This window comes from Lepidochelys kempii, chromosome 18 (assembly GCF_965140265.1).
Source record: "Lepidochelys kempii isolate rLepKem1 chromosome 18, rLepKem1.hap2, whole genome shotgun sequence".
Lineage (NCBI taxonomy): Eukaryota > Metazoa > Chordata > Testudines > Cheloniidae > Lepidochelys > Lepidochelys kempii.
The window spans coordinates 5880758-5950722 of NC_133273.1; the positions used below are offsets into that span (position 1 = coordinate 5880758).

The 69965-nt window shown below is 55.6% G+C and overlaps 2 protein-coding genes across 2 annotated transcripts; both read left to right on the forward strand.

Moving 5' to 3' along the window:
- The first annotated feature begins 38888 nt into the window (after positions 1–38888).
- On the forward strand, positions 38889–57219 carry LOC140900209 (uncharacterized). Its single transcript, XM_073317065.1, has 8 exons — positions 38889–39036; positions 40317–40368; positions 40746–40993; positions 41978–42542; positions 44759–44903; positions 45522–45796; positions 53587–53756; positions 55635–57219. Exons 3-8 carry the CDS (start codon positions 40780–40782, stop codon positions 56204–56206), a joined length of 1941 nt encoding a protein of 646 aa, XP_073173166.1. The 5' UTR covers positions 38889–39036; positions 40317–40368; positions 40746–40779; the 3' UTR covers positions 56207–57219.
- On the forward strand, positions 45609–48543 carry C1QC (complement C1q C chain). Its single transcript, XM_073316625.1, has 3 exons — positions 45609–45796; positions 46742–46929; positions 47384–48543. Exons 2-3 carry the CDS (start codon positions 46746–46748, stop codon positions 47938–47940), a joined length of 741 nt encoding a protein of 246 aa, XP_073172726.1. The 5' UTR covers positions 45609–45796; positions 46742–46745; the 3' UTR covers positions 47941–48543.
- Positions 57220–69965: the final 12746 nt, after the last annotated feature.

Consider the following 69965-nt stretch of genomic DNA (forward strand, 5'->3'; position numbering starts at 1 on the left):
CCCTGTTTGAAACCCTGTGTTCCCTGCAAACGGGGCAGTGAAAGTGCAGAGCTAGCCAGCGGGGCAGGTTCTCAGGCCTGCTAGAGTCTGGAGGGAAATGTGAAATTTTCCTAGACCTCAGTCAGCCAAACCCTTTGAAGTAACATCTCATGAAAAGCCAGAGTGAGCAGCCCACTCCAGACCATCCAATAGCACTGGGGTAGGGCCCTCCTCCAGCACATAGGAAACCCAGGAGCAAGTTCTTATTCTGAACCAGGCAGAGCAGGGGCTTTGAGCCCATGGCTGCCACATCCCAGGGGAGGGCCCAGACTGCTGAGCTATTAGATATTTGGGGGTGGCTCTCTGGTTTGAACCAGTAATTCCATCCTGGAGCAAAGCCCCTTGTAGACGGACACTCTGGTCAAACTGATCCTTTCCTCCAGGAACTTTTGGTTTCGATGAATTGGCATTTGCTGACAAAAAAACACTTTAGTGAAAAATTCCTGAGCACCCCTCCTCCCAGCCCACTCGGGGTGCGGGGGGACACCCAGAGCAGGCAGCTACCTGCCAAGCACCCTCAGGTTCGCTACTCACAGCCAGGACCTTCTCTTTGCAGGAAGGAGCAGCTGTAGCCTGATGCGGCAGTAATGCAGCGCAGGGTGCATCTCCACCCTGTGCCACCCACTCTCTGGGCAGTGCTGACCCACTTTGTGCCATCCTCAGTCCCCCACTAGCAGATTGTCCATCTCAGGGGCCTGGACCAGGGTCTAGCCCAGCCAGTGTGGTGTTTACGAGGACAGGAGAATCTGGCCCTGTACATCCTCAGTCAAGGTCCAAACACCCACCCACATGAGCTTTTACTGCTGGGACATGCTGAAGCCAACTTTCCCCTCCTCCACAAGCCCCACTGGCTTCCTAGATCCCTCCTGGCTACCCAGCAGAGTCTGTTATGTTTTCCCACTAACATTGTAGGACCCCCACACCCACACACAATGCAGCGGCATCCCTTTAATAGGATGCACCTTGCTGGCTGCTCCTGACTGGGGTTAAGGTCTCATCAGAATGCAGAGCAGCGTTGGTTTCTTTTCCCTCCAATCAGTTTATAGCGAGCAGTTGTCAAACACTTCCATAATCCCAGGTATAATGAACCTCCCCATCTCCCGGAGTCCTGTCCCTGTCACGGGAGCTGGCTGTGGGCGAGGAAAGCACTTTGCATGCAGATTATTTATCGGCTCTCGAACTGATCAAAATAATCACCTCCCTTCTTAGGTTGGGGTTAGGACATTCGGAAGCAGGTTTGTGTGTGTGTGTGTGTGTGTGTGTGTGTGTGTGTGTGTGTGACACGACACGCCTGGTTTTGTCCTTTGGAACTCATGGACAGCAAGGGGACACATGCACTTTGACTTGGATGCTGAGCTGGTCAAGGAATCTAAGGGCCAAGGAATCCACAAGGCCACTTAGTGCACGACAAGCCAGGAGGTGACTCTAGGTTCGTGCCCTGGCCTGCTACACACTAACTGGCCGGGCGGACCCGCTGCTGGGCACTACAAGTTCCCTGCTGCCCTTTCACGTGCTGCTGTTTCAAACGGGAGCACGTCACTGTGCGCTCTGGAACTTGTCAAGTGCAGTAGCTGGGTCCACATGTCCAGTTAGTGTGCTGTAGATTAACCCCCTGGCTTGCCATGTGTGAAACTTCCCAGATGGCAGCCCTGACCTTGGCTTTGGACCTAGCATACCTGTGTAAGCAGAGTCAGGATGAGCTCCGCCCTGCCATCTGGTGGCGAGGTGTGGCAAGTTGTGGAAAAGAACTTCAGGGGCCGATCTCATTTGCATAGGCACACCCACCCCGCCTAGAATGAGGCCATAGCTGCCCAAATGGTCACTTTGGCTGCTGTGGGATCCCCAGTGTCTCTGTTATTGGGGCAGGAAGAATAAATTGTTATTACCCTGATTATGGGAACGGTGCTTGGAACTGTACTTGTCTTTTGTTATGATGGAGGGACTCACCATCAACTAAGTAGCACTCGCTAGGCAAGGGTCATGGGTTCCAAAACTCTGTGAATTGAGAGAGGCTGGGGACAAGTATTAATACTTGGTGGCCTGGGCCCCTTGGTGAGGGCCTTACATGCTAATTGCACTTCTTCCTCTCTCTACTGTGGAATATCAGAGCTAATTTTGATTTCATTAGAAGTCTAGTTATAGGCTGCTGAGCTCACCTTAGGCTAACAGTGCACCAGCACTGGGGCTCCCCTACTATAAGCTGAATTCACCTAAGAGCTGAAATTGCTGAGTGTTGTGTTAAGTAGTGGGGGAGCCTGAAGATATATTGTGGAGCAGTTTGTGGGACGGCTGGAGTGCCTTGTGGACAGGCTGGTGGAGCAGTTCATAGGATGGTAGGAGCTGCTGGTGGGATGCAGAACAGTTCGTGGGACAGCGGGAGCTGTGTGTGGGCTGCGGACCTGAGCAAAGCAGTTCGTGGGGCAGCTGGTGGAGCGGAGCGCCGCTATGGAGCTATGGGGCGGTCAGCTTCAGATCATGTAAGGTGCCTCTTACCTCCGGCCCCATCTCCACCCAGGTTGGGAGGTAAAGCTCTGCAGATAAACTTTGAACTCTGGGGCTGCCCTGACCAGGGACAGAGACTTTTGGGTCATTGGGCTTTTGGGACTTTGGGTGATTTGGGGTTGCTGGACTCAAGAACCAAAGGGAAAGGACATGCCCCAATTTGCTTGGGGTGGGCTTTTTGCTCATGGGTTGTGTTATGAATCCTCTTGGTGGTGTTTCCCCAACATAATGCCACATTGTTTCTCTCTGTTATTAAAAGGCTTTTTGCTACACTCAGACTAGGTGCTTGCGAGAGGGGAAGTATTGCCGCTTGGAGGCGCCCAGCGGGGGTGGTATATATTTGTCCCAGGTCACTGGGTGGGGGCTCGAGCCGGTTTGCATTGTGTTATTGGAATGGATCCCCTAGATATTGAACCCGGCCCTTGTTGCTGCCAACTCTGACGGGCAGAAGGGTTACACCTGCAAGTGGCCCATCTGCTCTGATATTCTGCTGGGCAGTGGCCTGTGCCTGAAACTTCAGAAGAAGGCAAGAAAACATAGAGCACCTTGAGCAAAAATTCCTGCCTGACCCCCTCTGCTGACCTGCGTATGCCCTGAAGCCTGGGATAGGATCTTCCTTCCAGCACCATGTGTGTAGCTCCAGATGATGTTTTCTCCTGTGCAGTGATCATTCTGTGACAAACAGGGGCATCTGGGGAAAAGAAACCCAAGGATTTAGCAGCGCTGGAAGTGCATGTCCTGCATGTGAGTCATACTGACTTTCCGGCCCCTGGAGCAGGGCAGCTCAGGGATGAATTATCCCACCAGGGCCCGTGCCAGCCCCTTCACATCAAATCAAGGTCTGGTGCAATTTCAAAATGACAACAGCTCAGTGCTACTGTGGCAGCATCGAGGCAGGAGGGTGTCTGGGCAGGAGGTGTCACTTCCCCCAGTAAAACATTAATACTCACAATACGGCCCCAGGGGCTGGGAGACAACTCTGACAGCAAGCAGTCTTGATTAAAATGAGAAGAGCAGCAAAAGGGAAGTGTGATATTTAATAATGAGCTATGAGGGAACAGCAGGACCCCAGGCCTTCAGCTCAGGGATGGACTGATAGCAGCAGCAGAAACCAAGGTTACTTTATTAATAACACAAAGCAAGTGTGATTCCCCCCATTTTATAGCTGGGGAAACTGAGGCACAGAGCGGGGACGGGGCTTGTCCATGGTCTGCCAGGTCAGTGGCTGAGCTGGGAATGGAACCCAGAGGGCAGATAGTGTAGAATAAGAGACAAAACATGTGTCTTTAATATCAGACTCGTTGCAAGAGCTGGAAGTAGAAGCCAGGTCTCTCCACCTTCAAAGTGGTGCCTGGTCTATTGGACCCCCCGGCCTCAAACCCAGAGGGACTGGATGATGTGCTGTCACTGTGACCAGAGGTGGAGGGTGCCTAGCCCCTGGCCATGCAGTGGAAATGCTGCCAGCCTGTTGGAGCTGGCATTAGCAGGCAATCACAAGCCCTTTAGGCAGGGCAGGGGGGACAGGGCACTTCCCTCAGAAACAGATCTGGGTCAGTGGCGCGTTCTCTGGGTGCTGGATCTCAGGGTTGGGCAGCTCTTGGACTTAGCACCAAACCCAGACTGTTGGGTGGCTGCCTTTTCTTAGCACTCTGCTCCAAAGATAGAGTCCTCTCCAAGGGCAGAACTCAGGACCTTCGGATTGTGAGACTGACAAGCGAGCAACCAACTGAGCTAAGCCACCTGAAAACAATGACACCTAAGGTGGCACCATCTGCCACCTAACGTGGGGCTTGAACCCACAACCCTGAAATCAAGAGTTTCATGCTCAGCTGAGCTAGCCGGGTGAGCCAGCAGTGCAGGGCTAGGTACATAGGTCACTAGGGAAGGCTCTGTGCTCTGGGCTATACAGGAGTTGGACTGGGTGATCCAAATGGTCCTTTCTGGACTTAAAATCTCCGTGTCCATTCCCATGGAGGGGAGTCTGTGGAAGCGGCTCTTCCTGCCTGAGGAGAGGGACTGATTGAAACAACAGATCAAAGGAAAGAAGGTGAAGTCCAACAAGCCAAGCAGAAGCCCTGGCGCGCACCTGGCCTGCTGAGAGCACAAGAGGACCTGCGTCTGAACTCAGTTACACTGGCTAAATCCAGAGTCACTTCAGTGGGGTTACTGCACTTAGCCCTGTGTCGCTGAAACCAGGATCCAGCCCAGGAGGTGAGTCCACTACAGCTGAATTAACCTTCATAACTGCCTTCCTGAGAGCCATGGGGAGGGAGTTCATAGAGAGGTAGGGCCAGGGGGACCTCCAGAAGTCATCAAGTTCCACCCCCTGTGCTAAGGTACGTCTTATCCCCAGTGACAGCTGGAGAAACTGGGCCCAGGGCCCTTACAGAGACTTGGCCAGGAGCTGTCTGCAGTGCAGCAGCAGCGTTAGGAACAGACCCTGCAGTCCCCCCCACCCCCACCCCCACCCCCACCCCAGCTCTCCCCAGGAGGATGCAATTGTTTAAAAACATGTGATTCATCAAGGTGAACAGCGAACGCAGCAACTCCTGGGCCTTCCGCCAGCACCAGCCCTGGTGAAAGGGAATATCTCACAGAGCTGCCGTTGTGGCACGGGGGAAGACTGGCTGGCCGGTGGGCGGTGCCCAGTGTGGGGTTGGGAGGATCCTGTTGTCTGGTACCCCAAGGCAGATGTAATGGCTGACTCCACTGGGCATAACTCCTTAGCCTCTTGTAGGCCCAGAGCTGGGGGACCACTGTACAAACGCTCCATGATTGGACTGATGGGATTCACCTGGGCAATGCAGCACTGCCAAACCCAACACTTAAAAATCATACACCAGGACCTCAGAAATAAAGATCAGTTTAAATGTCAGGAGATTTTGATAAAATAATCAATTTGGGATTCTTACTCGTAGCCTGCTGGTCTATACGCCTATATAACGCACTCAGAGCCTGTTTCCAGTTTATCCCCACTACCCAGAGGGCTAGGAAATTACTTGACTTAAAATGGAAAATGAGTCTCACCTGATCACAAAGCTCCAGGAGCTGGTTCTTTAAGAAACACACCAGCTCTTGTGAGACTCATGATAAAATTATGAAGATTAGTGATGCTGCTGAGCCATGGCCCCTTTCCCGTGAGCGATGCCACTGGGCCTGGGCCCCTTTCCTGTGAGCGACGCCACTAGGCCCAGGACAGGTGCCTCTCATAAACAAGCTGAGTGTTCCCACCCTGGCACAAGCTACCCACACTTCCTGCACGTGGGTATGCAGGGCGGTGCAGCTGTCTCTCGGTGGTTCTGTTTTCTGACTCAGGAGCAGGGCTGTTTGTGGGGAGCCTGGGAAGGAAGCCTCGGAGGCGCCTGTCCAGATGAATTCAGTGCTTCCCTGTGCCGTAGGGCACCTGCATTGTGCACCCAGTGGAAGAACTTTCCACAGCGCTGGAGCACCGGAAATACTCCCTGGGAACCTGTCTACTCTGCCGGTCCCAGAATGCCCAACTTACCCTGCACATTCACCAGGCTTCACTGGGGCTTGGGCTGGGTTTGAAAGACGTTCACAGAGCATTTCCTTGCCTGGTTTATACACTTACTTCCAGTGACTGCCTACAAAACATCTGCTCTTCTCAATGTCACAGTCTGGTCATTTATACATCGCGTCTCCACCATTGCCCACAAAACCATGGATTCACACAGCCTAAAGGGACCGACAGATCATCTCGTCAGATCTCATGAACAGGCCCATTCAGTGTCACCCAGTTACGCCTGTGTTGAGTCCAGTATTTTGTGTTCGGCTCAGGCATCCTTCAGAAAGTGGCTAGTCTGGATTTGAAGTTATCCCGAGACGGTGAACCTCTGATGGTGCCTTGGGAGTTGGTTCCAATGGTTAATCCCAGTAGCACAGCATGCCATTCCCATGCCACTCTCCTGTCACCGTCACTGGGTGTGTCCAGTCAGGCCCAAGGTGCCTACCAGAGCTGGCTGGAAATTTTCCAGTGGAAGTTTTTCTTTTAGAAATTGCTGATTTAATAAACTGTCACTTCACTAAGCTGCTGGTGTTTGACAAAGCTGTGAGCAATGGCACAGAGAGCTACTGGGTTATTCCTGGAGAAGGATCCCCCTCAAAAACCAAAAACAAAGGAAGCTCCAATGCCTCCCTCTGCTGTAGCTCATAGCTTTGTCAAAAACCAGCAGCTGAGTGAAGCTAACAAGAGTCTGGTTAGTTTCATGCCTGCTATTCAGTGGTGGGCAACTGTGACACTGACAAGACTGATGTCAATTTCAGGCATCTCCCAGTGGCCTGGGCTCCCAAGCAACTCACCAGGTGGGCTGCCGCAGAGCTAGGCCTCTGTGGGAACCTGGAGAGCTTATTTAATTTTGGAAACACCAAAATGTTCCAGGTTTGGGAACATTCTGGTTTTTCTGAAGGGAAATATTGCGGATTTCCAGGTCTGCAAAATATTTCAAGTGTTTGGTTTTTCATCCTGAATTGGGACAAAATAAATTCCCCAAACTGGCAATCCGTTTCCCCAGCCAGTTGTAATGAGTATGGAGGGGCTGCGGGCTCAGTCGCACTGCCAGACACAGGAGAGTGTAGGCCAGAGTCCACAGGCCACGCTGCATGGATACCCTGGGCATCACAAAACTGCGGGTGCATTATGGTGTGATATTCCCCAGCGATACCCATGGTTGTGAGGCACTCACCGCTACCTGCCCATAGTGTGAGGCACTCTTTTCTCTGCCTGCTGTGAATCAGCTCCCTGAAACCCCCAGCTTCTGGCAGCACCACCACTGCCTTTCAGGCCCCCCCACCGGCCTCTGTACAAGCAGTGATAGGCACGCACCAACTCCCCAATACTTGGAATGTTCCCTGCAGTGTCCAGCCCCTTATCCACTGACCACTCACAGAATTACCAGGCCCGCTGTTCCCAAAAGGACAGTACATGCCAGCTGATAAAAGTCAACTCAGGACCAGCACTTTGCTTAACACCACAGCCCTGAGATATAGTTATAGTGAAAACATTTATTATCACACAGCAGAGATCCAGCTGACAGCAAGCAACAATGTTAGAAACAAATGGTCACATATAAAACAGAATCAGAGCACACTTTCCACTCCGCCATCCTGTGTGGCGAAGACCATCTGAACAGGTTTCCTCAGGGGCGGGAAGCCCGTTTTTCTCAAGTGGTGCTGGAGGGTTGAGGAGAATTGCGGCTGGGAAGAAGGAGCTAGTGGGGGGCATTTCTGGGGCTGCACAGCAGGCACCATTATTGATTCGGAGTGAGGTGGGCAAACTGCCCTGGACACAATGAATGGGACCCCAGCCCTTCACAAAACTCAGGGAAATGGGTGAGAGATTCAACCATTTCCTTATAGCTCCTTACCCCCATCACCCACCCCCACACATCGCATCATTTTTGCTGCTGTCTCTGCACCTCCATACTCTGGCTGGGTGGCTGGGTGACACTGTAGCACTTTCCACGTGGCCGGTGCCACCATGCCCCATGCAGCAGAGAACATGATGCGTTCCGCCTAGCGCATTATGGGTCCCACAGGTAGAGCAAGAACACCCCTCCCTGGCGTGCCCCATTGAAGGTGAGGCATAGGTGGGTGGCGCTGTTAATGGTTACCAGCAAAAACCACGAGCCACACTCCACGGCTGCAGAGTTCTACCGACTGGGACAGTCGGACAGGTTCATATCTTTCCCATAAGCCATGCAGTCTGTCCGCACGCAGGGGGTGAGCATGCCCTTTAAATCAGGCTGCAACAGATCCACTTTCACTCTCAAGCCTGGGGGCTAAAGAGGCTCATTTACTGAGCATCTGGGGCGGGGTGGCTGGGTGCTGAGGCCTGATGTTAACACTCAGGCAGTGCCCAGCTGCCTATAGCCCTTTAGGGGTCAGCCCCACCGTGAGGCCATGGAGTTCTCATGGAAAAACGAGACTCTGAGTAGCTAACCAGCTCTCCATAGTGAACAATTAGCCGTAAGATAAATCAGTGCCAGAGTCTATTTCCCCTTTCAGACTGCAAATCTCCAGCACTTGCTGGGGCTGGGGTCACTTGCCTCACTCATGACAATGGGGCCAGCCCCACTGGCCTGCCAGGGGAACCAAAATACCAGGAAACTCCCCATGACCCAGGGTCTGGCTTTGCTGAAAAGTTACCGTGGGTTTTTACTGAAGACGGAGCCCCTCCTCACTCAAAGCCCTCTGGCTGGAGTGCACTGGACGGTACACCGGAGTCTGGCCAGGATAGCCCTGGGGATATCTGCTAATGCTGCCTTTGAAGCACTGCCTGGGTCCAGCCTGCCAGGAGGAGGCAATCCGATCTGAGTCCCCGAAGTGACATAAGACGCCTTCCAAATCGAGCAGATGTGGGAAGTGAAATTCAGCTTCAAATCGATCCAAGGTCAGTTAGAGGAAAGCCGAGTTCCAAGCGAAGCTGCCGGGAAGTAAATGGTAACAGTCCCCAGCCAGCACAGAGCTCCAGCCTCTGCTGACCCAGTTACTGCTAACACTCAATTGCAGAAAACTGCTACTTAATTGCCAAGCCACAATGCCAAAGAAACCTGCACGGGGCGGCAAAGCCCTTGGCGGCCGCACACTCGCCTCTGGGGGCTGGGTGATCGTGAAGGCTTGGTGCTCCCTGCCAAGGCAACCACCCACGACAACCCCAGCAATGCTGGCAACATGCTGCCTTTGCCAGGCTTATGCAGCCCCCAGACTATATGCAGGGACAGAGAGCTGGGATGCCAGGCTAATTCCAAAGGGCTTCGAGGGGTGCTTTAGAAACACCCTAGGCAGAAACCAGGATCTGGATCAGGACTTGTGACCTGTGTAGCCAATTGAGGGCTCATGGGGAGATCAGCAGCCTCATGGAAAGCCAGCTACCCCTGCTGTCTATCCTAGCCTCTCGCCAGCCCACTCCCATGCCCTGCACCCCACTGACATGGCTCTTACCATGCTCTCTGAGGACCTCTTCCTGGCCTGTACTCCAGCCTCATCAGCAGCTGCCTTTGACACTTCTCCTCTCCGTCCTGTCCTCCGGGCGGTTTTGTGACTGTTCTTTCCTGGGTCTCCCCCTGCACCTCAGATCACTCCTTCTGGGTCTCGTTGACATGGTTATCCTTCTTCCCTCTTCTCTTTCAGTGGGGGACCCACAGGACTCTGCCCGTGGCCCCCTCCTCCTCTCCCTCACACCTGCTCTCTGGGTGATCTCAGCCACCAACAGGGCTTTGAATTCTATCTTTACGCTGACACGCCTGTTGTTCTGTTACATGCCTGTGCATATGCTCCTGTCACAGCTTTGACTTCAGGGCACACTCTGGAGGGGTACTGTCGCACACTCTGGAGGGCTACTGTCGCACACTCCAGAAGGGCATGGAGTCCACTGATACAGACAGTCATTGTTCGCTCTCCCCCTGGGTTGCCAACTCTCATCATTTTATTGTAAGTCTCACAAAAGTTGGTGTTTGCCTTAAAGCCCCAGCTCCAGGAGTCCTGTGATTACATGAGACCCTCAGCTTGCACTTTTTAAAAAACTACATTTCTAGCCCTCCTGATTGCAGAGAAACACTTGAAAATGTTACCTGAGCACAGCCTACAAGTACAGACGCCAGAAGGCAAAGCAACAGATCCAATAGTTACTACCTATTAAAAACCTCCTGGTTTGGGGGGCCTGATTCATGAGTTTTAAATGCTTGGGGTTTGCCGCCTGTGCTCTCACTCTGACACCTGCTCTCACTCTGACACCTGCCCACCCTGGCATGATGGGGTCACACTCAGCTCCCCCACCCAGCAACACACAGGCTCTTGCCAAAGTGCAGCCTTTCCAAAAGCTTCATGTACAGGCTGAATCCAGCTTGCCAGGCCCCTGCTCCCATTTTGCGGGGCTGCTTGAAGGGGGAGCCTCCTGCAGGGTGGAGCTGTCACTGGCTGTCCACTGAGTTATAAGCCACAAGGGAGCTGAAATGCACAGTAGCGTGAGTTCGGCATGTCTGGCTGCCCAAACCAGAGGGTGCCAGGCTGGGTGCCAGTTTGTAGGGGCCTACTGCAGCTTCTGCTCATGTCCCTGCCAGTCCCAGCCAGCTACCCCACCCTCACCCCACCACCCCCACACACACACTGCAGCTCGGGCGATGCTGGACCCGCCTCATCTCTCGTTCATACTGGTCCAAGGATTTTATCCTCCCATCTCCAGGAGGGAGGCCCCCTGCAAGCAGCATGTTGTGTGTCTCTGAGTCCACGCAAGGCTGCCTGGGCCTGGCAAAAAGGCTTATGGGACTTCGGTCATTTTCAGAATAGTCGTAATTGACAATGGGCCTTGGAAACAGGGAAAATCAGTGGAAATTGAGCAATAGTACAAATAGCGTGGAAGCACTGAGAGAGGTTTTCCTCATGGGATTGACAAGGGCTCCATTCCGATGACCCCTGACTCAATGGCAGCCCCTTGCTCACTCCAGCAGCCTTGCTCCATGCTCATGGTGAGCTGAGGTCTCATGCCGACCATCAGGCACGACTGTACTGTGCGCTCATGTCACTGACTCATGCAACGCTACTCCTGACTTGGGCTAGCAGGCTGGAGCTGGCCGCAATGTGAGCAGAAGCTGCAGCAGGCCCCTACAAACTGGCTGTGTGGGGAGGGATGGATGGATGGAAGGTGGGGTGGGGGGGCATGGATAGAAGGAAGGAAGGAGGCATGGAGGGGGTGGATGAATGGACCCGTGGATGGGGCTGGAAGAGATTCTGACACTAAAGCAAGACTCCTCTCCTGGTGTTCCAGGTGATCTAGGTGTCCCGCAGGCAGGAACAGAGGGAGAGGGGAGACAATCCTCACTCAGTGCACTGGATCTCTCAGGGCAACCTAGGCAATTGGCCACAGGTTTCATGGTGCCTAAGGAGCATCTAGCTACAGGCTTGGTGGGGTCCTGCTGCTTTATACAGCATGAGTAAAGCCAGGGCCATTTGAGACCCAGGCTGTCAGCCAGAGCTGGAGTTGGCCAACCCACAGTACCGACAAGGTGCCATTCTTTCCCGTATGTTTTTTAAGTCATAAAATAACTGAACGCCCAATGGCACAGCTCCAGGTTTGGCACACAGGCTCCCTGCAGTGAAAACACTGCCAGCCATGGGGCAAATCCACCCCTCCCAAGCCAGTCCCCGTCCAGCTCTTCACTGTTGTCTGCAGGTCCCAGCAGGCAACACTCACCCAGACTGCTCCATGCCTTGGGCCCGGACATCTCCATAGGCCACACCTCAGCATGGGCTCCATTCAGCCCCAGGTTCCTGGCACATCATCAACATGGAACACATGACTTATGAGGAGAGGCTGAGGGAGCTGGGATTGTTTAGCCTGCAGAAGAGAAGAATGAGGGGGGATTTGATAGCTGCTTTCAACTACCTGAAAGGGGGTTCCAAAGAGGATGGCTCTAGACTGTTCTCAATGGTAGCAGATGACAGAACGAGGAGTAATGGTCTCAAGTTGCAGTGGGGGAGGTTTAGATTGGATATTAGGAAAAACTTTTTCACTAGGAGGGTGGTGAAACACTGGAATGCGTTACCTAGGGAGGTGGTAGAATCTCCTTCCTTAGAGGTTTTTAAGGTCAGGCTTGACAAAGCCCTGGCTGGGATGATTTAACTGGGAATTGGTCCTGCTTCAAGCAGGGGGTTGGACTAGATGACCTTCTGGGGTCCCTTCCAACCCTGATATTCTATGATTCTATGATTCTATGGCTCTGGGCTGTGGGACGCCTTCTCTGATCCCATCTGATTTATCAAACCCACTTTCTCCCAGCTCTCGGTCACTGTTGCCTGAAACGCTGTCATTTAGATTCCAGCTGGGTTTGATTTCAAATCCTCCCCATCTAACATTTCAGTGACGAACATTAGCGGGGGCTAATTTACATGGCAAAGCGATCTATCCCAAGCTGCTCATTACACAAGTGAACAAATAAATAACAAATACATTAAGCAGTGGGAAACAATCAAACAAATTAGCCAAGAGATGTGAAATAATTGCAGGCCCTGACAATCCATAACAAAAAACAAGGGGGAGGAGGGCTGGGCACACATTCCCAAGGTCACCTAATAGCTGCTCTAGGAGGCTCATCTGTCTTGCACATTTCAGGCACCAAGACGGGACCAGCCCCAGCCCAAAAGAGACTAAATAAGAAGCTGAAGCATGAAACCCTGTGGCTTGTTTTCTAACCTCCCTGCTCCCCGTGCATCTCAGCACAGCACCTCGGGCTACAAACTCAATACGTTTCACACACCAAGCAGAAAGTGACCATAGGGGTGGCTGTTTCCTATGGGGTGTGTGGTGGGGCTGATACACCCCATCACGCTTTGGATGTGGGATGAAGGGGTGTTATGGCTCCACAGCTGAGTTTGAATGACCTCCCCTAGTCTCAGGGCAGTGGCCCTCCTATGCTGGGCTGTGCAGCCCAATGGCCAGAGTCCATATAGCAGCCTCTCCCTCAGGGATGGGTGGTCTAGCGGCCAGAGTCAATAGGGCTGCCCTGTTTGTTAGGGCTGCATGGCCTAGTGGCTGGATTGGTTGGAGGGATGGGTGGCCATGTGCTCTAATGCCAGGCGCTGGCAGTCACTCGTGGTTTGAAACGTGCAACTTTGAGCTTCTGTATAGTCTTATGTGACTCTAAAACTGGTTACCACAAAAATATCCCGGTTTCTGCTTGGGAACCAAGGAGAGCTAGAGCTAGGCCTAGCCAGCCATGGCTAGAAGACAGGTCTTGTGGGAAGTGCTGGAGATGGCACTCCTGAGAAAGCTGCCAGAGAAGACAGAAACCTGCTGGTCAACAGTCTGGCCCCGTGGCACTCTTGGCCAACTAGGATACTTGGCACAGAACCCGGCCCCAATTCCAGCTGGGGCAATTCCATGCCACAGGCTCCGCTCCGCTGCCGTTCCAGACTTCTAACTCACCTCCTGCCCCAATGTTATGCAGTGTTGCTGTGCCAAGTAAACCAGCTGCTGGGCTCTATTTCAGAGGTGGCTGCCCTTCAGCAATGGGGGAGGTGACTCCTGTATGCAATGGCCACATCCTCAGCCCCAAACCTGGCAGAGTGGGGGCTGGAGAAAATGTGAGGAGTCCAGGCCAAAGGCAGTCTCAGCTGCCGCAGTGGACCCTGGGGCCGGGGGCTGCCACACCCTGGAGCCATCATTACGCTGCTCTGGTTCCTGCCGAGGCTTGGGCCGCTGAAGATCCAGGGCCCCTGGAGACCCCTCTGCTAGCCTTGTACTGAGCCTGGGGCCTAGCAGGTGTAACTCAGTGCAGTGAGAGGGGCTGGACCATTCAGCCCCGCTGAGGCTTTGGCCCATTGACTGGTAAGTGCTCTGGTCCCTTTGGGGTGCTCAGGGCTGTAGAAATGAGGGGCCCTCCACACTGACCAAGGGAGCCGGACTGCCTGAGGAACTGCAGCTTCCCAAGCTCCCCCCTCCCAAGGTCTAACAGGGGGCAAGGCCTTGTCATGCCAGGCCAGCCCCTTAGGAACCTGGTGTCCAATCCTTGGGGCCCAGCTCAGAACGCTGCTGCCCTAGGGATGATTAATGTCCCCTCCCGTCAGACACCAGCTGCCCCCTCCGGCCCTCACCCGCTCCCCACACTGCTCTGCCCCACACCTGCTCCTCTCCCCACTCCAGCCACCTGCTCCAGGTCCCATTCCTAGCTCAGCAGCACCAGCCTTGCAAGCATCTCCATGCGGCACTGCTCTCCATGCGGCACTCCATGGACACTTTCTGCTCTCCATGCGGCACTGCTCCCTTGGTGACGCGGCTTACAGGTGCTGGCCATGGCTCGCTCTGCCTTCTGCTCCCTCTCTCCCTGCTGCTCAGCACGGGAAGCACCAGGGAAGCATTTTGCCATGATACTAGTCAAGCATCGCCTGTGCTTCTGTGTCACTGGGTATACTGAGTGGGCTGGTCGAAGGCTCTTTAAAGGCGCTCCCTGCGGCCCACAAAGCAGGAGGCCCCTGCACTGCAGAGCGGCTGCCCCGTCCAAGCCCACAGACTTTGGGAGCCCTGTGGCTGGATCCCGAGGGGCCAGAGCAGCGGCTGGAGCTTTGCGCGGACTGGGGCGGTTGGAGGAGCTGGCGACTTTGCTGGGGAGACAGTGCCATCTACTGGCCACCAGCCACCCAACGTGGGCATGGAATGGAAAGAAGGGAGCCAGCCTGCCACGCTGCCCCACACTGACAGCCGCCGTGTAGGGGGAACAGGGGGAGTGGGGCAAGGGGAGGGGTGGGCTTCTCTTTCCTCTCACCCCCTTCCTTTGTCTGTTCCCCTCTAGTTACGGATGTGTGGGGAACACCCCATCAGGAATGGTACTGGGTGCTGCAGTCCCATCAAACCCCACAAATCGTGCAGGGTTGGTCTGGGTCAGTCCTTGGCTGGGAGACCTCCAAAGATCACCCAGGGTTTTTCAGGGAGCAATTCAGGGGAATCACTAGGGGGCACTCTCCTCTCTGAGGCAGTGCTGGAAAGCTCACCGTGGCTTCGGTGGGGCCCAGATTTCACAACGTCTGATTCCTTCCCAAACAAAGCCGTGTTCTTCTTCTATTGTTTATCATGTGCCCACATCCCCACCCGGAGATCCGGTCCCCGGACATTGGGCTCTGCACATCCAGACCAGGACAGTACCTGCCGTAACAAGGGCTCATTCTAAGCAGTCGAGCAGGCAGACACAGACAGACAGCAAATGTCACAAGAGGCTGTTGCCAGCTCTGATGAGGCTAGCACCAGTCTCACAGTGTTTGCTGTTCCCCATCAAGCCCCAGCTCCCGGAGCCCTGGGATTGTGGGAGAATCTCAGCTTGCATAGTTTCTGTCTCTCCTGGTTTCAGAGAAGAGCTTGGAAAGATGGCTCACCAGGACCCAGCACAGACAGCAGAGACAGCCCCCAAGGCAGGTTGTTTACAGTATCCTGGTTATGGGGCCTGGCTGGTGACTGGAAGGCCTGGGGCTGGCCACACCCACTCCGTGCTCAAAACACACAGGCTGAGGCACTGGGGCCCTGAGCTTTCTAATGAGGGAAATGCCTTGAGGGATGATGTGACCCTGAAAATGCAAACAGCCCCCGTGTCCACACAGGGCCCTTCCCAGCCCCAGCCTCACGCTGCGCTGACTGCAGGCTCTGATTCTCCACTGGCACATCAGTGCCCAGTGAGTGTACACTCTCCGAATCAGAGCCCTGAGTCCCCTTTATGCCAGCTTGGCAGGGGCGAGCACTATCAAGGTATTCCTCCAGCGCAGGGCCGAGCCTGGCACACAGCGCCGCCAGCTCTGCACTGCCTTGGCAGTAGCCTTTGGCACAGGGGGTGGGGCAGACCTGTTCCCAGCAATTCCACTCTCTTGTAAATCCCCATGGGACAAGGGAAGCAGGGGCACAAGGTAGGGCCTCATAGAGGACACGCCAGGATCTTTAGCTTCCGCTACCCTGTGCCAGTGCAGGGACCAATCTCTGTCTGCCCCTTGGCACTGGTAAATCACACAGAAGGTGAAGGAAACAGACACTCCAGCTGCTTCCTCTTGCCCAAGCAGCACTGCAGAGCTCTGAGTTGCTGCCCCCGTTCTGAGGCTGGGCATGCACTGAGATCTGGTGGTTATACTGAGGGTCTGCGTGCATCTGATCCCAGCACACTGGAGAGGAAGAAAGTAGGAGCTAGAGATCGTGAGTGTCTGGTGCTAAGAGCTCAGGTGGGAGAGTGATGCAAACCCACAAAAGGGTGATGTGAATCCACAGACACCAGTGGGAAGGTGATGCAAACCCACAGACTCCAATGGGAGGGTGACACGAATCCACAGACACTAGTGAGAAGGTGATGCAGACCCACAGACATTAGTGGGAGGATGATGTGAATCCATAGACACCAGTGGGAGTGTGACGCAAGCCCACAGACATTGGTGGGAGGGTGACACAAGCCCACAGACACTGGTGAGAGGGTGACATGAATCCACAGACACCGATGGGAGGGCGACATGAATCCACAGACACCGATGGGAGGGCGACATGAATCCACAGACGCTGGTGGGAGGGTAACACAAGCCCACAGACGCCGGTGAGAGGGTGACATGAATCCACAGACACCAGTGGGAGGGCGACATGAATCCACAGACACCAGTGGGAGGGTGACACAAACCCACAGACGCTGGTGGGAGGGTGACACAAGCCCACAGACGCCGGTGAGAGGGTGACATGAATCCACAGACACCAGTGGGAGGGTGACACAAACCCACAGACGCTGGTGGGACGGTGACACAAGCCCACAGACACCGATGGGAGGGCGACATGAATCCACAGACGCTGGTGGGAGGGTAACACAAGCCCACAGACGCCGGTGAGAGGGTGACATGAATCCACAGACACCAGTGGGAGGGTGACACAAACCCACAGACGCTGGTGGGAGGGTAACACAAGCCCACAGACGCCGGTGAGAGGGTGACATGAATGCACAGACACCAGTGGGAGGGTGACACAAACCCACAGACGCTGGTGGGAGGGTGACACAAGCCCACAGACACCGATGGGAGGGCGACATGAATCCACAGACGCTGGTGGGAGGGTGACACAAGCCCACAGACACTGGTGGGAGGGTGACACGAACCCCAAACATAGGAGAGTGATACAACTGCATCCACCGGCGTGGGATGGTGGGCAAACAGCCCTGCTGCCAGCCCAGCAGAGCCAGCCTGGGCCCGGAGAGCCAAGCCTGACTCTTTCCTAGTGCGCTGGCACCAGTAACGAAAGGTTTGCAGGCCCCATCCTGCCCTCACTGACCCCTGAGCAGGGGGAACTGACGGGAGCTGAGCCGGTGGTTCTGCTGATGCTGCAGCAGGGCAAATAGAGCTGCAGCCCGATGGTGACTGAGCATGGAGAGCTGAGCGGAGCAGGGGGTGGAGGAGCCCTTTTCCAGTCACTAGCAGAGCTCGCTCTGGACAGCACACAGCGTGTCTGAGCAGCTAGTCAAGGTTACTCACACCCAGCAACAAAAATCTACAGGGCTTTTCCCTTCCAAATTGCAGATCTCTGTGGGAAATGAACTGAGCTGAGCCAAACGCCTCCGCACTGTCTCTCTTTGCTGCTTGGTATCAGTGTATTGATTTCTACGTACAGGGAAAGTGCTGCCAGCTGGCCCTGCAGTTTGTAGCAGGTCCCTGTTTGTCAAGCAGAGCCTGATCCACCCTGGCCCTGCCTTTCCATCTGCAGCCCTTGATACCCATTCCGGGGGCAAGGGGGGAAGTGCTAGCTCAGAAGGGGAGGGTTTGAGGCACACGTTGCACTTGTGCAAATGACACGAGGTCCAGGCATAGAATCAGGGCTGAGTTTGTAGTCAAATTTTTGGGTAGTACAGAAAGGCAAAGAGGGGAAAGCCCTACAGCCAGAATGGTTCCATCCCTTGCTGCTCTCAGCTGATCGTCAGCACCCCTGGACGTGCAGGTGGGTGCTGTTCCCCATTGCACAGGTAACCCACGGTGCAGTGAAAAACTCAAGGCAAAAGCTCGGGGATAGCGAGGAGGTCGGGGGGCGAGGCAGCCAGTGAGAGGACAAGGCAGCAGAGGAGCACCCGGACTGAAAATCAAGCCACGAGATGGAAACTCAGAAAAGGCAGAGACTCGACTGCATTTGAAAATGAGGTTTGAGCAAACCAGCCTGGCACATTGGTCATAATGAACTCCTCCAGGCCGAACCTCCTCACTCACCGCAGGGCGAAGGCTCTGGGCCCTGGCTGTCAGGCTCCTGCATGCGTTTTGGACTGTGCACGTCTGTCTGGGACTGTGCAAGCAGATCACAACTGTACACACATGTCCGGATGATGGTGTACAGCTGGCATCATGCTCACATGTTGGGATTGTGCACATTAACAAATTTGCTGAACTGCTGCACTTTGCTTCTAAAAGATCCGGCACAATTTGGCAGGCAGGGAACAAAGCTAATCTTGTCCTGCTGGTCTTACAGTTAGGAAGTTTTTCCTGAGATTCAATCTACATCTGCTCTGCTGGAGTTTGAACCCATCACCTCTTGTCCTGCCCTCTGTGGCAAGAGAGAACAACTTTTCTCCATCTTCTTTATGGAAGCCGTTCAAGTATCTGGAGACTGCTATCGTGTCCCCCTTTACTAAACAGACGCAGTTCCACCCTTCGCTCGTATGGCTGCATTCCATCCCTGTGACCAGCTGGGTCAGAAATAGGGTCAGTGAAGGTGTCAGAGCCCGAGCGCCAGCCTGATCTGTAACGTCAGAGCATTGCCTATGCCACTAGCATGAGCAACTCATGTGAGCCCCTCTGTTGCCCTGGGCTGCAGGGACTGGCAGGGGCTGTGCAGACGTCCCTTGAGTCAGTACCCACAAACACAGCTCAGGTGCCCAGGGAAAGGCCTCCCAAACCAGCTACTCCACGACTGAGAGCTGTGGTGAGAGAACAAGGGGCTTGCAGTGCAACATGGCAGCAAAGGAGACAGCAAGAAAGAAAAGACACAAGGGGAACTAGCAACAGAGATCTGTGTTTGAAATAAACATGGAGACCACTCAACCCAGAGCAAAGCTGACAGCCCCTGGGCTGCGATGCCAGGGTCAGGGGCTGCGGTGCCAGGGTAAGGGCCTGTGATGCCAGGCCCCTGGGCTGCGGTGCCAGGCCCAGGGGCTGCAGAGCCAGGGAAGTGAGAAGGAGAAAATCTTCCACCTGCAGCTGCCAGTGCTTCATCTGGAGAGTCTCTGCTGAAGCCACTTGGCCTGTCCCTGCCCCTACTGCAGAGCAGAGATCTTAGGCCCTCAGCCCTGGATGCACTAGCACAGAGGAGAGGAACAGCCCCCAGCCCTAGGGCTCTGTGCCAAGCTGGACTGGTCCAGGGGAGCGCAGGGGCATTCGCTCTGCTGGCCAGTGTGAACGGGCAGCAGCACCGTGGCCCCATCCAGCCTGGGAGGCAGAGGGGCCCGAGGCAGGAATCCACAAAAACAAAGACAAGAAGCTGCAACAAACAGACCCATGAAAGGCACACGCAGCAGAGTGAACACCAGTAAATAGAGATGGAGATGAAGGGACAGGGAATCAAAGGCAGAAAAACAGAGGCGGGGTGGGACTACAGCCGGCTCCTCGAAGAGCTGAGGAGCGAGAGATGAAAGAGGATGAAGAGCATTTGAAGGAGAAATGAGAGACAGAGAGAGAGAAGGGGGAGGAAGGCCACACGTTTAGCATTTGGGCCCCCATCGTGCCAAATGGGCACAGCGACCACACTGTGACAAGTCTGCCCCAGGAACACCCAGAGCCAGGCAGCAAGATCCCCACCCCGGAGCCCCGGAGCAGCATAGAATCATAGAATATCAGGGTTGGAAGGGACCCCAGAAGGTCATCTAGTCCAACCCCCTGCTCAAAGCAGGACCAATTCCCAGTTAAATCATCCCAGCCAGGGCTTTGTCAAGCCTGACCTTAAAAACCTCTAAGGAAGGAGATTCTACCACCTCCCTAGGTAACGCATTCCAGTGTTTCACCACCCTCCTAGTGAAAAAGTTTTTCCTAATATCCAACCTAAACCTCCCCCACTGCAACTTGAGACCATTACTCCTCGTTCTGTTATCTGCTACCATTGAGAACAGTCTAGAGCCATCCTCTTTGGAACCCCCTTTCAGGTAGTTGAAAGCAGCTATCAAATCCCCCCTCATTCTTCTCTTCTGCAGGCTAAACAATCCCAGCTCCCTCAGCCTCTCCTCATAACTCATGTGTTCTAGACCCCTAATCATTTTTGTTGCCCTTCGCTGGACTCTCTCCAATTTATCCACATCCTTCTTGTAGTGTGGGGCCCAAAACTGGACACAGTACTCCAGATGAGGCCTCACCAATGTCGAATAGAGGGGAACGATCACATGAAGTGGCCTGTAGGCCATCAGTGGGCACAGTGCCCAGAGAGGACTTTGGTGCGTTGACAAACCGGCCGTGCTGTAACAAGGGGCCCGTGGGTGACACCTGCGTACTGCTCTGTGCCAGGGTCTGAGCCCAGGGGCTCAGGCGTAGGTCCAGGGCGGGTCAGGAGGGCTGTGCTGTGCCGGACAGCCGAGGGAACTACTTGTGCAGGGGATGTGGCACTGAGATTCAGGACCAGGGCTTTACGCCACCTTTGCACCCTCCGGATCCTGGGCTGCTCTGGGGGCTGAAAAGGCCCCTGGTGTAAGTTAGAGCAGCCCACTGCTGCTCTAACCTATGGCAGCCTGGCCCAGGTGCCAGCAGCCTGCAGTGAAGTCCAGAGTCTCACAGACCCATGCGCTGTGGGCCCATGGCCTCCTGCCCCTGGGCTCCACCCCAGCATGCCCCTTACACTGCGGCTTGCAAGCGGGCAGTGTAGAGCTCGTCACTGGGCCAGCTCTGAGGGACTTTCCCCCCGCCAGCTGCGGTGCATGGCTAGCCCCTTGACACAGCAGGGCAGGGACACAGTCTCGGACCCCCAAAGGTCTCTGGGTACCAAATGCCACTGAGTTCACACTCCCATAGATCGCATGGGACATAGGCACCACAATCTGTGGTGGGGCTGGTTAACCATTGGGTGAGGTGTCTACAAGCCCCATACGCTGGAGCTGCCAGCCAAGCAGTGTCTGTCTCTAGGGCTCTGTGTGTGGAGCGGGGGCTGGAATCCAGCACCTCTCTGGAGCTGAACTCTCTGCCATGAGTGGGGCCCAAAGCAGCTGCCCTAGCAGCACCCTCTGCAAAGCAGCTGCCCATGGGAGAAGGGCATTCATGGAAGGTCCCATTGCTCCTCTGTCCTTGCTGACACATACATGTGGGCTGGAGCCTGGCGGCCAGCCTTGCACATGTCTGGAGAGGCATCGGCACGTCCCGAGCAGCCAGGGATGGGCTCAGCTGGGCTGCCAGGAGCTGGCCTTACGTCTCTCTTGTCTCACCTGGCTTATTTAGAATCATAGAATCATAGAAGATCAGGGTTGGAAGGGACCTCAGGAGGTCATCTAGTCCAACCCCCTGCTCAAAGCAGGACCAATCCCCAAATAAATCATCCCAGCCAGGGTTTTGTCAAGCCTGACCTTAAAAATATCTAAGGAAGGAGATTCCACCACCGCCCTAGGTAATGCATTCCAGTGTTTCACCACCCTCCTAGTGAAAAAGTTTTTCCTAATATCCAACCTAAATCTCCCCCACTGCAACTTGAGACCATTACTCCTCGTTCTGTCATCAGCTCCCACTGAGAACAGTCTAGAGCCATCCTCTTTGGAACCCCCTTTCAGGTAGTTGAAAGCAGCCATCAAATCCCCCCTCATTCTTCTCTTCCACAGACTAAACAATCCCAGCTCCCTCAGCCTCTCCTCAGAAGTCATGTGTTCCAGTCCCCTAATCATTTTTGTTGCCCTCCGCTGGACATTTTCCAATTTTTCCACATCCTTCTTGTAGTGTGGGGCCCAAAACTGGACACAGTACTCCAGATGAGGCCTCACCAATGTCGAATAGAGGGGAACGATCACGTCCCTCGATCTGCTGGCAATGCCCCTACGTATACATCCCAAAATGCCATTGGCCTTCTTGGCAACAAGGGCACACTGTTGACTCATATCCAGCTTCTCATCCACTGTAACCTCTGGGTCCTTTTCTGCAGAACTGCTGCCGAGCCATTCGGTCCCTAGTCTGTAGCAGTGCATGGGATTCTTCCGTCCTAAGTGCAGGACTCTGCACTTGTCCTTGTTGAACCTCATCAGATTTCTTTAGGCCCAGTCCTCCAATTTGGCTAGGGCCCTCTGTATCCTATCCCTACCCTCCAGTGTATCTACCTCTCCTCCCAGTTTAGTGTCATTTGCAAACTTGCTGAGGGTGCAATCCACACCATCCTCCAGATCATTAATGAAGATATTGAACAAAACCGACCCGAGGACCGACCCTTGGGGCACTCCACGTGATACCGGCTGCCAACTAGACATGGAGCCATTGATCACTACCCATTGAGCCCGACAATCTAGCCAGCTTTCTATCCACCTTATAGTCCATTCATCCAGCCCATACTTCTTTAACTTGCTGGCAAGAATACTGTGGGAGACCGTGTCAAAAGCTTTGCTAAAGTCAAGAAACAACACGTCCACTGCTTTCCCCTCATCCACAGAGCCAGTTATCCCATCATAGAAGGCGATTAGATTGGTCAGGCATGACTTGCCCTTGGTGAATCCATGCTGACTGTTCCTGATCACTTTCCTCTCCTCTAAGTACTTCAGAATTGATTCCTTGAAGACCTGCTCCATGATTTTTCCAGGGACTGAGGTTTGATTTTCCCTTTCCTCTCACAGGTTTTGGTGCAGCACTGGGCTTGTAAAGATCATCTGTGCTGTTCCCAGCTAATGTAATTTACCAGTTCCCCACTGGGGAAGCAACTAGAAAGAGCCTATTAGAGCGGCAGGGCGGTCGGCTTTATTTGCCACCATTAAGGGCTTGTCGCCAGCCTGGGCTCTTACCTAGGTGTTCCCCGAACTCCCCCTCACCATGTCCACACACAAGCTCCTCCGCCCTGAGTGAGATCTGTGTCCCACCAGGCCGGCTGGCCGGGCGGGGGCAGGTTAGAGCCCAGGTGCTGCTGTCATTTGGGCTGGGCGCCTACCCACTCTGCAGTGAGCATGCAGGTGAAATCACTCCTGGGCGACAGTCCTCCAGGGTCTTCCCATGGTCCCACCGTGTGCCCAGAAGGACAGACAAGTTCTCCCACAATGCACTGGGAAAGACTCATAGAGCGGCCCAACTGACTGCAGCACAAAGACCCACGGGATGTGCCCCCCGGATCCCAGCGACTGGCACAGGGAGGGCCTCCCCAGTGACGACACAGGAACCCGGGCAGGACATTGCAGTGTGGCTGCTCACAGCTGTACTGGGCTCGCCCGGGGGCTCAGAGCTGGGTGCCCATCAGACCAGCTAGCTCTGCAGTGAGACTGACCCTGCAGTTGCCAGTCCCTTGGGGAGAAGGTTCTAGGGACAAGGACACACCCTGCCCCAGCCCTGGCTTGTTCTGCCTGGCACCCCCGTCCTGTCCAGCCCCTCTCGTCTGCCCACTTGCAAGGGGCTCCCGCCCCGTGTGGTCTCTCCGTTAGCCCAATGCTCACCCTCTCCATACTGTGGCACAGATGAGCCGTACAATTGCTGGGGATTTGCCTCCCACCCAGACGAGTGTTTCTTAGTCACTCGCTTCAGCAGACAGCCCTGAGGGTCTTCCTCTCGCAGACACATGGGTTTGATCCTCCGCCCAGCCCGTGTTGTGCCTTCTGGGCTCGCTCAGCGAACATGCTTCCGAGTGCCCCTGTGCCCATGTCACCGTATGCTGCTGCTCTGTCACACACTGACTTCCCACGGTGCGTGGGGGCCCTGCTGTGGCTGTGTTCACATGCCCCTTTGAGCTCAGTGCTCCTTTGGTATCAAAGGCAGCGCCGCCAGTTACCCTGGTGTCCCTGCCCCTGTGCCCAGCCCTCTCTGGAGAGGATGGCAGTGGGCTGGAAGGTTCATTCACCTGGGCAGGGAGGAGAACAAGTATACACCCTTGTGTTCCACACGTTTCACTTCCTTACCCTCATGTCCCGCCCTGATACCAAATGACGGGACTATCTACCATCTGTGGATGGTGAGGAACCCCGGTGGGCCAGCCTGTATTCCACCCTGAACTCACAGCCCTCTGGGGATATCGGCTGGCAGCTCCTCCATGGAGCAGTGAGCACAGGTGTATATCTGGCGCGGTTCACCTCCATCCCTGACACTTGCCCCTTCTGCAGCGTGAGGGAGAACCTGGCGCATGCTTATCTTGAATGTGCCAGGTCGCAGCCCCTCTTCCGTCTCCTCCAGAGCCTCCTGTTGTGGTTCTGGCTGCACTTTTCCCCACACCCGTTTATATTGGCACACCCTGTTCATGGCCCCATGAAGTTGCTAGACCTTCTCATCCACCTCCTTCTGGCCCTGGCCAAAGTGGCCAACTTCAACCCCAGGAGGAGGATGCTGGATGAGGGGGTGCTCTGTGACTGTGGGGCCTGTTTCCGCTCCTCCCTGGTCTCATGCATCCAGGCAGAGTTCCTCTGGGTGGCCTCCGCGGGCTCCCTAGACAGCTTTGAGGAGCAGTGGGTGCTGTCCGGGGGTCTCTGCTCAGTGTCGCCCTCTGGATCCCTAGTTTTGAACCTGTGACCTTCACTCCTGTTGTTCATTCGCTGTCCCCTGTGTTCAGTTGGTTCCCGGGTCCAGTGGTGCCTTACACAAGGCTGGGATGCTGGTAATCTGCAGTTAGCCTTTGGTACTCAGATGATGGACAGAAGTTAGATAGCTACTGAACTGAATGCATCCGATGAAGTGAGCTGTAGCTCACGAAAGCTTATGCTCTAATAAATTGGTTAGTCTCCAAGGTGCCACAAGTACTCCTGTTCTTTTTGCGGATACAGACTAACACGGCTGGTACTCTGAAACCTATTGAACTCCGGTACTCCCTGCGCCCACATGTGGGGGACAAGGAAAGCCTTTGCCTAGGGCGTCTCTGCGCTCGGCACCCACTTCACATAGGGCAGGAGAGGAAGGTCGAGGTCCCTAGTTTAAGGAGCCAAGGAAGAGGCCAAGACAGGTACCTTCTCTGCCACTTGAACATGGTTTTGTGCTGAGGCAATGCTGCCACCTGGTGAGCATCCTGCAAACCACCAGTTCCCCTGGCTGCGCTGTGTCCTTCAGACACGGACTTCTCCCCAGCCACTCCACAGGGAGGGAAGGGCTGGGCTGAGATTCTGGGGGCTAGCTTACGTATCGTTTCTTACATTCTCATTGGAAGGAAGCTAACGCATCTCTGGGCGACCGCAGGAAACAAACGACTCCTGCAGGTGTCTAGAGAAATTGGCTGTGGAAGTGGCTACAAGGCACCCGTATTGATAAGAGTACCGCGCCACATTTACAATCCACTGCCCTGCGGCTCCCCACGCAGGCGGCCCCCTGCCCATCCTAGGCGCCTCCTCTGTCCCCCCACAGCCCGCCCCCCATTTCTGTCTCATTTTCAGCATCCCAGCCCCATCCCTGGCACTCTCCACACTGCCCGCAGGGACTCTATGGCCTGAAAGGCGGGTGCCACTGTACAGTTGGAGTAGTGGGCATTCGCCACACTGACTAACCTCACCAAAGGTGGCAGAGAAAGCCCCCGTAATCCAGTACTACTGCCCATGCACATGGCCACACATTCTGGAGGGCATGGGAGTCCTGAGACAGGCTTAGACAATGGGAGTTGACAGGCGGAGGAGAGCCGTTAGGGGCTGTCTCACACCCAGGTGTGCTGCTGGGCACGAGGACAGAGCAGCTCCCACTGCAGGTGCCACAGGGCTGCTCAGAAAACGTTTAAACTCGCTTCTGATTAAACAGCAAAGGAAGGAGCCTCCATAGCAAGAAGGTTTCCCAGGCATGGCCAGAGCCCCAGAGCCCCACTGCTGTCAGGAGCACAGAGGGTCCGGAGGGGTCAGAGACAGGACATGTCCCGGCGAGTCCCTCCCCTGGGAAAGAGACCAGCACAGCATGCGGCCAATAGCGTTGCTATTACTGCAGCGGTGAGCCAGCATGTGGGACGAGATGCCCCCTGCGGAGTGGCTAGCCATCTAAAGGACAGAGAACGGACTCGAATGGGGAAGGCTCCACGGGGCACTGAGTCATCACACTGGTTCCACAGCTTCTCCTGTAACAGAGACCTCTATTACCATAGTCTCGTTCAGCCCATAGGCCCCTTTGCATGGGGCAGGGGCTAGCGTTGCAACCTGGCCATTCCCCTTTGGCTGCCGGCTAGTTCGCAGCCTGTACTCAACATTCAGCTCAATTGTGCTTTGGGCAGAGACACTCCCGAGCGACACTCCCAGTCTCCAGTCGCTGACACCAGCATGAAGCCGTCTGCCTCTGAGGGCCACCCCCAGGAATGTGATCAGCTGGGCCCAGGCTGATTGTCAGAGCTGGTCCCTGAGACACAGGCGAGTGGCAGCCAGCTGTTTCCTATCACCGCAGTACCCAACGCATTCACCCTCCCGCCAACCCGGCAGGCAGGACAGCACTAGCATCCCCATTGCCCAGCCCAGGATCCCGGGCACAGGGGCCGGATTCACACCTGGACTAGGCTGTTGTGAAGCACACGCTGCGTTCTGCACCACGCCGAGGCTCCTCTGCGCAGTATGGGGAGAGCTGGGGGCCAGAGCCTGCCCTTCACACCAGCTTGCCGCTGGGCACGGAGCCGCCTGTGCTAGCCAATGGGAGACGCCGAGCAGAGGGGTGTGTCCTAAGACCCGCCTCTCACGGAGCTAGGTGCCCAAATCCGGGCTCCTGGGAGCACCCAGCCCCACTAGTGATCCACGCCCGGGAGCCAGCTGCCTGCAGGCAGGTGGTTTAGGTCCTTTGGGGGGTTCTTGTGAGAATGAGTTAGGTGGCCACCTCGCTCCCCAGAGAACAGATAGAGGAGGAGGGTGCCCAGCTTATAACGTTTAGCACATCTGGAATGTGGGAGAGCTTGTTCAGTTCCCCCTCGGCTGCTGGGAGGGGAGGGGGGAAAGGATCTGACCAGGGCCCTCCCACCCCCCAGGTGGCTCTCGCCCCGGGCTGTTCTGACATGTGGGGAGGGAGCTCCCTCCATCTCACCTGATGAAGCTGTTCCCCTGGGGATAAACAATGAACTGGTCATTAGAACTGGACCCTGGGTCTCCCACCTCCCAGGTGGGTGCCCTAAGCACTGGGCATTCTCTCGCTCCGGCCCCGTGGAGCTGTTCCATGGTGCAGAACGATGTAAACAGCCACTGGGACAGAGCCAGAGAGCTAGAAAGAGAGTGACTCCAGAACCTGGTGGTTAGGGTGTCGAGGCAGGAGATCCAGGGTCCTGGCCCCCTTCTGCAATCACTAGAACAGCTGCCATAGGAGGGAGTGAGGGAGCTGCACACCACAGCATCCCGGAGCTCAGAGGTGAGAGGCTCCTGAACCAGGGTGCGGGTGCTAACTGCTGGGCATTGCCACCACCACCACTCTGTCAGTGGGCAGATTTTGAATAGGACCTGATCTGGTAGGTGGCCTCTAAGCTCAAGAGGCCCCAGCTTTCTAATGTGCCAGGCTAATACCAACCAGCAAACCCTTGTGACCCAATGCAGTGTTTTAGCCTCAAAGAGATTTGCTTTTGCTCTTTCAGACCAAGCGCAGGACTGTGGTGCTGGAGCTGTGACTTGGAACCCTTGGTTCTGGCTAACGGTGGTGAATGGAGAAAGGAGGGGGATTACATTAGCTAAGAGATCATTTCTGCAGTCAACCAATCTTGGTTATTGGGGGGGGGGGTGCTCAGCCAGCTTCCCACAGTTGCTAATGCACTGGAGAGACAGTTGCAAAATGGCTGGATGTGACCATGGCAAACCATTTCCCAGGTCTGTTAGTGCCAAGCCCTGTCACTGCAGATGAGCCTGGGTAGTGAGGGAGGATTTAGTCTCTGCTCAGGGAGCGAAGGCACGGAGAGCTGCACCATCTGGCCTGCAACATCTCACAGCGAAGAGGGAACAGCCAGCCAAGCGCAGATTCCCTGTCCCCCTCCTGGAGCCAGAGAGCCACGTGGAAGGGAACCCAGACACCCCAAAAGAGATTTGCCACCTCAAAGAGCAGCAGCGAGGGCAGCACAAGCTGTTTTGTCAAGTTGGCAATAGCAGGTAGCAAGAGCTGCGCTCAGACTGACCCAGGACACAGCCGGGGAAGTGGCCGTGGCCGTGGCTGGTGAGATGATCACAGGCTGCGTTCGAATGCCTGCAGCACCACTTTTCTAGTCTCAGCAAAGGACATGGAGAAAGAACAGAATAAAACCCCGTGCTCAGATTCCACCATCACATGGGCTGCATCCGCGGCAGCCAGGGATACTGAGGGAGTTCTTGAGAAGACGCTGCAGCCGTGGAATTGACAAGGCTGGCTGCAGATGAGACTCTGTCTGGCGAAGACAGGCCAGCACCACTCATTCATCTGACGGGGCTGTTAATACTTACCCAGCATGAAAATGATCCCAGCCATTCATGCCTCCATCGGGTGGTAGCACCACCTTGTCCCCACTGTGGCAGGTTCTGCAACCACGTGCATTGTCTTTGGGGACTTCGATGAATGGGTTGTGTTTGATTGTGTTCAACTCCATGGGGGAGGTTACCCAGCTCCTAGAGAACTGAAAATGGGGGTGGGGGGATTAAGGTGAGTCACTAGGACTACACAACTCTAGAGGGGTACCACCCCCTGGAGTGGCGTGCATGGAGTGGCTCAAGCTGCATTGTCCAGTAACTAGGAGACAAAGAAAAATGGCTTTTGATAGAAAAAGGCTACATTTAAACTGACTTGGCGTCTTCTTTCAGACCCAGCAAACAGACAGGAATGTCTGGCCCAGGGGGATCCAACCGGGCAGAAGGGCTGGAAGAACTTTGACCTACCAGGGCCCCATAAGACTGATGGGTGATTTGCAGAACGTTTCAGCAGGTGTGTAGGAACTTTTATTGTTTTTCATGTTTCTCTGTAAGGCTTTTTCCCTTAAGAGTAAAGGTGCTTGCTTGGGAAAAGCTGGGTGGTAACTTGTAACTGCTGGCAATACATTCTTCATAGTCCTCATAGAGAGAGCAAAGCACAGATGTTGGGCATTAGGCAGTCTGGCTTGCTGGGGATATCCCAGTGTAAGGCAGGGAGGTGGGAAGCCATAAAACCCCGGTCAGGAGGTAGAGTGATGCAGGACACTCCCTCTGCCCCCCGGAGAGGTGATGACTGGGAGCTGGAAACCCTAAGTGGGTGCCCTAAGTGCAGTGACCCTCAAATTGGGACACCCACTTCTCCAGTCTGTGTGTAGGAGTGTTGAGGGGATCATGTCAAATACGTTCTTGAAATCTAGGTCAAGTGGGTCAGATGGGGTTCACCTGTGACAGCTGGCATGGGCAACTGCACATCATGGTGTGGGGCAGGGAAGGACCCTGTGGGGTCTGCTATTACACAGTCTGGAGGCATGGCCAGTGAGGGACACAGAGATGTGAAGCCTTCAGAGGCTATTTCCTTCCATGTCCCTGGCTTTCGTTTGAGTGCCTGTCCAAGCCTTTCTTACACCAGTGGGCAGGCTAAGCTAGGAGTTCATTCCCTGCCTGCTGGTGGCACTGCTGTCCCTGGCACAGAGCTTTCACATGCTGCCCATCAGTGCTGGGGAGAAGAGGAAGCATGAGCCAGACAGACCCCATTTCCAAAGATGATGTGCCTGGGCCAAGGCTGGGCTTTCAGCAGAGCACAGACATACACAGAGACACAGCCACATACTGAGCTGCGGTCATTAGACTGAGAGGCTTCACCCTACCATACACCACACTCACCTTTCTGGTGGTTGCGCAGGGCCTGGCTGTGGTGTCTGTGGCATGTGCATGCCCTTGGCTGCTTCTGGAATCAGCCAAGAGAACTTTAGAAACAGTATGGAACAAATGGCAAAAAGGGGGAGCCATTAGCAATGAGTGAAAACCAACAGTTAAAAATGAAGACAATTGATAAGGGAAGCTAAACTCTATGGCTGGTACTGTTAAGGATAATAAGAAATAATTCTTTAAATATATCAGGAACAAATGAAACCCTAGTATAATCCCTCTGTCAGGTGATGTCAGGAGCAACAAAGGCCGGCTTCAATATTTTAGAGTGTGACAGTCTGTACCCCTATGTTCACCGCTCTAACAAAATTATGTTAAATTTTGCAAAAAAAGTATTCCTTGTGAGGTATCATCAAAAAGTCATAATTTGATGATCATTATTGTGTGGCAACATTGTACGTAAAGTTATAAGATTCTACCATATGATATTACTAAGACCTGTTCCAACTGGGGAGTAGTTACAAACCCATTCCTTAGAGACAAAAGGAAAGACAATGACTCAGACAGGTGTCAGCAAAATCAAATGGTCCATCCCCTAGTTAAGTGGTGATTCTCTGACAGGAAAGAGGGTGTGAGTGAAAAATCTACATCTTGACAAAGAGACAGCTTGGGGTTCCCATCCACCTAGACTTTCTGTCTCCTGAACCTCAGTTGGAGATTATTCTCAAAGAAGAAAAAGAACTATAAGAAGGAAGAGCAGATGCTCCAAATGATCTCTCCCTTTCTTTCTACCCACAGCATCGACAACACCTGAAGAATAAGAAAGCAGCATTGGACTGGGAGAGGAATCCTGAATGTAAGAAATTCAGCCAGTAAGACTGCTGAAACATTTGGTGTGAGAGACTTTGCTTTGAATTCACTTAGCTTGTTCAATTAGCCTTAGTTGTGTTGTACTTTTATTTTCTTGTAACCAATTCTGACTTTTATGCCTGATTGTTTGAATTGAAGTGTTTGGGAAATTGTATTTGGGATCACAGGCTTCATGCATATCATTTTCTATTAATAAAATGAGGGACTTTATATGAGCTTGTGTTGTCCAGGAGAGCGCTGGGCAGTACAAGATGCACATTTGTGGGGAAAGTCTGGGACTAGGAATTGGCTGGTGTTTCCCTGCAGTATAAATGGAGGAGATGGTATGATGGAATAACATGATTTTGGCAATTACTTAATCTTTAAATATTTGTGGTAAATAGGCCCAAGGGCCTGTGATGGGATGTTAGATGGGGTGGGATCTAAGTTACTACAGAGAATTCTTTCCTGGGTATCTGGCTGGTGAATCTTGCCCATATGCTCAGGGTTCAGCTGATCACCATATTTGGGGTCGGGAAGGAATTTTCCTCCAGGCCAGATTGGAAGAGGCCCTGGGGGTTTTTTGCCTTTCTCTGTAGCATGGAGCACGGGTCACTTGCTGGAGGATTCTCTGCACCTTGAAGTCTTTAAACCACGATTTGAGGACTTCAATAGCTCAGACATAGGTGAGAGGTTTATCGCAGGAGTGGGTGGGTGAGATTCTGTGGCCTGCGTTGGGCAGGAGGTCGGACTAGATGATCATAATGGTCCCTTCTGACCTTGGTATCTATGAATCTATGAATTCAAGAGTGACTGCCCACAGCACTCATACAGCATAGCTGGGAGCGGTTTACATGCTGGAGGCTGTGTGGGAGTGGACCAGGAGTGGTTGCTCTCACAGCGAAGCTGGGTAAAAGGCCCCCCAGGTTGGAGAACTGAGGGGACACAGCTGTTCCTCAGTCCAGATTGCACCCTGGTTAACGTCACATAGGTTTTCTCTTAAAATTAGTAAACACGCTAGCTCAACCCTGACACCTGGGAAAACTAAATCCCTCTGTTGGGTGTCCTTGACAATCAATACATCCCCTCCCACAAGCATTGTGTCTCTGTGTGTGAAACAGAGAACACTTAACTAATAAGGGGAAAGGGAACCCAGCATTTACTGGAGAAAAAACAATAATACATCAACCACAGGTTTCTGTGAATGGTAAGTAAAACTTCCACCCCGCAGTGTCCTTTGCCTCCATTGCCCCATCTGCCAGTGTGAATGCCTAATGGACAAATGTCCTTTTGACATCTCATGTACCATCCTCTTTCCCGTCTGGGGCATCCCACTCATGCTTTGTTGTCACTGGATAATGAAATTGCAGAGCCCAGGAATGTATTTGGACAGGTCTATCTCCAGCCCCTTGGGGGCAGTGCTGCCTGGCTTCTGTGGGTAGGTCTCACCCAGGTCAAGATCTGCTTATTCTGTTTCTTGCTCCAGTTCACCAGTGCAGAGGGCTCCTTCTCTCTCACAGTAGCAATGGTATAGTCCAGTGCTAGATAAGGGCAGTGTGACGATCTGTACCCCATAGTCATCCCTTGCACACTATTATAATAATCTTTGTACAAGTATGCCTTGTGAGGTATCATTTGAAAACTCATATCTCACTGGTTTCAGAGTAACAGCCGTGTTAGTCTGTATCCGCAAAAAGAAAAGGAGGACTTGTGGCACCTTAGAGACTAACAAATTTATTTGAGCATAAGCCCACTAGTCAATACTGCCCTGATAAAATAAGTGTGGCAACATTCCACTGTACAGTGTTACTAAGACATATTCCAAGTCTGGGGAGCGTCTGGGAAGAATCCAGACGTGCAGGTAAACCCACTGGGGACAATGGGGGTGAGCTGGCAGCTCTGTGATTTGCTTCCTGGGCTGCCGGCTGAACCCTCTTCTCCTGCAAGCAGGGGAGGCAGCTGGCCAGGCTGTGGCGAAACCAGTTCCTCAGAGACAAAGGACAAGCTGAGGCCTCAGCCAAGTGTGAAGTAGGTCAAATGGGCCATCGCCTGTTAAATGGCCATTCTTTGGCAGGAAAGATGGTGTGGGAGAAAAATCTACATTTTAGCAAAGAAACAGCATGGGGTTCCCATCCACACAGACTTTCTGTTTCCTGAACCTGAGCTGGCAATGCTTCTCGAAGAAAGGAGAGGATTCTAAGGGGGAATTGCAGATGCAGATCACACCCTAAAATATTGAAGCTGGCCTTTGTTGCTCCAGACAACACCTGACAGAAATGTTATACTCGGGTTTCATTTGTTCCTGATATATTTAAAGAATTATTTCTTGCTGTCCTTAACCATACCAGCCATACATTTTTCACAGATACATTTAGTTTCCCTTATCAATTGTCTGCACTTATCGCTTCGTTCTCTCTGCCCACAGCATCTATGACACCTGAAGTTCAAAGGAAGTTGCATTGGACTGGGGGATGGATCCTGACTGAAAGAAGTCTAGCCAGTAGGACTGCTGAAACTTGCGCTGAGAGAGACCTTGCTTTGAATTCACTCTCGGTTGTTACATTAATTCCATTTTACTTTTCTTTTTCTTGTGACCAGTTCTGACTTTTAGCCGCATTACTTGTATTCACTTAAAAGCCATCCTTCTGTAGTTAATACACTTGTTTTATTGTTTCATCTAAACCAGTGTGTTTGGACTGAAGTGTTTGGGAAACTCCATTTGGGATAACAGGATTTGTGCATATCATTTTCTATTAATAAAATGACGGGCTTTCTATGAGCTTGTGTTGTCCAGGAGAGAGCTGGGCAGTACAAGACGTACATTTCTGGGGAACATCTGGGACTGGGTGCATGCTGGTGTCAGCCTTCAGAGGAAGACAAGAGTGGCTGGCTGCAGCACTCCGGCAATACAACTGGGAGTGACGTACATGCTGGAGGCTGGGTGTTAGCAACCCACACAGCAGTGTAAAGGGCACCCCAGGTTGGAGGGTTGAGGTGACACAGCTGTTCATTGTTCTAGATTGTATCCTGGGCATGGTCCAACTGTAAGTCATGATACAGAAAAGCGCCAGAAGGATAGGTGTGAAGTATGCCTTGAAAATACATTGTTAACGGCTACAGCGCTCTGTCACGCATGCTTGATCTCGCTCTGCTCAGGTAACTGTATCTGTGGCAAGTGAGGTTGCCACCAATCACCCTTATGCCTCTTCCAAATCTTTGGCTTCTTCTTAGAGCTCAAGACAATGAGTCAAGAGCCCCCTACCAGCAGATAGGACATCTTGTGTGCAGAGCAGTAACTAAGCTAAAGTTAAAATACACCATGCCCAGGACAGGAAAGATCTGATAGAATCATAGGGTTGGAAGAGACCTCAGGAGTTATCTAGTCCAACCCCCTGCTCAAAGCAGGACCAACCCCAACTACTATCTCGCCGAAGTAGTGAGAAGACAGCAAGATGGAGGTTTCTTTAAGGGGCCCCCCTATCCAGGTTACCCCTTCCTGATGATCCCAGAGCTGGGCAGTCCCTACCTGCCCAACGGAGCCCTGTCCCCTGGCGGTGCTCACACAGTAAGTGCTGCTCACTTTGGTTTGGCCCCTCTGCTGTCAGGAGAACTCCTTTCTCCCTGCAGACACTGTTCAGCTGTTCTTTCACCCTAGCTGAGGAGAGACCCCTGATGTCCAGGGACAGTGTATGTGGTCAGTGGGGGGGGGGGGGGGGGCTTTTGCTGTCTTGCGGAGTAGAAGTGTCTGCTCTGACTCTTGTTTTGCGGCGTTGATTGCATGAAAGTGGTCTTTTATAAAGTAGCTTGAGGCTGCATTCTTATCCTACTGATCTGACAACATGAGTGCTGGGGAGACTGCCCCTATGGTGAAGTTAGATTGTTTTCTTTGGAAGCTGAAGAGATGAGTTGGGTGGTTTTTCGTATCCTCATTCGTTTCCATGGGGTGCATACGCTCCTCTTCACAAAGTGAGACCTCTAAAGAATTGGCAAGGATGAGGAAAGTGGCAGAGTTTTGCTCCCTGATTCATTCTTCCTCCTTCCTGGGTCGATCATTCAAGCTGATGCAGGCAGCGTGTAATACCCTAGTAGATCCCCACTAAAGTCAGGGTCCATCCCCATGACCCATGAGGATCAATTTGTAAGGTTGGGGCCCAAACTTGTCCCTATTGCTCTTTAGGAAGTTATACGTTGTCAGGTTAATGATCATATATTTCAAACAAACACGCACATGCCCTAGTTTATTTGACTGGTATCCCCTTAGATTATGAAAATAGAACTCCAGAATATCAAATCTAATTTTCCTTCTTTGATGTTGTTTGTTCACTTTTTGCATTTCTCTCTGCTTGGAAGGTGAAAGTAAGCCCCTTTCGCTTGCTGACCCGCAGTTTCATTGGGGGGTGAGGCCCATGTTTTCATGCTGTGACCCCAATCCTGCAGTTGAATGGGCAAGGGAAGACCAAGTGACTTCACTGAGATGGCACAGGGGCTCCTGTGCTGATCTGATTGCACGATTGGGCCCTCTGTATCATGCTCCTGCTTTGAGCAGGGGGTTGGACTAGATGACCTCCTGAGCTCCCTTCCAACCCTGATATTCTATGATTCTATGATTCTATAAATCTAAATAAATAATGACTGAGAAGGAATCTTCCAACTTTCCTGAGTACCACAAACCAAAGACTCGCCCCAACCCCACATGCTGCTCAGTGAGTCAACAAGCCACCCCTGATGCTGAGAGGCTAAGGGATTTGGGCCCTTAGTTTCAGGGGCAGGCCCATGTCTAACCCCAAGGCCACTCTGAGTGTCTGAGTGCCCTGTCACAATGTGAGCGCTGTCAGATTCTCAGGCCAGGTTTGAAGCTCTGGAGGGCCCCAGTGCCGGGTGTATGGCAAGCAGGGTGACTACCTTTTCAAAATGCAAAAACGGGACACATGCAGGAGTCCTGCCCCCTCTGGAGCCCCACCCTCTGCTCCTCCCCTTTCCCCTGAGGCCCCGCCCCCTGTTCAGGCCAGACGCCAGAGCTGGGCAGTGGTAAGAGCCGCCCAGGGAGCCTGAGCTGCTGTGAGGAGCCCCGGCCCTTCCACCTGTCCTGGGCTGGGGGTTGGGGAGCTCAAGATCAGCCCCTGGCCCATGTCCCTTCCCCCCAGGGCGCACTGCCCAGGGCAGGTGGAGGGTCCAGGACTCCCCACCGCGGTCCAGGCCCACTGGGTGGCTCTTAACCTCTTGACCTCCTGAGGTCCCTTCCAACCCTGATATTCTATGATTCTATGGTTCTATGATTAACATGGCCCAGCTCTGGCTTCTGGCCTGGCCAGGGGCAGGGCCTCGGGGGGAAGAGGCGAGCAGAGGGCGGGACCTCATGTCAAGCAGGGGCTAAGGCGATGACTCCACAATCTCTTTCTCGAGTGGTAACAGCTAATTTAGACCCCTTCATTTTGTCTGTATAGCGGGGATGATGTTTTCCAACGTGCATTACTTTGCATTTATCTACACTGAATTTCATCTGCCATTTTGTTTTTTGTTGTCCGGTCACCCAGGTTTGTGAGATCCCTTTGTAACTCTTTGCAGTCAGCTTGGACTTAACTAACTTGAGTAATTTTGTATCGTGTGAAAACTTTGCCATCTCATCCCTTATCCCTTTTTTCAGCTCAATTATGAACACTGTCCCCATACAGATCCTGGGGGACCCCACACTTTACCTGTCGCCAAGCTGAAAACTGACAATTTATTCCTACCCTTTGTCTCCTGTCTTTTAACTGGTTACTGATGGAGGAGAGGACCTTCCCTCTAATCTCATGACTGCTTACGAGCCTTTGTCGAAGGCTTTCTGAAAGTCCAAGCACACTATATGCACTGGATCACCCCTGTCCGTGTTTGCTGACCCCTTCAAAGCATTCGAAGAGATTGGCGAAGAGCTCACATTTTCAGCTCTTGTCGGACTAAAATTGTCTTCCCCTGTGAGTAACTCACCTCTTGCACATGCAGATCCACGCTGTCTCTATCACAGTAGTGCTCTGACAACTATGTAGTGCAGCCAAGACAGGACTTGGAATACCAATGTAAAAACACACAGGAAATGTGCACATGTGCACTTTGTTGTGTCTGTATGAGTGTTAATGTGCACATGTGTATGCTTGTGTGTGTATCTGCATGCGTGTGTATGTGTATGTAGGTATGTATGTACATGCATTCTGTGTAAGTGTCCGTGTACCTATGTGCCTGCCTGCACAGTGGAGGAGAGTCACTTTTCAGGCTAACTTTGCACTCACAGAGAAGCAGATAAGGGCAAAAGCTCCTTTTCTGTTCCTGGCTGGGCCCCCTTACAGGTCAAGGATATTTGCATTTCCAGGTTTCTCTAAATTCACACATGCACTGAGCATGCCCATCCTCAGCACTAAGCAGGGCAGATTCCCTGTTCTCCTGCTACCCATGCCATCAGCAATCACACATGCAGCTAAATTGTGTGAGACTTGCTGATGGGCTCTGGAACGTCAGCTAGAAGCCTGGTGTTCCTGCACATTTGTGGCTTCCCAGCAGTCTTGGCCGGCTGTGCTGGCTTGCCAGTCGCTACTCCTCCGGGCTGCTCCCTGCAGTCTGGCTCTGGGTGCTTTGCTCAGACACACGTTTCTCTCTGGGTTTTTCCCTTCGTTCATTGCCGTCGGCTGGATGTTTTCTGTGTCCCATCAGTAGCAGACCCTGGAGCTGCTAATGGCTTTGCCCTGGCCCCAGGGGTGCACTGCGGTGCCAGGGGGATGCTTTCTGGCAGCTCTTTTGGACCTGGTGTCAGCAAAGGTACAGGGTGCCAAGCACTGCCTGCTGCTGGCTAGAGCGTCTGAGGGAAACAAATGCAGGTGGCTCAAAGCGACTCGAGTGGCAAAGGCGGGCTCGGCAGATGGTGCCACTGGCCCGTGTTGGAGAAGGGCACACAGCCAGGAGAGATGGGCCTGGAGCATGCTGGGCCAGCCCCACCCGCCCCTCTGAGCCAAGCTAACAGGATGGGGAGGGCCATGGCAAAGAAACTGCTGCTGCAGTGCATGTTTTCCTGCTGAGAAATCACAAAGCGAGTGGAAGAGGGGCTGGGTGATGGGGAACGGGACGGGGGGATGGGAACAGGAGTGGGGGGCATGATGGGGAACGGGACGGAGGGATGGGAACAGGACTGGGAGCACAATGGGGAATGGGATGGGGGGAAGGGAACAGGACTAGGCAGATGAGGCATGGGGTCAATGGTTGTATGTTGTTGACCCTTTTTGGCTAGAGCAGCTAGTTTGGGTCCCTGGGGATGTTACCTTGGGGAGACCAGTGCAGGCTGATATTTGCTTTGATGCAGTCTTGTTTCTCTACAAGGAATGTACAAAGTCCGGTGTGTCCGAATGCAGGAGGAATTGAGATCAAAAGGGGCAGGTTCTTGGCTGACCCCAGGCCTCTTTAGCCAACACCAGACCCAAAAGCCCTTTCCTAGCTTTTTCCAGCATCACTCTGTACTCACTGACTCCTGCTTGGCTTCCTGGCTCTCTCTCTCTGGTGTGTGTGGTCTCAATTTCTGTGTGTCCTGCCTTCCCTCACACGCACACACACCCCACGAAAAATACTCACGAAAGCCCTCTATAGGTGGGAGGCGTCTGGCAAACTCATTCTGACAGTGATGTTAAGTGACGGGTGAGTTCACACCTATCAATCTCTATAAGGTTTTAACTCAACCCATGCAATATTTCAGCCAGCTCATAGCAACACCATGGAATTAGTTTTACAATTTTCTTTCTTTAAAATCCCAGTTTATTGAGTTTGCTCCTTGAGAACACCCTGCCCCATACAAAGTGCAGGTTTCACACAGAACTCCCTCACAATTCTGGTGAGATATAGTGCAAGTCCTGGTGTCCTGCCCCACTCTTGCACACATTCCATGTGCTGTGTCACACCTATACTGAGCTGCTCCCCGCAAACCTTAGCCTCTGAGTGCCAGCTCCTGGGGCCAGGGACTAGGGCTTTGTTCAGTGTGTGCAGTGGTGCCCTGCAGTAGGGGCTGCTGGGGGGCCAGGGAGGCACCGAGCAGGAAGCAGGGTCCGGCCTGCCCAGATCTGCTGTGGTTTTGAGTCTAAAAGTGTTAGCACTTTTGCTGACCAGGACGTTCTCATTGTTCCGGGAGACCCAGCACGGGGCAGGGGGTAAACACCAAAAGGGGAAATGGGTGGGGAAGTGAAACTCAGCAGCTTCTTCCAACCCTGATCGGACAGAGCCACCCGCAATCCCCCCAGCCCGCACTCTCCGCCTCATTCTCCCTCTCGGGGAAGGTCAGAGACCAAACGAAGCCCCCTGCTCACAGAGCCTCAGCCAGCCTCTGGGAGAGGTAAGTGACTCTTCTCTTTGCTGCCCAGATGCACTTCTCCCGTGCAGGCTGCACTCTGGTCCCCAGTGGCAGGTCTCTGCGTTCGGGATCCCGCAACCTTTCTTTCTCAGCCCCTTCCCGCCATGTTCGGACTGGCTCTCTGCCACCTCGCTCTTCGCCTGTCCTGGGCCGAGGAGCTCCCAGCCCCTCCCCAGGTGCATGGCTGTAGGGAGCTGGGAAGGGGGTAGCCCCTCAGGCCTTGCGTTCCCTCTCAGAAGGCCAGTGTGCAGGGGGTCCCAGCCAAGCAGTACAGGGGGATGGTCACGTCCCATTCCCCTTGCCCTGCGATGCAGCCAGTCTGCGGTGGCTCTGTGCTGAAATGACAAGTCGCTTTTCTTGCCTTGCTGCTGCGCGGCATCTCTGAGCCCTGCCCAGTTGCAGTCAGCTCTCATCAGGTCATTCCCTGCTCCAGGGGCTGGTCTCTCTGGGCCCATCTTCCCTGACAGTCAGAGCAGTTCCTGGCTTGGGGTCACCTTCTCCCAGCCCTGCAGATGGGGGTCCCCTGCAGTGCAGGTCAGGGTCTCAGCCTCAGCTAGGGGCTGGGAGCGAAGTTTGGGCTCTGCATCGTGTATCTGCATCAGACCTAGCCCACTCCTGGCTCTGGATGGGTGCCCTGGTCATACCCCCATGCTGCTCATGGCCAGGATGTAGCCAGTTCTGAATCTGGGTGTTGGCTCTGACCCAGGTTTGATTCTGGCTGGATGGGTCATCTCTACCCCGGTGCTGACTCTGGGGTGGAAGACTGGTGAACATGACATTGTGAATGACATATGAACAGTGGAGAGAGGAAAGGAATCAGAGTCTGAAAGTTTAAAACACTGGTTGGAAGCCTGGGCCCATGGCAATCTATGGGGGTTTGGTCACTGACACCAAAAAGGCCAGAATCTCACCCTGTCTATTAAACCCCAATACCTAATGCACCGGTTGGAGAAAGGATGTCTTTGTTAAAGGACCATTCCTGGTCCCTCCAGCTAGGTTGTGTGCACTCTCAGCATGCACTTGGAGCCCCCAGAAGCACAATACCAGGGACAGCAAAGGTCACAGGCCGCATGTTTCTAAGGTACAAGTGAGCAGAGACCCCCCCCTTTAATTGGTTATCTCTCCCACCCCCACCCCCCATGCTTCTAGAACTGCCCCTTGAATCACAGGTACCTTGGAGGGAGAGAAGGGGACTGAGCTGTTTTTTGATCCTTGGCTCATGTTCTGCTGCTCTGTGCATAGTTGTGATGGTCTCTTTCCAGGTCCCTGCCCGCTGGTAGTCAGCCTCCGCCCCGTGCACGGCAGCCCCTGGAGGTAAGGACAGCCCCCACACACACACACACAGACCATAACCAGTGTGGTTAGTGAAGGAGAATGGCCATCTCTGGAATGGTTCTGGAGACAAATTCAAAACTGAAATATCAATTTTCCAAGAGGGCCCATTGCAAATCCTGGGCAGTGACAACAGTCTCCACAGGCTGGAGGGGGTTGTGCAGCTAGGATTTCACCCAGCTCTAGTGTACAGTGCTTGTCTCTCTCTCTCTCTCTCTCTCTCTCTCTCTGTGCGTGGGTAGGTGTGGCAAGCTCCCTATCTGCGGCTGTGTGTAGTTGGGTTGGGGACTCTCCCCGGTCCAGGCAGGGGTCTGTAGGGAGGTGGCTGTTGTCCCTGGCTGGAACTGTGCCCCTTGCAGGTGCTGACTCCCGCAGCGGGGAGCAATTGTGGGAATGCCCCAGCCACGGCTCACGCTAGGGGGCCCATGTGCTTGCAGAGGCAGAATGGCTGGCAGATTCTGGCTGGCAGCCAGCACCCTGGCCATGATCCTGGGCATGGCAGTCCCTCAGGAGAACGTGTGTCGAGCACTAAATGGCAAAGATGGCTACCCGGGAGTACCGGGCCTCAATGGGAGGCCAGGGCAGAAAGGCGACAGGGGCGAGCCAGGTAAGGTGGGAGAGGGGAGCTGTAGCTCCCAGGGCTGAGAACATGGGGAGGGCTGGGTATGGTGCTGGGTATTGTCTCTACACCAGTTCCAACTCAGCCCTGGCTGGCTTGGTGGAGGGGACTGAAGGGTTAATGTCTAGCTATTCCACCTGGAAGCAGGCGGGGCACACCCTGACTGTTTCCTAGGAGCAATGCTCACATTGCTCTATCCAAGGACAAGGGCTAGATATGAACCCTGAGAACTTGATTGTTTGGACAGCAACTGTGGGAGGTTTCTTTAGCCTGGGCTCAAGGCCTGAGAACCAGGATTGTAGTAGATAGAGGATGGTAACTAAGCATATGAATCAACGTCATACATTCCTTTGTGTAGCAGTGTGTAATGCTTAGGGGGAGCAATATAATAAAAGGAGAAGGTGGAAGGCGGGGGGGCAGAACAGCCCATCTCCGCTGACCAGCCTGTTTGCTTGCATAAAGCTGTGTTCTGTCTCATCACTGAACCGCAACAGGGGACTGAGCCGGGGCGCTGGCCCAGGCCTGCTCAACAGTGAGGATGGAGCTGGGCTCTGGCCCAGGCCGGCTCGGCAGAGGGGAGGGAGCCGGGCGCTGTCCCAGGCCAGCTCGGCAGAGGGGACTGAGCTGGGCGCTGGCCCAGGCCGGCTCGGCAGAGGGGACTAAGCCAGGCACTGGCCCAGGCCGGCTCGGCAGAGGGGAGGGAGCCGGGTGCTGGTGCAGGCCGGCTTAGCAGAGGGGAGGGAGCCCGGTGCTGGTGCAGGCCGGCTCGGCGGTGAGGATGGAGCCGGGCTCTGGCCCAGACTGGCTCGGCGGCAGAGAGGGATCTGGGGGCTTTTGCTTAGGCTGGCTCAGTACAAGGGATGGAGCCGGCCTCTGGCTGGAGGGTGGCTGCTCATGGGGGGATGTGGCTGGCATCAGCCAACAATGCCTGGGCCCAGGTTCCGTCAGCCGCGGCCTGTTCCTCTCTTCCAGGGTTGCCAGGAAGGAGATCGGGGATCCAGGGACCCAAAGGTGATGAAGGGGAGCCTGGGTCTCCTGGCATGCCTGGGAACCAGGGCTACAGGGGGCCAAATGGTTCCCCCGGGCTCCCAGGGCAGCCGGGGAGGAAGGGAGCCAAAGGCAAGGCTGGCAATATCAAGGACCAGCCCCGACCCGCCTTCTCGGCCTCCAGGAAGAACCCCCCGACCCACAGGAACGTGGTGGTCTTTGACAATCTCATCACCGACCAGGACAGCACCTACAGCACCCAGACGGGCCAGTTCACCTGCCGGGTGCCCGGCGTCTACTACTTTGCCTTCCAGGTGATCTCCAGCGGGAACCTCTGCCTCAGCCTCGCCCTCAATGGGGAAAAGAAGTTGGGCTTCTGCGACAGCAACAGCCGCGGCGTCCTGCAGGTGAACTCAGGCAGCGGTGTGCTCAGGCTGGCCCCGAACGACCGGGTCTGGCTGGAGAGCGACCCCCGCCAAGGCAACAGGGTGTACGACGGCACCGAGGCCAACAGTGTCTTCAGCGGCTTCCTGCTCTTCCCTGACACCCAGTGACGCCCCTCAGCCAGCGCTACAGCAAGGCGGCCCCTGACGCTCCGAGCCCCCACCGCTTCGCCCGCTGGCCTGTGAGAGCCCGGCCGGGGGGTGTCCTGGAGGGCCGCAGGCCAGCCAACGTGTGCAGACCCAGCCTGTCCTCCCGCACCACTCGGGAGAGCGCTGCGCCAACACACGTGGGGCGCCCTGTGTGCCCTGCAGGGGTGGGAGCCGTCTGCTGAGCTCCCCGGGGCCTGTATCAGAATACTCTGTGTCCAGTTCCACGAGTGTAGGGGATATAGGCCCTGGCCAGGTGTGACGGCCCAGACCCTGCTCCTGCAGAGCTCCCCTTGGCTTTGATGGGACCAGGATCGGGCCCCAAGTGTCTGCCCTGGGAAGCCTGTGCCATCGCAGGCTGGTTCTGGGCATTGTGGGACGAGCGCACCCCCAGCATGCCAAACAGACCGGGAATCCCCACCTGTCCCCATGGGCTGGCATCTGGACTGCCCGGGTCACTCACAGCAGGGGCCTCCTTCCCAGCAGCCAAGTGTGAGGCTCCTCAGACAAGGGTGGGCTCCTTCCTCTGGCCCCATGGCCATGATACCACAGCCCGCAGCCCAGGCCTTAGACATGATCTGTCTGCAAAGGGCCAAAGCCTGCCAGTGGCCCTGTCCTGCTGTGCACCCCTCTGCCCTGGCCTGCGTCCCTGTAACGTGCGGCCTTGAGAGAGCTGCCCAGGGGACCAGGATGTGGCGTGGGGGGATAGGGGTGGTAGATAGGCTGGGTTTGCTCAGCTGCTGGCTGCTCTGTGCCTGGCCTGGAACCCCAGCTAACGCCCTGGGAAGTATCATCTCGCCTTCCAGTCAGGTCCAGTCCGTCGCCCACAGCCGGCGCACTGCCTAAAGAGCCACAGCTCCCACTCCAGTCAGGGTCCCCCCCTTCCCAGCCAGGCGCTGCCATTCAGCATGGACTGTGTGCCCCAGGCCAAGGAGAGCGGTCACATTCGGTGCTCTGTCCGAGCAGCACAGTCCCAGACAGTGCCCTGGTCCCAGGGAGCAGAGGCTCAGATCTTCCTGCCATGCTGGTTCTCATCTCCCTGCCGAAGGAGATCAGTTGTCACTGGTGTCATTCCCCCGCTGTGGCCCCTTTATTCCCTGATAGAAAATCGCTGTTGGTTGTGGCTTGCGCTGTACTAACCATTGCAAATCCGGAGCTGGCTGCAGGCCACCCCTGGCTTTCACACCCTTCCAATCAGCACAGACGAATAAACCCTTTCTTTCCCTCGCTCATTCCCATCCAGTGCCTTGGTTTTCTTTCTCGTTCACATCGTCCTGCAAACCGTCAGTGTCCCGGGCCCTTTCCCAGGCTGCTGCTTCCATGGCAGCCCCCCCAGAGCCAGGAACAGCACAGGCCCAGAGCACAACAGGCTGGCGTCTCCCAGGAAAGACCCCCTCAGGATTTGAACTCACCAGCCTTTGCAGAGCCTGCCTTTGGCTCCAGCTCCCCCATCCCAGTGCTGTCCAGTGAGTTCAGGCTCCAAGCCATGATGTCCCTGGGGAGCCTAAAGGAGCCAACAAGGCCAGAGTGTTTCTGATCTGTCAGTACTAAGAGCAATGCCTGGGCAGGCATCTTTCCACCCTGCACCCGGGAAAAGGGATCAGCCTGGCTGACCCAAATACGCTGCAGCTACATAGAAGGTGCAGCAGCCACACACCGCAGTCCATCCTGAGCAGGAGGGACCCCCCCCAGGGCCAGTGGGCGTCCAGATTCTGTGGCCCACGCGGCCCTGGGCATCTGGGCGTGACAGGGAGCAATGGGTAAGGGAGAAGAGTCTCTGGGAGGGTGACGCTTTTTTCTTCCTAAATCAAAATGAGGCCAGCAGCCTCATTCCCATGTGGGAAATGGGGTCCCCCAGCTTGGGTCAGGCTGCAGGCCGTCAGTCCCAGGACCCCTGCACTGTGGGCTGTCCTGTGGCATGCCCAGGCACTGGATTGCTGGTGGGAAGGAGAGCTCTGTCCTAGCGGGAAAAGGGGGAGGGGAGCCGGGCATAATGCTGCAGGACATGTGCCCCTTGCAGAGGGCAGAGCTGGTCCTTCAGGGAGCACGCACTGGACACTCCTGGGGGCCAGCTTGGATTCCTCCTGGGGGCCACCCTGCCCACAGTGACAGAGGAAGGGATAGGGAAAAGAGAGCTGCTCACTCACACTGGTGGGCGCTGTGCTCTCCTCACCAGAACCGGTGCCTCGTCCAGGGGCCTGCGCTCCTGGAACATGCTGGACAGACAGGTGAATGGCTCGACCTCGAACAAGACTTTTGCTGATGCAGCTAGTGAGCCAACACATGGGCCCTGGGGCACTGCCCAGAGGGGTGATACCTGGGTATGGGCCATGGTGCCAGGAGCCCTCCCCAGGGGCTGATACCCAGGTATGTGCCATGCCGCCACCAGGACCCGACCCTGGGGGCTGATTCCCAGATTCCCGGTGTGTGCCACGAGTCCTTCACTGATCCAAAAACATTCTTCAGTAAAAGGAAGCAGGAGTTATATGGGTATTGACCGCGACCCCCCACCAATTCAGTCGTTTTTGCTGGCACCCAGGGGGCTGAGCGGAGGGCTGGGCTGGCCAGGGTGCCCAGTGCAAGGCTGGGAGCGGGCCGTGACACGTGCCAGGAGATGGGGATGACACAGACTCAGCACTAACCCTCATCCCCCGACCGATGGGCGAGTGTCGGAGGTCACAGGGTTCTGAGCAGCTGCCCTGGGCGCTGGGCTGAGGTTGTGCCACTGTGGGGGCACCCCCAGCATGGCCCTCTGCCCTCCTACACTTCAGTCCCAGAGGGAGGGGAAGAAAGCGGGAAGGTGAGCGGAGGGGCAGTGCCCTGATGGAGGTGCGCATCTGCCTCTGGATCAGCCGTGAGCACTGCACACTGCCCCTGGTCCTGCTGCTGACTCTGGCACCCCTGGTCTGGTCCTTCCTGCCCTGCCCCTTGGCGGCCAGGCCCATGACGAGGTGGGGAGCACCGGCGCGGCATTCAGTGCTGCCCGGCACTGTGGAAAACGCTTGCTCAGAAGAAATGTCCAGGACAGGGATGTGAAACTTGGCCAGGGCCCCAGCGAGGGGGCTGGTCTTTCCAAGAGGCCTGTCCTGGACTCCTTCAGCCACCAACTTCCTCCTGGCTGGTGTTGCAGCCAGAGCTCTGACAAGCCAGCCAGCAGCCCCACCACAGCAGAGCCCTCCAGAGAGTGCAGGAGCCAGCGCCCTGCCCCAGAGAGGTAAGGGGCTGGCGGGGGGCAGCGGCAGGACATTGGTGAAGCGGCTAGGCCTGTGTCACTGTGCTGTGGCCACGGTGGCAGGCATTGCCATGGCCATAGGAGCTGACGTGTGGCTCTGGAAGGGCTGGCTGGTGGGCTCACAGCGGGGATACCCCAGTAGCCTGCTCCTGGGAGTGGCCGTACTTATGGCCACTGGTAGGTCAATCTGCATAAGGGTTTTCACTAACTCTCTGCAGGACTTCTGGGTCTAAGAGCCCCTGCTAGGCCGGAGGGCAGAGGCATGGGCCAGCAGGTGCACTGGTGTGGGGCAGCCAAGCTGGGCAATGCACTGTCCAGTGCAGGGACAGATTGCGGAAAGGCAGAGCTGCCCCCCCGAGCAGCGCAGCACCAGGGATCCTGGAAATAGGACAATGCCCTGGGAGCCGGGCTATCCCTGTGCCAGCACCAGGGAACCCCAGAATGGACCTTTCTCCAGCAACCCAGCTGTGCTGTGGGCCACAGCCAGCACCAGTGACAGGCAAACCAGGGCCAGGCAGCTCAAGCCTCTCTGTCCATGCACCCACAGCAGGGGCCATTCCTGACCTACGCTCAGAGCCGGGAGCGGGAAGGGCTGCCAGAAAGGAGAGAGGCTGCCCATGAGGGTGGGGAGGGAGACGCTGCCCTGACTCTCTGGCTGGGCTCTGGGCTCAGGCAGGCAAAGCCCGTCAGGCAGCGTTCCGGACCCATGCAGGCTGCCGAGGGGACAGGCTGTGCCCCAGGGGGCGGGAGCGGGTGGGGATGGCAAGCCGAGGGAGGGTGGGTCCTGGTATGAGCGAGGGTCAGAGTAACCTGCGGTCTGTCACTGGGTGGAGATGCTGCACGCAGCCTGGCAGCAAGGGGCCTCCGCTGTGCCCACAGCGACAGGACAGGGACTCTCAACACTCTCCACATTTCCACTCGTGGTAGGACAATGATAGTCAAGAACGTCTGGGAACCAGTGGGCCTGGGCCTAGCCCTTCTCCTCCTGGCGCTGGAGACCACCGTGACAGGCAATGCTTCCCACAGCTGCTATGGTACCCCTGGGCTGCCTGGCACACCTGGCATGCCTGGCAAGGATGGCAGAGATGGGCTGAAAGGAGTCAAAGGCGAACCAGGTAGGTACCCTCTAACAGAAGCTTGTCAAGGGAGTGGGCATTGGAGAGGTGTCACCAGAGGGCTCCCCGCGGCCCATAGTGCCCGGAAGATAGAGGATTAGTGCCAGCTCTGTCCTGGGGTGCACAGGTGGGAAAGCACAGAGGGAGAGGACAGGACCTGGCCCCACAGCCTGACCCCAATGCAGGGAATCAGCTCCCCTTCTCCGGCGCCTTTCCTACAGGAGTTCAGACACTGGCACAGTTGCCCGCTCAGCATCAGAGCCCTGGGGGCTGGCTCAGGGATACCAACCCTTTGCAGGCACGGAACGGAGGGGAGAGGACTTGCCCACACAGCCAGGGTAGGCTGGGAACACGGCCGCTCAGCCACCAGGGCAGGGGGGGCAGGGAGGAGCCGCCAGCCGTCCCTTCCCAATGCACGGAGCCACACTGACGGACACTCCCTGGAACCCCACAGGCATCCCGGCCATTCCTGGAACCCGAGGGCCCAAGGGGAAGAAAGGAGAACCTGGCAGCCCTGGCCTGCAAGGAAAAACTGGTCCCATGGGTCCCTCTGGCATCCGGGGAGAGCCGGGTGAGCAAGGCCAGCCTGGAGGGCCCGGCATGGCTGGCAATTACAAGCAGAAGCACCAGTCAGCCTTCTCAGTAGTGAGACAGACCGGGCAGTACCCAGACAAGAACGCCCCGGTGGTGTTCAACCACGCCATCACCAACCCCACCCAGGACTACAACACCACCTCGGGCAAGTTCACGTGCCGCGTGCCCGGCCTCTACTACTTCGTCTTCCACACCTCCCAGATCGCCAACCTCTGTGTCAACATGTACAAGAACCGGCAGAAGGTGGCCAGCTTCTGCGACCACATGTCCAACAGCAAGCAGGTCAGCTCCGGAGGCCTGCTGCTGCGCATGGACGCCGGGCACCAGCTCTGGCTGGCAGTCAACGATTACAACGGCATGGTGGGCATCGCTGGCTCTGACAGCGTCTTTTCCGGCTTCCTGGTCTTCCCAGACTAGGCGGGCCGGGCCAGCTCTGGCACGCGCCGGCTGATCCCAGCCTCTCTCTGCCCTCTAACGTGCACGCTGGCGCTCTCCCTGCATCGCAGCGCCTCACTGTGGGGCACAAGGGAACGGCACGCCCAGGGCTCTCTGCACAGGTCCTCTGCTTGCGTCAGCTTGGCTGGGCTGGGGCCGGACCTGTTGGCTGCAGTCCTGTCCCTGTTGGGCCCCGGTAGCCACCCAGAGCAGCCAGACTCCAACCAAAAACTAACCAGGGCCGAGCAGGTTTTCACATGTGTTTTCAAGACAGAGTCACCAAGTGTAAGGGAAGAGGGTTGTCTGGCTGCATCCCTGCTTAGCGAGAACCACGGTGGCCCCACTGTCCCCGCTCTCCCCAGCCGCTCTGCGCTCTCTACACAGTACAGGGTCTAGCTGCTGCACGCTCTGCATTAACTAGCCCTCGCTGCTTCACGCTGCTCACACCCAGAGACTCCTAGCCCTGGGGTCTCCCCGCTGCCCCCAGCGAGTCAGACCAGGGATGGGTTCGCCCCAGAAAGTTTGGAAAGGGAACTTGGCCATGAGCTTCTGTCGAAAACGTCAATAAATCCCCACTCTGTGGCACGGGGCCTGGTGTCTCATGTTCTACCCTCACCACGCAGCATATCAGAAACCTGTGTGTGTGTGTGTGCGTGACCTATTTCTATAGCACTGGTTACAGGAGCTAGACATCGAACGCCACCAATGCCCAGCCAGGCCTCCGTTGCCCATGTGGGGTGTGCGCTCCTGTTGGTGGGCGACTGGGCGCAGTTGGGAAAGGGGAGTTTGTTTCAGAGCAGGGCAGCGCTGAGCTCCCTCTGCCCCATGGAGTGAGGGGGGAGGAAGGGGCCTGTTTCCCATCCCTGCACACAGGCCCGGGCTCCATCTCCCTCCCAGTTGTCTCAGCCCTCCCAGGCAGAGGCTGTGGCCAGGCAATGAGCTGGTTCAGCCCCTTCTCTAGATGGCCTCTGGGTACAAGTCCGGCTCTGACTGCAAGTTAAGCTGCCCTTCCCCATGGGGCCTGAGGAACAGTGCCTGCCACCACCCCCACCCCGGATGGATTCTCTCTCTGTTGACACAAGGGTGCAAGTGAGTCACAACCCTAGGGCCAAATGCATCCTGAATTGGCCTTGCCCCAGGCCCAGCCGCTAGCCCAGCTCCCTGGCAAACACACACAGCGCCACCATGCCCCTGGCCTTGGCGCCTGGCACACCCTGGCCCCGGCGCCCAGAGGCTCCAAGGGCACAGCACACAGCCAGGCCTCATCCCAACAGAAATGGCCTGAGAATGCCTGTGTCCCATTCCTCCCTCCCAGCCTTGTAGATTGGCCCCACATTGATGTCCTGGGTTCTTGGTGCCTCACCTCAAGGCTTCCAAGCTGCTTCATGAAGCTGCTGGGCCCCCCAGCACCCTGCCCAGCCATTGTCATAAAGTGCAACTGTTCCATTCCCACCATGGACACAGGGATTGTCAGACGAGCTTAGGATCCTTGGGGCCTCTCTGAGGCCAGCTCAGAGGCACTGAATGTCAGAGGAAGCTGGGAGCTGCCACAGAGCCTCAGGGGGCATCCTGAGATTCTAGGAACAGGTCTGTAAAGCTCCAAAGCTTCCCTTTGACGCACAGACACAAGGAGCTGATCCCCACCGCCCCCTGAGGCCATGCCAGGGCCCAGGACAGCACCGCGCCTTCTCAGCTCATGCTAGACTCTGGAGAGTGCTAGAGGAAGCGCCTGGGAGTCTGGAGATAGTCACCGCACATCTCTGGGCACCAGTCTCCCCATCTGTCCAGTGCAGCTCAGCTGGGCAGCTGGACCCTGAGCACGGGTCACTCAGGGTCTGTCTACACTGCAGTTAGGTACCTGCGGCCGGCCCGTGCCAGCTGACTTGGGCTTGCAGGGCTCTGGCTAAGGGGCTGTTTAACTGTGATGAAGACGTTTGGGACCCCACCACTCACCCCCATCTCACAGGGTCCCAGAGCCCATGCTCCAGCCCGAGCCCAAATGTCTAAAGTGCAATTAACAGCCCCTTGCCCCAAGCCCTGTGAGCCCAAGCCGTGGGTGTCTAATTGCAGTGTAGACACACCCTCAGAGGCCTAAGCTAGCCAGGGCCTTCTGTAGCCGAGCCCATCTTTCCGCAGTCTCTCTAGTGACAATTGTGGCCCAGCACTTCTCAGTTCTCTGGATGAGGAGGCAAAAACTCCCCCAGGTTACAACACAGGGCTCCAGTGGTGTTTATAACCAGGAGCTGCTTGTCCGAATGGCTAGTGCCTGCCCCAAGCCTGGCTCAGGAACTCCAGGCAGGTTTGAGTTCACAGAAGAATGGACACCTGAGCATTCCCTCCTGACACCCGCAATAGCACCTCCCCGGGGATCTGCAGGGGCGTGCATGTGCCACTCGCTGGTTCAAAGCACTTACAAAGTCTGCTAATGAATCAAGCCAAATATCTGCAGAGCAGGGACCTTCCAAGGAGCCCTTTCAACTTGAAATCCGCTTGACCGAGAGCTCCCCCTAGGGCAGGGGAGCCTGAACCACACCCCTGACCCTACGTGACACTGAGCGCTGGAAGGGCCATCACAGTCACTGGGGAATGCAGCATCAGGCCCCACTGTGTGGACACCCCAGGCCAAATCCCAGCCTGGCGTGAGCTGGGGCAGCCCCAGGAGGCTGGGGAGTGCATGTGCCTGGAGCAGGGCTGAGTGTGGCCCACGGGGCAGAAGCTCGGCAGGGAGCAAGGGCAGGCGGAATCGATTTTAAGAAATGTGCCTGGTGTTACCTAGATCCAGGCCTACTCTGACTGGGGTTCTCTGGGATAGTCCAGGCCGCGTGCAGCTGGAGGAGGCGTGACTCCAGGCATGGACAGGGCCCCACAAGCCCTCCGGCTCGCCTTTCATGCAGCGGTGATCTTAGAGAGCCAACTCCTAACAGAAAGGGGCAGCCAGATGTTTGAGCGGCTAGAGTCCCAAGGGACAGGGAATCCGGGTTCCTTTCCTCCCCACAGCACATGGCAGCCCCTCAATGGTCTGTGACCCCCAGCCCAGCCGGGCTCCTGCTCCATTAGCCGCATGCCCCCAGGCTGAGAAACGCCGGGAGGGAGGGAGGGAGGGCGGTTCTTAGCGATGGGATGGAATCGCTCTCGACTGCGGCATGAGGTTTTGCCAGGTGGTGAGTGTCTCTGTGCTGGCTGTCCAGCGCTCTGTCCAGGGGACAGCATCCCGCAGAGTCAGGGGCCAGATGCAGAGGTGATGGGCACAGCTGGCCCCCTTTGACCTTTGCACACACACTCCCCAGTGGAGGCGAACCTGCAGCACTTCCACACTGAGGAGCCAGACAGAGGTGAGTTAAAGTGGGGGGTGGCTCTTCCATTTGCACCCCTGCGAGCTGCATCTCTGCCTCAGCGTCGGCCCAGCGGTGACTCCCTGGAACACGAGGGCTGGCTCAGGAGATGTGTGGGAGGGGTGAGTCTAGGCAGGCCGGGCAGCGCCGGGGATCCAAGGGAGCTGGTGGGCTGGCACGGGGGACATTACAGCTGCTCTGGCGCCCTCACACTCACATGGACCCTTGGAAGCAGGTAAGTGCAGCCCTGGGACCTCAGCACCCTCATGTCTCCCAGCCCATGTCTCGTCTGGCCCAGGCGAGTGGGTCCCAGCAGCACCAATGAGTGGGGCCAGATCCTCACCCCATGGACACCCACTGGAGAGTTTTCTTTGACCCAGGGCGTGGGAGGGGGGGCTCTGTCTGCACAGTGCCACCAGGAAGTTAGTGACACCTTCGTGTGCAGCCACAGGGCATAGGGCTGGGTGCTCACGAGTGACCCTCATTCCCACAATGCCCCCAAACCAGCTCTCTATCACCAGGGTGTAAGCGCAGAGACTGCCCTGGCTGCTCTGGGTTTTCAGAGGGGGGACTCAGAGCAGGGTCAGGGGGGCCAGGTAGAGTTGGATCTTAGCAGCCTGTGACCCTCTTGGGGAGTTTCCTATAAGGGCAGGTGAGGGCAGGTACCCCAGTAAGAACAGACCCACTGAGCAGCACTTTCTAGGGCTTGGGCCAAGAGCTGCTGATGGCCAGAGGCTCTGGCCCAGCCACGCCCAGGCTCCCTGCAGGGCTCAGGCACCGGGGGTCCTGCTGAGCCTGCAGAAAGAGCCTGTGGTCAGCTCCAAGCGGGGCAGCGGGGGATGTGAAAGTGCCAGTGTGCAGAAGGGCCAGAGCCAACGATAAAAAAGGGATGTGGCCAGTTCCTCTCCTTGCCCAGCCTTTGTCTTCTCACGCAAACTTCTGCTTTCCCTGCGCAGGGTCACTGACAAGCTGGACTGAGACGCACCCGGCCTCATCCCTGCTCGCTGCTGCAGGACGCTGCGAGGTAAGAGCGAGCCCACACGGTGCCACAGGCCAATTCCTTAATAGCCACGAACGAGCCGGTCGCTTGGACAGAGCAGTGTCCCTAAGGGGCTGCCAGGGCTCCAGAACCCTCTCTGCACCCGGCTCCCTCTGGGCTCGAGAGCAGACTCGGCTCTGAGCTGTGGAGCAAGCCCTGCACTGAGCTCCCAAGGGGTTCTGGCCCTGCCCCAGCCATGCGTTCCCAGCCAAGCTAACCTTGCTGAGAAGCAGCTCCTGATGTTGCAGTGTTTTGTGTCTGGCTTATACGGTGCTGGGCTCTTGGTCTGTAGGACCAGGAGATTCCGAGATTCCAAGGCCAGCTTGGACCATTGTGATCATCTAGTCTGACCTGAATAACACAGGCCAGAGACCTGCCCTGAACTAATTCCTGTCCGGTGTGTCCAGGGGGGAAGTCACAGTCACAAATGGCTCGGACAGGACGGTCTGGGAGAACTGGCGAGACTGGCACACTGATGCTGGCAGTTCAGCTCAGTGCCTGATGAGACAGCCCATTAGCCTGGGGAACAGGCTCCAGCGGACAAGCCCCACAGCAGGACAAAGCCCTGGGGACAGATGGTTTGGGAGGGTGGCTTATGGATGTAACCCTGCTCTCAGTTACTCTGGAGCAAACCCAGAATCTCGCCACTGAAGCTAATGGAGCCACTCCAGGTTTGCAGTGGTGTAAATCAGAGCAGAATTTGGCCCCAAATGTTTTGGTTCTGTGGCTGGATGGGGAATTGCAGCCGGTGGAGCTGGCGGGATCTCAGAGCAGTGGGAGCTGGGGCAGGATTTGACCTGAGCTGGGTGAGGTGCCGACGTGAGAGCCATGCGTGCTGCTCTCCCTGTCCCTCCCACAGAAGCTCTGCAAACACCGAAGGTTTTGCTGCTACTCTCTCTCCCCTGCGCTACCCCGCAGCTTGGGGACTGGGCCACTGGTGCCTGAGCCTTGAGGCTGTTCTCATCTGGGGAGGGGAGGAGATGTGCGGTCCGGGGGCCAGTCTCTCCCCATTCATCCAGGGGCAGCTCCATCAAAGACAACGGGGTGTCAGGGGGAGGACTTGGGCCTGTAGCTTTTCCTTGGAGCGGCTCCTGTCGTGGACTTTGCTCCTCCGCTGCCCCCAGTACTGGGGGAATGTCCCCATGGCACGGTGCCCCAGGGCTGCGCTGTTCCTGGCAGCCTGCTGCCCAGCCCTCTGCCCAGCCCATCACCCCGTGCTGCCCTGTGAGCTGTGCTGTGTCCCTCTGCTCTCTCCAGTGCTGGTGCCGACATGATGCTGTGGGCCATGCTGCTCTGCCTGTCCGTGGTCCCCCTGGCCAGGGCCGATAGCTGCAAGGGCTACGCCGCCATCCCGGGCATTCCGGGCGCACCAGGACAGCCGGGCTCCAATGGCAAAGATGGAGTGGATGGCCCGAAGGGAGAGAAAGGTGAGAAGGAGGTGGGAGCTGGGAGCAGGCAGAGCTCTGGGCCAGAGTGGTGCTATTGGGATGACAGCAGCTCCCTGAAGGCCCTTTCGGAGTAAAGCATGATTCCCGGGGTTAGCTGTTAGTGCCTGCCCAGACAGCCCGGCCCTTGCTGCTCTCCACCAGGAGGATGCATTGCTGGAAGCAAATGGTTTGCACTTTTCCAATGCAGGAACCAGCCAGCCACATGTACGAGGAATATGTCCCTCCTTGCCGCCTGGCCAAGAGGGGAGCACCAGGGGAGAGGTAGGGCTCTGGCCTGGCTGGAGAGAAAGCGGAGAGGGGAGGTGTCTGCGAGAAGGGATCCCTGCTGCAGGGGAGCAGGAATGGGGCCTGATCCAGAGGGGTGCAAGGGAGGAGCTTCGAGTGCAGACAGGAGGGGGACAGACAGAGCGCTGCACCTCGGGCAGGAGGGTGAGGGCGTTGCTATCAGGGCTACACGGGTGGCAGCCATGGGCAGTGGGTATAATAGGTTGGGGAGGCTAAGCCTCCACAAACAGGATGCGGGGCACCTCCCTCTGGAGGCACACCACTCGCCTGCCACCTTCAGAGCACTGGCCTGAGGCCCCGCTCCAGTGTCCAGCTCTTCCCCCATAGCCCCACCCACGCTGCTCCTCTTCCCATCCTAGCTCTGCCTCTCCTTCAAAGCCGGCGGGGGCTCAGGCAGGCAGGCCAGCGGGCCAGGGGCTTGGACAGGCAGGCTGGTGGCCCAGGGCTTGGCCAGCTCAGGCCAGCCGGAGGCCCATGGCTCAGAGTGACTCAGGCCAGGACTTGGGGCGGCTCAGGCAGGCTGGGGCTTGGGTCAGCTCAGGTGGGCCGGCTGGGGCTCCTCTGGGGCTCCTCTGGCTCCAGTGGGCAGGAAGGGGGTGGACTCAGGCAGAAGGAGTGGGGCAGGGGGCTGGCCTCCCCAAACAGGCGGTTCATGCATCGCCCATGGTGGCCGCAACGGTGGTAAGTTTTCAGGAGAAACAGCTAGTGCAGACACAGTCTTGTGCAGACTGCACCGAGCCAGCACCTCATCCTGGCACCGCTGCCCCTGCTGCCAGGCCATTCGAAGGAGGGCGTTTGCTCAGTTCACCGAGTGCAGCCTGGCACCTGCAGCTCGGCCTCGTGCCCTGAGCACATCCCCCCTGGGGCAGGTTCTGCAGCCTGCGGTCTGCCTGCGCTAAACAACCCAGAGACCCACCCCGGGGGCAGCCCTGGCCAGCACATGTCCTGCGAGGGGCGCTCTAGGGGCTGCCCCAGGGAAAGAACTCGCAGTGCCTGTGAAAATGGAGCCCGCATGGGCACAGCCTAAAGGGCCGACACACCGGCCCTTTGTGGGGAAGCAAATTGCCTGGTGGGATTTGGGAATCCATCCTGCAGACCTCCACTACAGGAAATGCTGGGCAGGTCCCTGTGTGTGGGGGGGGTCTCAGTGGGCACCAGTGTCCCTGTGTGAGGGGGGGGGTCTCAGCTGGCACCAGAGTCCCCATGTGAGGGGCGAGGGTCTCAGCCGGCACCAGTGTCTCCGTGTGAGCGGTGGGGGGGGTCTCAGCTGGCACCAGTGTCCCCATGTGGGGGGGGGGTCTCAGCTGGCACCAGTGTCCCCGTGTGAGGGGCAGGGGTTTTCAGCCAGCACCAGTGTCCCTGTGCCGTGGGTGGAGGACTTTCCGGCACAGAAAGCCTGGAGGAGGGTTTCCTCGTCCACCAGCCCTGAGCTGGTCGCATGGCTTTGGTGGAACATCCGAGGCCACGCTCTGGGCTCAGCAGCGAAGCTAGGAACCTGCTAGTAATAAGATGAGGAACGAGAACAGAGCCTGTGAGCCTTCCACTCCTGACTCTTCTTTTCCTGTTCTCTAGGTGCCCCGGGGCAGGTGGACGATGAAATGGAGCTGGGGGAGAAAGGAGAGCCGGGGAGCCCTGGACACCCCGGGAAAGTTGGCCCCAAAGGCCCCGTCGGCTCCAAGGGCTCTCCGGGCCCCATGGGTCCTCCTGGGCCAATGGGTGAATCTGGGGACTTCAAGACCACCCTCAAATCTGCATTCTCAGCTGCCAGGACCATTAGCATGCTGCCACGTCGGGAGCAGCCCATCCGCTTCGACCGCATCATCACCAACGAGAACGGGCACTACGAGAACAGGTACGGGCGGTTCACCTGCCGGATCCCGGGCCTCTACTACTTCACCTACCACGTCACCTCCCGGGGCAACCTGTGCATCAACATCAAGAAGGGCCAGGGCACCAAGGGGGAGAAGGTGGTGACCTTCTGCGACTATGTGCACAACACCTACCAGGTCACCACTGGGGGGGTGGTGCTGCGGCTGCAGGCAGACGAGTCGGTGTGGCTTGAGCCCACCGAGAAGAATTCCCTGGTGGGGATTGAAGGGGCTGACAGCATCTTCTCTGGATTCCTGCTCTTCCCCGACGCCTAGCCGCCTGTGGACAGCGCCCCAGCACTCACTCTCCGACGTGCTCCCCGCATGTCACTCCCGAGCGCAACGCGCTGGCACAAGCTTCCACGCTCCAGCCCGTTGATACATGAAGTGCTTTCCCCAGCAGCAGCGCCGGCTACCGCTCAGGGCACAGGCCCGTGGCACTTCCCCCGCGCAGAGCTGCCTTCTCTCTGTACTGCCCGTCCCACCCCTGGTGCAGCACCAGCTTCAGCCCTACCCAGCACGCAGCCCCCTGGCAGAGAACCCACAGCAAGGGAGGCCTGGCCCCAGGAGACCCATTCTGTGTCCCTGAATCCCTGGCAAGCGCCTGTGGATCCCAGGCCCCAGCCCATAGCATTCACATAGCTTCTGCTTGCCGCGGGAGGGAGACACAACCCCTTTAAAATGAGCAAAGCACCAGCCCCCTCAGCACAGCTAAGAGTGATGGTTGGCCCAGGGAATCGCAGCCAAGTGGGGGTTCCTGTCACAGCAGTGGGGATTCCCCAGCATTAATTCTATAGCCAAGGCTTCTCACGCTGGAGAATCATGGCAGCCCAGCCCTGATAGACAAATATTTGGGTGCAGTGGAAGTGCCCACCATCCTCCCCCAGGGGGATGCCCAGCTGTGAACCGCTGTGGCCTGCTCACTGCAGCACCCATGCTGTGGGGCCGATGGGGTCAGGCCAAAGGGCCCCGCCCCAGCCCCAGCTCCCAGGAGACGATCCATCAGGAGCAATCTGAGATCTGCACTCCCCTTTCCAACCCAGCTGGAGCTGCTGGACTAGCCAGAGCCTGACACCCTGCGGCTGCCCTGCTCCAGCCTGTAGCAGGGAGGAGACCTCCAGTGAGGACACCTGCATCCTAGCCAGCCCCACTGCCTTCTCCACTCCAGTGGCTGCTTGCTGTCTGTTGGGGCTAGTGCTCGCCAGGCCTGAGCATGCTCGTACACATTCAGGCCCTAAGCCAGGCCCCACAGAGCAGAGACAGCCAATAAACTTGATTTCTGCTATTGATTTTGCTGTTCTGATTTAATTAACAAATAGTCTGCCAGTGCTACTGGGGTGGTCTGGGGCAGCCCAGTGAGGGAGGGGAAGTCCTGGCCAGCCACCAACACAGGGCTCAGCAAACACATCAGGGGCTGCTCCCAGCCAGACAGCAAGAGCTAAGACTGCAGAGCTCTTAGAGCTGGGAACATTCTGGGTGCTGCATGGCCGTTGGGGGATGGTAGGGTGCTGGGTGCTGCATGGCTGTGGAGGATGGTAGGGTGCTGGGTGCTGCATGGCTGTTGGGGGATGGTAGGGTGCTGGGTGCTGTATGGCTGTTGGGGGATGGTAGGGTGCTGGGTGCTGCATGGCTGTGGAGGATGGTAGGGTGCTGGGTGCTGCATGGCTGTTGGGGGATGGTAGGGTGCTGGGTGCTGTATGGCTGTGAAGGATGGTAAGGTGCTGGGTGCTGCATGGCCACTGGGGGATGGTAGGGTGCTGGGTGCTGTGTGGCTGTGGAGGATGGTAAGGTGCTGGGTGCTGCCCATTCCTGGCTCTGTGCGGTGCTGATAGATTCTCTCATCAGATGTCATTCTGTGGGCAATGGCCTTGACTGTGGCCAGAGCTCTGGGGGCTGTGGGGCTGTGGAGGGGCTGGGGCTGCAGGATTGCTGGGGCGTGTCTGGCACGTCTGGTACAGGCACCAGGGTGTGGACTCAGGGCACCGCCATGCCCAGCAAGAGCAGGTGGTGCAGGGCTTAAAGGCCCTGGTGCTGCTCAGACACTTCGGGAGACTCCTTCCCTTCCTCCCCTTGTTCATTCTGCCCTGGTGTTATGGAAACACGATGTGATGAAGTGGGATTGTTCTTAATGTTTCCTCTGAACACTGTAGGGGTGCCTCAGTTTCCCCTATGCATTTCTTAAGTCTCTAGGTGGTGGGATAAGGGGGTGTAATTGTTGCAGAGCAAAGGGCCATAAATGGCCAACACTCTGTCTTCTGGCAACTGATGGCCTGGGCCCTTCCCCCCTGCAAGGTGAGAGCTAAAGGGTTGGAGAACAAAGGAATCAGGTGACCTCCTGGCCCGGAAAAGGGACAAAGCCCAGAGGAGGAGGGGCTGGAGGGGGAGTCAGTTGGGGCTGGCTGGGGACATGGAGTGAAGTGCAGATGGAGTTGTCTGGCTCACTGGTCCCCAAAATGGACCCGGTTGAGGAGTCCTGTTCTCTGTACCTACAAGCTCTGTGTTAGACCATGTTCCTGTCATCTAATAAACCTTCTGTTTTACTGGCTGGCTGAGAGTCACGTCTGATTGCGAAGTTGGGGGGTAGGACTCTCTGGCTTCCCCAGGACCCCACCTGAGCAGACTCGCTGTGGGAAGCGCACGGAGGAGCAGAGGATGCTGAATGCTCCGAGGTCAGACCCAGGAAGGTGGAAACCGTGTGAGCTTCTTGCCCTGAAGACAGTCTGCTCACAGAGAGGAGACTTCACTAGAGTCATGCCTGACTTCGTAGGGAGCAGTTCCAGAGCATCGCCCACGGTCTCTGTGACGACTGGTGGCAGAGGTGGGAAGTACTGCACCCCATGAATGGCGCTTCCTGCAGTAAGTGACTGGGGAGCAGTAAAACAAAGGGAGATTGATGAGGACCAGGCATGCTGAAGGCTCAGAGAGGAGATGTTTCGGGCAGGGGTGGTGGTGGTGGTTAACCCCTGGGAGTGTATGACCAGCGAGAAGAACTTTTGCAGTAACAGGGTCCACCTGGGGATTGCAGCGAGCGGTCCTGGGGTGGAGGAGTCTGCAGCTTGACCCTGGCAAAGAGGTGGTGACCTTGAGAAGGGCTGGCACACTAGCGGTTCTCCCTGGAAATTGTGGGGAGCTGAGAGCACACAGGCCTGTGAGTCCACAACAACTTTGGAACAGTGGAGTGATGGCCTCTCACCGTCTCCTTAAGAAGGTGTGAGGATGTGACCTGACGCAGCAGGGAGGGGGGAGTGTTGACCTGGGAATGTGCCCTGGGGATGGGAGACCTGAGAGGCTGTCACCTGAGCCAGGAGGGGGAGGGGGAGGTAACAGGTCTGCCCAGGAAGGTGAAGACAGGCTTCAGGAGAGAGCCTGCTGGGGGGGGGTTTACTTTCAGTTTGGGGCTGGGTAGAGGAACGCAGGGAACCCCAGGGCTGGGGTCTAAGCTCCCTGCTCCCCCAGAAGGACTTGACTGAGGGGTCCTGGGTGTACCCACAAGCTCTGTTTTGGACTGTGTTCCTGTTGTCCAATAAACCTTCCATTTTACTGGCTGGCTGAGAGTCTCAGTGAATCCCAGGAAGAGGGGTGCAGGGCCTGGACTCCCTCACACTCCGTGACAGAAGGACATTGTAACCCTGTGCAAAAAGAGAGGGCTGCGCATTGGAAAGTTCTCCAAAGCACAGTTCATCGTGCAGCTGGAGGATGATGACCGCTCTAAGGAGAAGATTCCTGACCTAGATGGGGGAGGATCTGGGAGCAGCTGGAGCAGTAGCCAGGCATCCCCAAGACTCCTGTCCCCGACCAGATGGGGGTCTTCGCGACGGGGATCGGGGGATTGGAGATGGGTGGGATTGGAGCTGAGTCTGAGAGAGCAAGAGGACGGTGAGAGACAGCGAGAGCCCGAGAAAGAGCTGCAGAAGCAGCAGCAGCATGAACTGGCAGTGGGGGAGCGGAGAGGCCTAGGGGACCTCCCCGGGGTGAGTGGGGATAGACCCCGGGGTGCCAGTTCCGCAGGGAACCTCGAGACTAAATTGCTGCCCCGGGTTAAGGAGCGGGGGGATGTGGACGCCACCTCACTGCCTTGAGCAGGCTGGAGATTTGAACCAGGGGGACCCTGTGAAAAAACCCCGGTGTCTAGCTCCCTTCCTGGGTCGCAAGGCCATAGACTCCATCAGCCAGATGGGTGGGGTGGTGGACAGGCTCCCACTCCTGACCCCAACCTATATGTCTGTGTGGAGTCTCCTGGGTTCAGGCCCCTCGGACCCCACAGTGGGAGCGGAAGGTGATGGTCAATGGGGAGACATTCCTGGGGTGGCGAGACCTTGGGACAGAGAGAACTGTTGTCAGCCCCTGGGTGGTGCAGCCTCAGATGCTGAGGAGCTGTGTGAACTGGGTGAGGGTCCTAGGGATGAAGCCCCTCACCCTGCTTATGGCCCAGCAGGAGGAGGGAGGAGCTGCTAGGCTTAGGATACCTGCCAGCCTGTAACCAGACCTCTGGGGCTGGGTGGGACAAAGAGATGTTCCCTGCCCCACTGCACACCGGAGAGGCGGCTCACGCTGGCTCTGATGCTGTAAGGAGAACAGAGAGCTCGCTGCCTGGCCCCACTGGGACAGCCAGGACAGCGCTGAGCAAGGGGGGAGACACGACCTCTGCTTCGGGGGGACACAGGCAGCGCAGGACAGCTGCCAACCAGGTTTGCCTGGTCCAGAGGCACTGCTGGGAAGTGATCCCACACCAGGGAGGGAGCGACCAGGGACAGGGCTCAGTGGGGCTGTGACCCCAGGCCCAGCCCACGAGAGGGAACAGGTCCCACTCCCTTCCCCAGCAGATGAATTCCAGACCGGGCTGCAGAAGGATCCCTCCTTGGAGGAGCTGAGGGAACTTGCTGGCCACAGTACTGCAAACCCCCGTGGGGAAGGCTGCAGGGACAGATTCCCGTGGGAGAAGGGGTTCCTGTACCGGGAATGGGCTCCTCCAGAAGAAGTAAAACTGTGGGGGATCAGGAGGCAGCTGATGGTCCCCAGAAGTATCGCCGCAGGCTATCATACCTGGCCCACGATGTCCCTCTCTCGGGACACCAGGGGATCCAGAGCCCCAGGCAGCGGCTGCTGCAGAACCGTGACTGGCCCGGAGTCTGTGACGCAGCTCAGCAGCACTGCAGGTCCTGCGCCCCCAGCCAGAGTGGGGGGGAAGGACGGGATAAGAGTGAAGCCCCCTTGAGACCCCTGACCATCACAGAGGAACCTTTCCAGAAAGTGGCTCTGGACATAGTGGGGCTCCTCAGCAAGGCGACCTGGTCGGGGAAAAAATACATCCTGGTGGTGATGGATTTCGCCATCCGCTACCCAGGGGCGGGGGCTCTGTGGCAGACACCGTGGCAGACTGACCATCTTCAGCAGAGAAGGGGTCCCCAGCAAGGTCCTTACAGACCAGGGGTCCAATGTCATGTCAGCCCGGCTCTGGGGCTTGTGGGAGAAATGTGGGGTCTGGCCCACTTGGACCTCTGCATATCACCCTCAGTCCAACGGGCTGGTAAAGAGGATCAGAGATTGGCCCGTTCTCCAGACCGAGAAAAGGTCCAGGCCTTTATCAGGATGGCGGGGTACTACTGGGGGTTTGTACCCCACTTTAGCTCCCTAGCTACTCCCATCACTGAGCTACGTACAAAGGAGAAGTCAGACAAGGTGGTCTGGACCGAGCAGCACCAGAGGGCTCTCTGTGCACTGAAGGAGGCTCTAACCCAGGGCCTGGTAAATCTGGTAAACCCGAACAGTGCCAAGCCCTTTACAGTGTTCACCGATGCCACAGACACAGGGCTGGGCATGGTACTAATGTAGGTCGATGCGGAGGGGGGGAGACACCCCACTGGGTGCCCAAGCAAGAAGCTGCTGCCCAGGGAGCAGAATTATGTGGCCATAAAGAAGAAATGTCTGGCCATGGGGCAGGCCCTTAAAGAGCTACAGCCGTATCTATTGGGGCGGTGCTTTGCAGTGTATACTGACCCCTCTGCCCGGATATGGCTGCATCCAATGAAAGGGGCTGATGCCGAGCGGCGGGTGACAGAGACACATGGCCAGAGGGTGGCCAAAGTCAAGACGGGGGCTCTTAACCAAGAGAGCCCGAATCACAGCCCTCCAGACTGGAGCACTGGGAGAAGACCTCATCTCAGTTTGAACCCCAGGGGTTTTGGGGTGGAAAAAGGGCACGGGCCGCATAAACTTTCCCTAATGCGGCCTGCGAGTGCCATCGAGCACACCCGACCTAAAGGAGGGCGTAAAACTGGAAGGGCCTGGTGTAACTCCCATCAAGGAATGGGAGAGATGATGGGGCATCCATGGGACGTTGTTGGGTTCAAACTTCCCCAGGTCACCAGCTAAAGTGACCTCACTCAGTTTGGTCTGGAAGGGGAAGAGATGTGTGGAAGTGGGACTGTTCTTAATGTTTCCTCTGAATACTGTAGGGGTGCCTCAGTTTCCCCTATGCATTTCTTACGACTCTAGGTGGTGGCATAAAGGGCGTAACTGTTGCAGAGCAAAGGGCCAGTGTACATAAATGGCCAACACTCTGTCTCCTGGCAATGGATGGCCTGGGCCCTTCCCCCCTACAAGATTATAGCTAAAGGGTTGGAGAACAAAGGAATCACGGTGCCCTCCTGGCCCGGAAAAGGGACAAAGCCCAGAGGAGGAGGGGCTGGAGGGGGAGTCAGTTGGGGCTGGCTGAGGACATGGAGTGAAGTGCAGATGGGGTTGTCTGGCTCACTGCCCCCCATAATGGACCCAGCTGAAGGGTCCTGTTCTCTGCACCGACAAGCTCTGTGTTAGACCATGTTCCTGTCATCTAATAAACCTCTGTTTTACTGGCTGGCTAAGAGTCACATCTGACTGCGAAGTTGGGGTGCAGGACCCTCTGGCTTCCCCAGGACCCCACCTGAGCAGACTCGCTGTGGGAAGCGCACGGAGGGGCAGAGGATGCTGAATGCTTCGAGGTCAGACCCAGGAAGGTGGAACCTGTGTGAGCTTCTTGCCCTGCAGACAGTCCTGCTCCCAGAGAGGAGACTTCACCAGAGTCCTGACTGGCTTTGTAGGGAGCAGTTCCAGTGTATTGCCCGGGGATTCTGTGACACACATCCCCAGACACGGCCCCCCCTCCTTTGGGAGATCACCTGTGGCTACGACCAGGATGGAAGAATCCCATGCACCGCTACAAACTAGGGACCAAGTGGCTAGGCAGCAGTTCTGCAGAAAAGGACCTAGGGGCTACAGTGGACGAGAAGCTGGATATGAGTCAACAGTGTGCCCTTGTTGCCACGAAGGCCAATGGCATTTTGGGATGTATTCATAGGGGCATTGCCAGCAGATTGAGGGACGTGATCGTTCCCCTCTATTGGACATTGGTGCGGCCTCATCTGGAGTAGCGTGTCCAGTTTTGGGCCCCACACTACAAGAAGGATGTGGAAAAATTGGAAAGCATCCAGTGGAGGGCAACAAAAATGATTAGGGGACTGGAACACATGACTTATGAGGAGAGGCTGAGGAAACTGGGATTGTTTAGTCTGCGGAAGAGAAGAATGAGGGGGGATTTGATAGCGGCTTTTAACTCCCTGAAAGGGGGTTCCAAAGAGGATGGATCTAGACTGTTCTCAGTGGGAGCAGATGACAGAACAAGGAGTAATGGTCTCAAGTTGCAGTGGGGGAGGTTGAGGTTGGATGTTAGGAAAAACTTTTTCACTAGGAGGGTGGTGAAACACTGGAATGCGTTACCCAGGGAGGTGGTAGAATCTTCTTCCTGAGAAGTTTTTAAGGTCAGGCTTGACAAAGCCCTGGCTGGGATGATTTAGTTGGGGATTGGTCGTGCTTTGAGCAGGGGGTTGGACTAGATGACCTCCTGAGGTCCCTTCCAACCCTGATATTCTATGATTCTATGATTCTATCCCTGCCTGGCCCCACGGGCCTGATTTACACCAGGGCAAAACGAGTGCAGTGGGAGCGTGCAGCGTTGTCCCTTCAGCCAGACAGTATTGCATAGCCGCTTCCATCAGTGGTCGACGATCACACAGGGACCAGGGCAAGGGGATTCAGGCCGAGCCTGGTGCGTCAGGAAACCGGGTCTCTTCCTGGCTCTGCCACTGACTGTCTGGGTGACCTTGGGCAAGTCTCTGCCCCCCTCAGTGTCTGTAAAATAGAGATAAGAAGGATTGGGAAGCTATGCTGAGGAATGCTCACAAGTGCCTGGATCTCTGAGGAGTGGCAAGAGCGGGCTCATTGCACCCACACAATACACCCCTGAGCAGAGCTACAGCCACATGGCTCCCCGCTGGCCCACAGGGCTGTGACAGCATCTCTCAGTGTGAAACTCCAGTGCTGGTGTCTCACCACGATTACAGCTGTCCAGCAATCAAACACAGCCAGCCAGCCAGAGTCCTCAGGGCTCCGTCCGCCCTCCCTAGAGGTTCCCCTTCATGGGGCTCCCAGGGGAGTCTCTGAGCACTGGGGAAACAGCATCTACTCCCAGAGACCACTCAGTTCCAAAGGTAGGGTTTGGAGCTGGCCACTTACATCCAATACACCCTCGTCCTGGCCAAAGCAACAAGCCACTAGCTCTAGGAATCCTGATAGCCCAGGGACACATATACCCCTAGTACACTTGACAACCCATGGACACATATACCCCTAGTACAGCTGACAGCCCGGGAACACACATACCCCTAGTACAGCTGACAGCCTGGGGACACAAATACCCCTAGTACAGCCGACAGCCCGGGGACACATATACCCCTAGTACATCACACAGCCCCGGGGAAATATATACCCCCGAATAGAGCTGACAGCAACAGGAACACAAATATCTCTAACACAGCCCTGTGAACAGATATACCCTCCAGTACAGCGGATAGCACAGGGACACATATACCCCTAGTACAGCTGACAACCCTGGGGACACATAAACCCCTGATGCAGCCAGCAGTCCCAGGGACACATATATCCCCAGCACAGCTGACAGCCCCATGGACATATATAATTCATCACATTGACATGGTGCTCAGTGAGTCCAGGATGGAAGCCAAGGCAGGTCCCTGTTTCAGCACCACTTTCTCATCTCCATTTGCGATTTCTCTCTCTCAGTATGACTCAGCCCAGGCCCAGGATATCTACACTCAACCGGAGCCTGGGCTCTTCTCAACACAGCCGCTCTGATGTGCAGCAGCCACCTCAGTTTGGCTGCTGGGGGGGGCCTTCACCCTCAGGAGAAGTCGCCTCAGCTAGGAGCCTCAGGCAGAGGTCTCTAGACAGGGGTGCGTGCCCGTGGTCCCTGACCATGACGGGAGCTGTCTCCCTGCCTGGGATAGAAGGTACAGGGGTTTTCAGCCCTGGCACAAAAGCCTCTCTTGAGGGGGACTGTGTTTGTGCCTGTCCCTCTGCTCCTACTCGTGATTCCCATTTATGCATCCCAGGATGGCATGAGCCCCTTTGGTCAGAGCATTGCACTAAGAGCTCCTGTTCAGCTCGTTATCCACCCCCATCCGCTGAACACAAGCTCCCGGTGTGAAGCTGTGGCCAAAAGGGCTCATGCCATCCAGGGATGCATAACAGGGGACTCTTGAGTAAGAGGAGGGAGGTTATTTTACCTCTGTATATGGCCCTGGTGCGACCGCTGCTGGAATCCTGTGCCCAGTCCTGGTGCCCGCAATTAAAGAAGTATGTTGATAAATTGGAGGAGGTTCAGAGAAGAGCCATGAGAACGATTAGAGGATTAGAAAACCTGCCTGATAGTGATAGACTCAAGGAGCTCCATCTAGTTAGCTTAACAAAGAGAATGTGAAGGAGTGATTTGGTCCCAGCCTATCAGTACCTAGATGGGGAGCAAATATTTAATAATGGGCTGTTCAATCCAGCGGAGAAAGGTATGACACGATCCAATGGCTGGAAGTTGAGGCTAGACAAATTCAGACTGGAAATAAGGCATACATTTTTAACAGGGAGGGCAATTAACTACTGGAACAATTTACCAAGGGTTCGGGTGGATTCTTCATCACTGGCCATTTTAAAATCAAGAGTGGATGTTTTTTTCAAAAAGCTCTGCTCTATGAATTATTTTGGGGAAGCTCTCTGACCGGTGTTATACAGGAGGAGGCCAGGCTAGATAATCACAGTGGCCTTAGAATCTATGAATCCCCAGATCTTTTTCAGAGTCACTGCTTTCCAGGATAAAGTCTGTAAGCATGGCCTGCATTCTCTGTTCCTAGATGTGTACATTTACATTTAGTGACATTAAAGCTCATACTGTTTGTTTGAACCCAGTTTACCAACCAATCCAGATCACTCTGTCCTCATTATTTATCACTCACTCAATTTGTGTGCAATCTGCAAATGTTATCACTGATGAGTCTATGTTTTCTTCCAGGTCACTGATAAAAATGTTAAATAGCACAGGGCCAAGAACCAATCCCTGTAGGATCCCACCAGAAATATATCCCTTTGTTGGTGATTGCCTGTTTACAATTACATTTTGAGAACTATCAGTTAGCCAGCTTTTACTCCATTTAATGTGTGCCATGTTAATTTTATATCTTTCTAGTTCTTTAATCAAAATGTCGTACTGTACCAAGTCAAATGCCTTACAGAAGTCTAAGTATATTACATAAACACTAATACCTTTACCAATCAATCTCATCAAAAAAAGATATCAAGTTTGTTTGACAGGATCTACTTTCTATAAAGCCAAATTGATTGGCATTAATTATATTACCCTCCTTTAATTCTTTATCAGTCAAGCCCTGTATCAGATGACACATTATCTTGTTTGGGATCTATGCCAAACTGACAAGTCTATAATTACCAGGTCATCCCTTAGACCCTTTTAAAATATTGGCACAACATTTGCTTTCTTCCAGTCTTCTGGAGCTTCCACAGTGTTCTCAGCCTTATTGAAAACCAACATCAATGGTCCAGTGAGCTCCACAGCCCGCTCTTTTAAAGCTCTTGGATGCAAGTTATCTGGAACTGCTGATTTAAAAATGTCTTACTTTAGTAGCTTCTGTTTAACAACCTCCTGACATATTAGTAGAATGAAAAGTGTTATCATATGACATGACTACATCATCTGGTTTTTTCCTCAAATACAGAACAGAAATATTTATTGAACACTTCTGCCTTTTCTTCATTCTTATTGATAATTCTACCATTTTCTAGTAATGATCAATATCATTTTTAAGATTCTTTATTGTTCCTAATATACTTTAAAAAAAACATCCTTCTTATTCTCCTTACAATTGGCCTTAGATGTCTCCTTGTGTTCCTTTGGTTCCCTTATCACTTCTCTACAATTCCTAGTTTCTGGTTTATATTAATTAGTATCATCTTACCCTTTCTTCCATTTGTTATATATTATTTTTCATATTTTTATAGCTGCCTTCATTTCCCCACTACCTATCATCTCTCATTCGCTATCAAGATGCCAACTCCCACCTCCCATCAGCCCATGATGCCAGCGTCCATCGCCCACTTGTTAAATTTTCAAACAAGAATCTTTGTGCTTTCTCATGTGCTGCCCCTCATATCTGGGAGGAGCTCCCCATAAGTAGCCACCAAGCCACCTCATTAGCCTCCTTCAAACTGTCCTTTGCCATGATGCCTACAAAACCCTTGACAATGGTTAAGCTGCCTGGTGTGAGGAGACTGCAAACCAACATCATCTCCCTGTTATCTTGTACTTGCCTCTCAGTTTGTCTGTGTCCATCTCTTGGCTCTTGGCTTATGTTCAGATTGTCAGCTCTTTGGGGCAGGGACTGTCTCTTTGTATCCGTACAGTGCCTGGCACAGTGGGGGCCTGGATCAGGGCTGGGGGTGCTGGGCCCTATGATAATAATAATATATGCTGGAGGCACCTTTAGCCTCCAAAAGGATGTGGTTTTCTGTTTGGCGTGAGCACTCCCTGACACACACAGCCAGTGAACTTTTCTCTGCCCTATGACCTTGGCATTCCAGGGCTCTGCTGATGCCCCTTGATCACAACCCATAGCCCCCCTGCTGTTCCAGTCCTCAGGCCTTCACACACAGCTCTCCCACTGCCCCTCAATCCCGACCTGCAGCCCCCTCATTCCCAGCCTGCCTTGCCCAGGTGGCCATCAATGAACAGCACAACCACAAGCCCACGTCTCCCAGGATGACCAGGCCCGGCATAGCAGCTGCAGGTCAGGACTGAGGGCCATCGTCACTGGGTGAGGCAGGCAGACTGGGATCAGGGGCCTGCAGAGCAGGACACAGGGGAGTTGGCAGAGCTGTGTGTGAAGAACCTAGGGGTAGATGTGGACCAGAATTGAGGGACAGCAGCAGCGCTGGGCGGGTGACAAGCAAGAAATAGCAGGGTGAGCACATCCACTGGCCAGGCCTGCTGAGCCCTGCGTGCTAACGCCTGGGGAGTCAGGTAACTGCACCATCAGCTGTGCAAAGCTAGAGTGGCACACTGGGGCAGGAGGGCCACGTGGCAGAGACTGGGAGCCACCACTACCCTCCCTGCCCTCTCACCGTCACCCTGGCGGGCTTCCTGCGAACCTGAACGCCTGGATTCTGACTCACTGTGTGACCCCAGGGCTGCCCCAGTGGCTCAGCTCCCCACCTCTAATGGAGACCTGGGCGCCTGCCTGTGCACAATGCGCTGAGACCAACAGGCGAGACCGTCTTTGGAAATGCCAGCCGGCAGCGTCGTTATCTATGATTACAGCCCCAGGTCGCAGGGAGCCCCATAGCGTGGGGACGGGGAGTGCAGTGTAGTGATCCCCTGTCCTGTGGGTCTCCCAGGGCTCTCCACCAGGTACCTTGAGCCCCCACTGTGTCCTGCTCTAGCATAACTGCACACTTTGGCATGGCCGTCTCTGTTTGTGTGCAGGCCTCCTGAAGTCAGAGGGACTCTGAGGGGCAGGCGGCCCCTTTGCAGGATTGGGGCCTATGCAATTATATGACCAGTGGCCTGAAGCCCCAGAGCCCGCTGTTGACAGCTCCTGGTGAACAGGGGCTCATAGAGGAGGGAAATGGCTGAATGGCCACACCTGACTTGTACTGCTCTTATGGGACGGTTTGGTCAAAATTCAGCTACGTTTTGATTTTGGGGGTAAAAAATGTTATTAGCCCTGTCAGTTAATGAAAGACAAGAGAGGTGCCTCAAATGGGGCTGAGGTAAGGACCCCCCTAACCAGCCTGCAGTCTGGCATGCTGGCTTGCACAAAACCAGGATAGAAAAGGGGCGCTTGGCTGGGTGGTACATCGCTGGTGGCGAGGACTTTGATCCGAGTCCTAAGCCACTGACTTCCTTCCCACTGGAGACGTTGCATGCGGGGGGGCAGCAGCTCTGCCGAGAACTCCAGTGAGGGGTTCCCTGCTCAGCAATTGGTAACAGCTGTAATCCTGCGGGCTGGGGTAGGCGGCAGAGCACTGCCCTGGCAGCAGGTGATGCAGTACTGCCCTAGGGACTGCAGACAGACCCACCTGCCAACAAACAGCCAACATAGGTGCAGCAGAAGAGGAAGAAGAGGGAAGTGGGAACAAACCTTGTTGGATGCTCACACCGTGATGGCAGGACTAGGTTTGAGACTATTGCCAAGACACCCTGGGAGTGTCATATATATACACACATATATCTATGGCAGGTTTCAGAGTACCAGCCGTGTTAGTCTGTATTCGCAAACAGAACAGGAGGACTTGTGGCCCCTTAGAGACTAACCAATTTATTTGAGCATGAGCTTTCGTGAGCTACAGCTCGCTTCATCGGATGCATTTAAGCTTATGCTCAAATAAATTGGTTAGTCTCTAAGGTGCCACAAGTACTCCTTTTCTTTTTACATATAATCTATGTGAATGATCATGCTGATGAATTATTACTGGCTTTCCCACATTTATTCCCTGTCCCCCCTCACACCCACCTGCCATGAAGTTTTCTTTGTTTCATACAATGGATTCAGTGCTTCCGAGTGGGGAATTATTGCCCGTCAAGTGTGCCAGGGGTATTCCGTTTCCCTTGTTTCCAGGTGGGGGCTTAGGCCATGTA

What these genes read in the sequence shown, in the direction of transcription:
- C1QC (XM_073316625.1), top strand. Translation starts at nt 46,746, where the DNA reads ATGATAGTCAAGAACGTCTGGGAACCAGTGGGCCTGGGCCTAGCCCTT. An exon ending in AGGAGTCAAAGGCGAACCAG is followed by an intron (nt 46,930 to 47,383) that starts GTAGGTACCCTC and finishes GGAACCCCACAG; the next exon opens with GCATCCCGGCCATTCCTGGA.
- LOC140900209 (XM_073317065.1), top strand. Translation starts at nt 40,780, where the DNA reads ATGCCCCAGCCACGGCTCACGCTAGGGGGCCCATGTGCTTGCAGAGGC. An exon ending in AGGCGACAGGGGCGAGCCAG is followed by an intron (nt 40,994 to 41,977) that starts GTAAGGTGGGAG and finishes CCTCTCTTCCAG; the next exon opens with GGTTGCCAGGAAGGAGATCG. An exon ending in CCCAGAGGGGTGATACCTGG is followed by an intron (nt 44,904 to 45,521) that starts GTATGGGCCATG and finishes CTTGGCGGCCAG; the next exon opens with GCCCATGACGAGGTGGGGAG.